The sequence below is a fragment of the Varanus komodoensis genome, unplaced genomic scaffold (genome assembly GCF_004798865.1).
Source record: "Varanus komodoensis strain SLA01 unplaced genomic scaffold, ASM479886v1 scaffold6_2, whole genome shotgun sequence".
NCBI classification, from domain to species: domain Eukaryota; kingdom Metazoa; phylum Chordata; class Lepidosauria; order Squamata; family Varanidae; genus Varanus; species Varanus komodoensis.
The window spans coordinates 20,984,789-21,045,736 of NW_025336346.1; the positions used below are offsets into that span (position 1 = coordinate 20,984,789).

General features: G+C 39.6%; 1 protein-coding gene across 1 annotated transcript; it reads left to right on the forward strand.

The window, feature by feature from the left end:
• The first annotated feature begins 9,000 nt into the window (after window positions 1-9,000).
• On the forward strand, window positions 9,001-59,279 carry LOC123034070. Its single transcript, XM_044451143.1, has 20 exons — window positions 9,001-9,147; window positions 11,400-11,500; window positions 16,171-16,273; window positions 18,581-18,786; window positions 19,910-19,986; window positions 21,020-21,094; window positions 24,060-24,192; window positions 27,430-27,581; window positions 30,913-31,072; window positions 32,805-32,872; window positions 34,958-35,041; window positions 35,888-35,995; window positions 36,708-36,768; window positions 40,374-40,405; window positions 45,629-45,651; window positions 48,144-48,218; window positions 50,372-50,499; window positions 54,995-55,130; window positions 56,592-56,732; window positions 58,753-59,279. Exons 1-20 carry the CDS (start codon window positions 9,122-9,124, stop codon window positions 58,895-58,897), a joined length of 2,034 nt encoding a protein of 677 aa, XP_044307078.1. The 5' UTR covers window positions 9,001-9,121; the 3' UTR covers window positions 58,898-59,279.
• The last annotated feature ends 1,669 nt before the right edge of the window (window positions 59,280-60,948 follow it).

The following is a 60,948-nucleotide window of genomic DNA, read 5'->3' on the forward strand; positions in this document are numbered from 1 at the left end:
TGATAAAACAAGTGGGTCCTAGATCAAATCAAACCAGTACTTGCCCTGAAGCAAAAATAGCAAAACGGAGGCTGTCATACATTGGACACTTGGGAAAACAAGACTTGCTGGAGAAAACAATAATGTTAGGGAAAGTCAGTGGTTGAGGAGGAGGAGGAGGAGGAAAACAAACTATATGACAAATCAATTTTATTTTATTTATTTATTTAAAACTTTTATATCCCGTCGCCACATGCCTCGGCATCTCCTTTTATAAAGGAAGTCACACCCCTGAGTTTCCAAGAATTGAGCAGGGTGGTCAAGGACAAACATTTTGGAGGGCACTCACTCATTCCTAGGATCACTGTAAGTCAGATGCATCTTGATGGCATGTAACAACTATCCATGCCCTTAATTCTGGGGAGCATGGTAAGAAGAGTGCTCTTGTTGAAGGCCACTGTGTAAACAGAATACTGGGCTAGATGGACCCTTGGGCTGATCCACCATGGCTTTTCCTTTATTAAGAAGCTATTTGCTAACAAAGCTTTACAGGAACAACCTTATTATAAGCTATATTTGATGCTTCTTGCCACAGCCTACATGTGTTCACGATTTGTACATTAAGATTAATTGGCAACAAGTTGATTCTAGTTAAAGGTAAAGTCAAATAATTTAAAGGTAAAACAAGATTGGGCAAAATACTGTTGTGAAGTTATTGTCTTTATGCATGTGAATTAGCTGGCATCTATTATGTGCATGCACTCTTAAGCAGCCTCAATATGTTTTCCTAGCTGTGTACAGAAAAATGACTGTTTCCAACATATGCGAGAAAGAAATTTTAGAAATTCATCAAGATGTGAATGCCTCTGCAGCTTATCTTCACCATTGTGCTACTTGATAGATGAAGGAATGGTTTATGCAGATAGTCAAGAATTCCTGGTTCTTGGTATGCAGGTAAAAAGCAGAGACATGCATGTATTTTATCAACTAGATGAATGCAAGCAATTATAAAGTATTTTGAGAAGGATGCACTCATTTGCATTGTTCACAGCTTTAATATAACTACTGAATTTTGTAAATGCATTGTTCCAGTGCTAACAAAGCTAGTGTTTTCTAGAACACGTTAGATGTTTTAGTGTGTTTTATGCAATGTTCTGCTTTTGAGGATTTCCTATTTTCTTATTTGAAGAACTGCCTGGAGGAAAAAATGTGAAAAAAGAGGATGGGCTTCTAAAAATGCAAAGTGATTAAAAGCAGCCCCCAGGAAGCTTAGGATAGCATACAAAGAAAGCAATATGTGAATCAGTCCTCCAAATAAGCAAGACTACGTATTTGATATAAAGCTTCATTATATTATTGGTTTAGCTATCCTGCTGTTTGTCTAGTCTACATGAGCAAGTTTTCTAGTGTCTTGGGCATAGGTTTTTCCAGTTCTGTTACCTGAGATCCTTTTTAGGACTTTTTAAATTAGTGGAACTCAGGAATGAACCTGAGAAGTTCTCAAGCTATTGTCCCTTCCTTGATAGCTGGAAAAACTGGGTGGCTGCTTCCAGTCTGAGCAAAAAATATGGTAGATAAAAGGATTGATTTAATATAAGGCATCACCACATATTGGAATATACATCTTAATCAAAAAGGCAAAACAAGACTACCAAGTTACAGGGCAGGTCAAGGTCAAAATTAAATTTAGTTGACAGCTGTGGTAAACAGAACATGTGTACCAGGAAGCCTTTGGTCTGATTCAGCAGGACTGCTTCTATATTCCTGTAAGGGCAGGTAGATGGATATGAAAGGCAGTGGAACTGGGGAAGCTGAGCAGACAATTGCAGAATCAGCTGAAAGACAGACAGACAGACAGACAGACAGACAGACAGACAGACAGACAGACAGACGAAGGAAGGAAAGGAAAGAAAGGAAAGGAAAGGAAAGGAAAGGAAAGAAAGGAAAGGAAAGGAAAGGAAAGGAAAGGAAAGAAAGTGAGAAACATGAACAAAATGTTTAGGTGAATTCAGAGGTATGGATTGGTACTCTGACAAGTAATTCAAAATAGCTTGAGAACATCTCAGTGTAACTGGGCATCTAGGACTGTTTTTGGACATCCTCTCGTCTTGGCTCACTTTGGAAAACATGACTGAGCACATGGGGAAGCCTGTGGATGTTTGGAAGGCTTGAACTTGGTTCCTGTACTCTAATATTGTTATTAATGACTTTGAGAAAGAGGTGGGAAGAATGCGTAGCAGATTTACAGACAAAGACTTGGCTGGAATAGATAAAACCTTAGATGTTTTGTTGATACCTGCTGCCAAGTAACCTCTGCCTGTTAATGAGTGCCCTGCGCACCAAAATGTCTTGCCATTGATAGCCTTGCTCGGCTTATATAAGTTCAAACCTATGGCTTCTTTTACAAAAGCTATCCATCTCATAGTTTGTCTTCCTCTTTTGCCTTGAACTTTTCCTAGTAATACCTTTGAAGACAAACTAAATCCAAAACGATCTTGATAGGTCAGAAAGCTGGGAGACAATAACAGTGAAGTATAAAAGTACAAAGTTCTTAATTTCAAAAAAATAAATAGACAACTATAAGGTGAGGGCAATAGTGTATCTGGAAAGGATCTTGGTTCTATAAGTCAGCCACAGGCTGAATATAAGCAAGCAGTGTGATACGGCTATAAAAAAGGCAAATTTAGCTTGTATCAATACAGTGTCACTCTACACTGGTCAGGCTTCAGCTGTGTTCAGTTCTAGACTTTTAAGAAGAATACAGATGAATGAAATAAGAGAAGTACAACATAGAACTGTAGTAAGCTGCCCTATAATTAATCAGACCACTAGTCTGTCTGACTGGCAGTGGCTCTGTGGAGTTTCAGGCAGGACTTCTACCAACTGTACCTGAAGATGCTGGAGGTTGAACCTGGGACCCTTTTCATGTAAAGGATGTTGTCTACCACTCATCCAGAGCCCCTTCCAAAGAAAGATGGTCAGAGATTATCAGGGGACTTGAAATTAAGTCCTCTGAGGAACTGTTGAGGAGATACAGTAGCATTTTTCAGGTACCTAAAAAATTCTTACACAGAGGACTGCAACCGGTTCTCTTTTCAAGACTTTTAAGACATGAAAGTACAGGCTTAGGTTGCAGGTAGGGATTTCATGTGAATATCAATAAAAACATCCTAATGGTCATAACTGTCAGACAGTAGAATCAGTTGTCTACAGAAATGGAAGGCTCTCTGTCATTGGAGATACCCAAGTAGACCCTGGACAGGCAGCTGTCAGGGATACTTTAGTGTGAACAGGGGATTAGACTTAATGGCCTAATGACTCCTTACATTAAGATTGAAATATGGATTCTACTGGAGTCAGCCAGACCCTGAAATGTTGTTAGCTTGTAGATGAGAAGGAAATTTGAGGATGGACACGGGAATACAGTCAGTAGAATTATTTTCTTGGCAACCTGTTACCAAGCTCCAAAAAAACTACTAGATATTTGATGCAGAGGATTTACAAACTGATGACCACTTGAGAAGCCAAAAGAATCTAGGAGCCTGATTCATGCAGTATCCTTACCCTGTCCCTGCGTACACAGCTGTGTCTGTGAGAAGGAATCAGCAAGGGGCTGTGGATTTATTTCCTGTTACTCTGTTTATTCATGTGCATGTATCTTTCAGTGCATCTGGCAGTGCGCGGAGTGCAAGGCCACTAATCCACCTATTTCCACCCCAGCATACACTTTACTCCAAATGTCATGACAGTTACCTAATTCTTCATCATCATCATAATTTTAATCAACAATATCCTAGGGTCTCCATGTTTTGGTATATGGCTTTATCTATTAGAAGACACATTCCCATGCACTGGGTTCTTGGATATTATACTTCCTGTACCAAATATATCAAAATGTAATTACAGTGTTCCTGATATAATGGTGGATCTGGAGAAAATAATTGTATTTGTAAATATGTAAATATAAAACACATATTAGTATGTGTGTTTTTCTGTCAGTTTTTTTAAAAAAATGAAAATAATACTTTGTTTTAAAGGATGGAAGAATTCTCTTTCTTCATACATCCATTCAGAATTTGGTATATTATGAGATGACATCCTATAAAGATCCAGTAAGTACATTTAAAGTAATTTTTAAAACTTTTCCTTAACTGATGGTATATTAAAATGCATATATTAATTTTAAGACATGAGTTATCCTTTAAAAGATCTTTATGTACAGTGGTAGAGCATCAGTTAAAAGGGTATGTTCACGATGATCAACTTTCATGTGATTTGGTAGTGCAATAGGTATTACAGATTCTATTGATTCTACTGAATCCAATAAAAAGCTGACAGAATTGTAATAAACATAGAAACATAGAAACAGAGCGAGTCAGAAGGGGCCTTCCGGGCCATCTATGTGAAAGTTACCATTTCTGCTGGTTACATAGATTTGTCAAAAAGGGTTGCTACCAGAATAAAGCCACATTTATGTTGCATTGATACTGCTCTCTAAGTAGCAGATTATTATAAAGTTTGAGATACGTCAGCATGGGCATCACATGATACCCCACTGTGATTTGGACCATAGTTTGGTTGTGCAAATCCAGCATGGTTTCTGTAAGGTGGCTTATTCTCAGGGTACCCTGAGAACCCATGGTTTGTTTTAGGGTTGCTCAGACTAACAGTGGCTTTCACATTGTTCAAAACCAGGAAGGCAATTTTATCATGGGTTGTCAGGATTACCTAGAAAACAGCAGAGCAGCATACCTTTATCCCTTCTTGCTAATTCATGTGTACCACAGCTATTCGTCCTCATCCCTTTCAGCATTGTCTGTCCCATGCCCCTAAACATTAGAAAGGAAGGACCCCAAAAAGTGTCCCAAATGTGTCTGGAACTTTTAAATTATTATTTATTTTTGGTCCAATGTGAGCTAACAAGCGAAAGACAGCTGCCTTCACATTTTTTTGCAATTTTCACCTGTGTATTGGTTTGTCTTGAGATATGTACATTTTCTCCTCTTTACTTGTTTGCTGTTTGTGTATATTTCCTATTCTTGCTCACTCTTCTGTAACCCATATCAAGATGTGGCAGGTAGCAATGGAGGGAAATGAAAAGAGGAGTGGGAAACAGCACAAAGCGACTGCCTGTTGGTGGAGAAAAGGCTCTTTTTGGTTTGATGTTCTTACTGCTGTGTAGCATGAAGTAACTGGGTGTGCTTATTTTGAATTAATGTGAAGCAGTGTTTAAAAGCATGTAAAGAGCTTATTTGATAGTTAGCAAAGGTAGTGCTGAAGTGGAAGGGAAGAATATGAGAGTGTTCGGTTAAAAGCTGAAGAGGAAGACTTGCACAGCAGAAAGTCCCAGAAACAAAGTTAGAAAATATGTTCCTACAAGCAAAGGCTTGAAAGGTCTCCCTCTCCCTCCCTGCTCTCTGGGTTTGCAATCTGATATGGGGAAAGGGAGGTAGCCAAAAGCAGCTGTCCGATGGAAGATAGAACATGTTGTGCAGGCCAATGCTCTTCCTTCTATATAACATGAAGCAGCCTTTAAACAAAAAGTTGCTTCGTGTTGTGGGAAGGTGTCCCCTGCCCTCCTGCGCCTTTCCAGAAGCTCTAAACAGAACACTTTTAAAGCATAGTCCTTTATTTGAGTTAGAAAGTTTTTGTTTTTGTGTTTTGTGTGGGGTTTTTTTGAGATGGGGATACAGGAATTTTCATAAGAAGATTGTTCTTAACTAGTATCAATCAAAGTCACATCTCCTATGGTTTGTGGGAGTAGCTCCTGACCATGTGGAGAGTTGATTCCAAAACCCATTTCTCCCTTCCTTTCTCAAAAGGCTTGATTCACCTTCAGGGAGTTTCCTGCTACTTGAGGGTCAGCTGGCAGGAATGCTGGAAGTTATTTAATTGAACCACTTGTTTGGCTTGACACCAGCTTACTGGGTTAATGCAGTTGCACCCCTCCTCTTCATTTCCTCTCTGTTTTACACTGCTGCCCCTGAACCTGAGGAGACTTGGTTCTCAGCAGCTGACAGACAAATTTCACTCATTAATTCCAACCACTCTCCTTCTCCATCTAGTTCACATTCTGAATTTGAAATTTCTAATTGGGAACGCTGTGTTTTGAGAGAAACAGGCCTCATTTCTACATTCAATAGCAAGACAAGCCCTGAAATCAAGGACAAAATTGTCCATGACATAAGAGAGAGGCATCAATATTCTGGGCTACATATCACAGAGTGGCCTTATGTTAGAGCAAATTTCTGTCTTTTTTCTTTAAAGCTGACAAACACTTTCCTGCATCTGTGAAGAAGCTCTGAAAATTAAATTTGTTTCATAATCTGAGGTTGGTTCAACTTTGTAACCTGCTTCTCCAGTGGACCAACTGCAAAAGGGGTGTTAACCAGGGATCAAGACAATGAGGAATTCTACCATAAATGTGCCTGGGATATATGCCAAAGCTTCCAGGAGGAGTGAGGGAAAAATTGGAGTGGGAACAAGTTACTGCAAATTTAGTTGCCCATTAGGAATACAATGGATTGTTCAGAGACCAACCAAGCCATGATGGTTTATTTGTAGAGTGACTTAACATTACTTGCAAAGCATCATCTGCACTTACTTGTAGTTCACAGAAGCTTTGATAAGCACTTGTTGTTCCACTGCTTAGCACAAGTTCCTTTATTCATTTCTGTGAAGGGTGGTGCCTGCTTCAACCATGAAATGGCCACATTATGTTAGTAATTACTTTGTTATTCAGTCAGCTCTTTTGGGAAAAAGGAAAATGGCGTGGGAGCCAGTTAATCCAACCCTAAAATTAGGACTAACTTCTATCAGATGTTTCCCTGTAGCAAAAGCTTTTAGAAGTCAGTTAAAAAAAGTGTGGGTGGGGAACTTCTCAAGGATGTTCTAGACGTAAAGATTGGTTAGCAAGACAGTACATTATTCCTGAGGCTTTTCTTTGAGGAGAAAACAAATAGGTAGGATCCTGAACCTTAAGCTTTGGCTCTAATTGAAGAATTCTATAAACCACGTGGTATGGAAAGAAATAGGGGCAAAAGAATGCTTTCATTTAGTGCTTCTATATCTTTCTTTGCTTCCTTGCTGTATACAATGCCTTTCAGAGGTATTCTCCCCTTTAACTTTTCCACATCTTGTTGTTTTACATGGATCTGATTACCACTTGATGTACCCTAGATACTCAACACTATGAAGGTGCAGAATATGTGGCTCAAAAAATAACAAAAACAAACTGGCACTTGCTGATTGCATAAATATACACTCTCTGTGTTACGACATGCCTGAATAACCTCTGGTGCAACCAGCTGCCTCCAGAGTGCTGTAAGTCTACCTGTGTGAAATTCCAGTGAAACGTGACCTCCGATTAAATACTCTGGAAGGCCCCAGAGTTTGTTGGAGGGTATATCTTAACTAATAGAATCATGAATTATAAGGAACTGTCAAGACAATTCCAGGATAAAATTATGCAGAATCACTAATCAGGGTTGGATTATTTAAAAACAAAACAAAACCCTGATACTATGGATCCCATGGAGCACTGTTCAATTTATTCACATAACATGGCTTAACTGTAACTTTGCCTAGAAAATACCATCCACCAAAACTTGCTGACCAAGAGAAGAAGGCATTAGAGAAGCAACCAGAGGCCAATGGAGCAGGCATATTCACTGCTGAGATGTGAGAAACTGTCCATGGGATATCACCTGGATGTTCCACAAAGCAGGGTTTTATGAAAAAGAGATAAGAAAAAAAGCCATCGATGGAGCAAATCCATATTGAAGCCCGTTTGCAGTAAGGCATCTGGGAAACAAAGCAAACATGTAGAAAATGATCCTTTAGTCTGATGAGACCAAAATTAAAGTTTTAGCCCTTGCTGCAAAATGCTCTGTGTGGTTTTGACAACAGTGCTCATTGTCCTGTGAACAACATGTCCACAGGAAAGCATGGTGGTGACAGCATCACGTTGTGGGGATGCTTTTCCTAGTCAGGGAATGGGAGATCATGATCAATCAAAACAAATTGGTGGTGGGGGGACTTGTTTCAGTGGAGGTTTAGAACAATGACCCCAAACACACAGCCAAAGTAGCACTGAAACAGCTTAAAAACAGGAGCACAAACATTTTAGAATTGCCCACTCAAATCCCAGACCCCAATTCTATTGAGAATCTGTGGCAAGGCTTGTAAGTTGCTGTTCACCTGTTCTCCCTATCCAATCTGTTCTCTACATAATCTGACACAGCTGGAGCAGTTTTTCTAGGAAAAATGAGCGAACATTTGAGGATCCTGATGCACAAAGCATATAGAGATTTACCTAAGAAGGGTTGTAGCTGCACTTGCTGCCAAAGGTGGTTCTACCAAGTATTGACTCTGGGATAAATATATATATGCAGCAAACAAGTACCAGTTCGTTTCTGTTGTATTAACTTTTCTACCACAATAAAATGCTTTGCATCTTCAAAGTCAGGCGTATCAAAGAGTGGAGTATCTTGTGTGCATCAAGTGGTAACAATGCTAATTAAACCCAGTTTAGCTTGTAGCACAACAAAATGTGAAAAAGTTAAGATGGGGAGTGAATATACCTGTAAGCCACAATAGATCTAGGCTGAATGTGCATTGCCATCTTTGGGACAGGCAACTAAGGTCACTTACAGGACTGTAAATGTCCAGAAGAAGCCAGTTTTACAACTGTGGATTCACTTTTTTAAAAATAAGGCTTCTGCATATCTAATTCATAATGTTTCTGAATAATATACAATATGTAATCTAGTCTGGCAATAATAATCATAGATAAACAAATATTGCATTGCCTGAATTTCAGATTTGCCTTATAAGAGCTTGATAGTATTAGAAGTTAATTTGAAATGGTTCTTGTTGTCACAATTAACTAAGACCTTATGTCCAAAATCTTTGTAAAAAATGTTATTTTAATGGTCCATTGAGTTGATTTTTAAAAAATCTTGGTTTATCAAGAATATGCCTGTTCATTACTAAAAATAAACTTAATTGGTTTAGGTAATCCATTTAAGACATGATACGGCCCATCAGCAACTGATAATCATGTGCCAGAGACCAAATGGCAAATTGATGCACTTCAGAAGCTTGCCTGCTTTGGAGCTGGTCTTCCAAGTTGATACGTCCAATGATACCCTTGTTTTTACAAGGCTTGTGAGTCATAAAAACAACTGAATAATATTGTGGGGTATGGCAATATGGCTCATGCTGAAATGACTTATGATCTATAATTCACTGTTATCTAGATACATTTTCTCTAAAGCAGCTCTGTGTGATTTATCTACATTCCTAAACTAAGTCCTGTAGGGCAGATAGCAGTAGTCAGTTTTTACTCTTAACTGGACTGTGCCGCGTTAAACTTTTAGATATAGTAGTGACTTGCTAAAGCATTCTCATGACTTAAAACTGAAGATAAAGAACCACTACAATGGTCCATACTACCCCTAACAGTATGGACTAAGAGTACTGTGTTAGAGATCCATATTTTATGTAACAAACAATTGTATGTATCTAATTGTTTGTGGCAGGAATGATCACTGTAGTGGTTGCAGAAGTATTAAAAGGAGAAGGATTTGATTAAAAATGGCTTGTTGCTTGATAAGATAGACATGAAATAATGTTCTCTTCTCTTTAATTTTTTATATTACCCAAAAACCTAAAGCTCTCTGAGTGGTTTACAACAGCATATAAAAATACAATATAAAATACAATGTTAAAACATAATAAAAATATCACCATATGAAAATTTTAAACCAAATTAAAAACACAGAGAAAAAAAGTTACAATAAGCTTATACAAATTAAACCATAAGACCTGTTTACATAGATAAAGCCCCAGTAAACTAATTAAATGCCCTGCTGAAACATGAGGCAGTCAATGCAAGCGAGGCAGAATGATATTAAATGTTCTGAGCCATACAAGCTCTACTGCAGAGAAGACATTCAGGAGTGATCATATCAACTACACAGGTCATCTCTGTATCTCAGAGATCGACAGGACCACCAACCATAAGAGACAGAATATCCTCCAGAGCCCTCTGGAAACCATCTGGATTCATCAGCCTCCAGGATGGACCATCTCAATGGGCAGATCATCTCTGCAGAGGGGAAAAGTCATTAATTTAAATCTCAGCCAGCAGTGAACTCATCATGACAAAGTGACTGATTCAGTGTTTCCCGCCTTCATTGCACTATACCAATGCCCAGCTGAAAACAAATCCAGAGTGTGCCCTTCTCCTTGTATTAAGCTGATAGCACATTGAGACAGTCCCATGGTGGTCATGGAGTTCATGACCAGAGCCAGCCCAGTTAAGGTACCCTCAGCATGGATGTTAGCATTCCCTGGGACCAAACAGCCTGGAGGACCTTAACATTGTGGTGAAGATAGCTCAGATAGGGAGACTGTTGGATTGCTGGGTGGATGGTACATGAATAGAATCCTCAGTCTGTACCACTGGTTCAACACAAGATGTAAACACTAAATTATACCACCACCACCACCCCCAGCCTCCAGCCTTCCTTGTTGTTGTACCAATTGCCCTGGTGGGCAGATCTGGGAGAGGATAACCCGCCCCCCCCCCCCCCCCCCCCCCCCCCCCCCCCCCCGCCTGCCGCCTCCCGCTCGATCGGAACACTACCCCCGGGGGGGACGTCGGGGGGGGGAACCCCCCCCCCCCCCCCCCCCGTTCACCACTCAGGTCTCAGTTATACCGGCCAGACTGGCCACCTCATCCACTATTAATCATGGATGATAGAGGTCTTACTGTGCACTGATCTGGCATTTAAGAGCCTCATCCAAAACCTGAGAGCAAGCTGACAGGGCAACCACCAAACCTGTGGTTGGGAAGAGGACCAGAACACAGCTCAGTCATTAACTTCCTGGGCTGTGTTCCCCTTATGTGGCTGCCTCTTCATTCAACACCATATTTCTCTGTATCTGTCACTACACTAATTGACCTTCCATCAAGACCCCACACTTGGTTTCATCCCTTATCTCTTCTGCACATGGACAAGCCTGTAAAGAGGAGGAAGACACTCTTTCCCACAAGACACAGAGTGTCAACGAGGTTATAGGGGAGGCCCTTGCCCTTGCCTCCCCCATATGTGGGTCTCCCAAAGGGACAGTCTCCTTAAGCCTCATCCCCTTCAAGGTCATTGCTTTTGGGATGTCACCGCCCCATTTCAGGCCAGCAGATACAGTCCTGCTGGGCATTCACTCTGGCTGGGAAAGGTTTGTAATTGGTGGGCAGGCTGGCCAGCCATCCTCAAGGCAGTTTCTCTTCTCTTTGCAGGATTAGAGCCTCCAGATTGAGGTGGTAATCTAAACTGTGTTCTTTCCTTGATTCTAGACTAAAGACCTAAGTTTGATGAATACCAAACTAAAATTATATTTATGTTTTAGAACAGTTCATTATTTGTTGGCCTAACTTCTGGAACTGTGGATATTTTAAATATTCTAAAAGAAGATGATAAAGTAACACTTTCTGAAAAAGATGTGAATAATAATGGTAAGATCACTGTTGATTATAATTCAGTATATGTACACATTGGAGAATATAAACATAGCCCTGTAGCAATAGAATGGCTAGTGTGCATTATGTAGATTCTAGCACAATATATCAGTCAATAAAATAAAAATTAAAACACAGGAATGTTTGCACGTCATTTTAAGCTATCCTACAAATAATCAACAATGAGGTGGTTATTCTCTTAACAAGCCATGGAAAACCCAAAAGATGATCTAACATGTCATGGCTCAGTCCTTCTGCTGGCTTTATCATGTATCCCAGGTGCTTTTGTGGGGAGAACTACTTACTGCTTTGATCCCTGCATCAGTACTGTTTTGTAATTGGTCTGCAGGGATTGCAGATTACAAAAGGAAATTCCCCCCTCCCACACTTATCAGCTTGCAAAATAAAATTAATTTTATGATAACTTATGATTTTCTTTTCTTTTGCACAAGTACACCTTGAATATTTAGCCAAGAATCACTGAAGTCTGTTCCACTTTGGTGCTTACATTGCTAGCTAACAAGCAACTTTGTTTTTTTGAAGACTGTTTCACAATGCTGTAAAGGAAATATACTGATTCCCACAATAAGAACACTTGCCAGCAAAGCACTTCCAGACTTTTGTCTCCCCCACCACTTCCTGTTTGTCACTTGCCCCTGTTGCTAGCTGTCGCATCTTGATATAAGTTACAGAGGGTTGAGCACATCTGGGAAACACACATATGTCATAAAAGTAACCATTCAAGAATCTTGCATTAAATTAAGAAGCAAGCAATAATTAGATAATCAAGAAGAGGGATCTCACAACTGCATCAACATCTGACCACTCAAAGAGGCATTTATAACCTCTGTGATCCAAATACTTAGTCCTATTTTGTCAAATCTGAGCAGCCATGGATCTGACTATCATCTGGTAAGCCTTATTTATTTCAAGTATCTTGTCCATTCAGTATCTTTCAGGCTGAACAAATGGAACTCAGTGGTTATGTCTAGAGCGGGGGTCCTCAAACTTTTCCACCAGGGAGCCAGTTGAAAGCTGCTGGTACTGGGTGCAGGCCAGAAAGGTGGTGCCGACAGGGCACATGGGCTGGTGCGGGGGCAGGCATTCGTGGCAAGAGGAGGCGAGGTGCGGGCACACGGGGCGGGTGCATGAAGCAGCAGCTTGCTCACATGGAGACCGTTTTCTCCGAGCGAGCATATCGCTGTCTCCCCGCGCACGAGGCAAGGTGGGTGGCAGCGGGCGCAGCGAGTGCAAATGGGCGTGGCAGACCGCATCTGGCCCCCGGGCTGTAGTTTGAGGATCTATGGTCTAGAGCCACAAAATGCATAAGCATTATCTCTTGATGAGAACAGGCAATCCTATGTTTTGTGCTTTGCAGTATGTTGCTATATTATGAATCTGTTTGAGAGTTTCTAAGAGGTAGGATAAAAAGCCAAAGTAAATAAAAAATGGATATATGAAACACAAGCAGTCCCTGTTTTGCTTTTTTTGGAATAAGTTCAATTTTTCTGTTTTCATTTAATTTTGAATAATATCTTAAGTGACACTAAATACTGATAGTATTTTTCAATTTCTGGTTTGGTGATATATATTGAAAAGGTGAGATGCAAGTAGCTTCAATATCCCAACAACCCTTAGCAACCAGTCATGCTTGACCCATATTTTGGAGGTGTAGCTTTTCTGCTGAGTTAAGAACCTCCTCCTCAACTCCTTGCAGCAACTAATTCATTCTTTTTAACACATCGTACTGGCACAATTTTCTGTGTAGGTGGCATTTGTTCTACACAGTATGTAGTTTAAGTAGGTGTGCAGGTGGTGGGAAGGTGCTTATTCAGTTCCCACAATCAAGTAGAATAATACAATTTACTTCCGATATTTTCACTGTTACGAACATTTAAAAAGCTCTTTACTTCAGGATATAGCCAAATTAGTTGCCACTAGTAAATTCATAGTGCAAGAAATACATGTTTTTCTAGTGCCATTCATTTTCCAGTGGCATTTTAGTTCCATTTTGAGAGAAAGCATAAAGTAGTTGAAACAGTAGGATAATTTATGTGATTCCTACTTATAATTAGAAGTAAGATTGTTCATATGACATGACAGTCCTCCCAGCTTGTAAGCCATGGAGGTCGCCATGTCTTGTGAACCCCCCATGGGTTATTTGGTGTGGTTTATAAATCACTTTGGCAGCATTAATCTTTCTGTAGATTTTCTTAGCTGTCCCAGAGGTAGTCATCTAAATGAAGCTGGACAATATGACAACCCCTGGGATAAGCCAAATGGCTAAAGAGCCACTTGCCAAGAGTGGCATGCCCTTGCTAAGTAGCTGCCAGGCAAACACGGCTGATAACTGCCCTCTGAAGCTTTCTCCCCTTTGCTACTGCTCAGGACAGAGGCAGTCGAGGTCAGGATGAGCTGCAATTACTGAGGGTGACTGAAACTGAGATATATTTGCATCTTGCTTTCCTTCATTGTATTGCCTGATTTTTCTTTTCCCACGTTTACACTCTGAAACTAGAAATTAATCCATCTGAAACAAAAGTGATGCTGAGGAGGCAGACTTTGGCAACTGAAGAAGGCAGGGATTAGATTAGCACCCTTCAGCTGCTAATAAAACTGCCCCCTCCCCCAGGAACTTTTGGTATTCCTATATCTGATTTTGGTTCTTTGTATTTTGGCTGGATTTGTTTAATGTAAAATTGAACAGTATAAAATGTTCATGTAGTAGAGAACTTTATTGCCTGTTTACTGTAAGTAGGTTATGTGGAAATGGACTTAAAATGGAAATGATGTGAAATAAACAGTTGTCAGCACTATTCTGATTACTGTTCTGTTCTAATCTTCATGATTATATGTTGGCCAGTTTGGATGGTCATGACAGCTTAAACAAACCACAGTGGCTTGTTTAAGCTGAAGCGTGTGGTGAAAGGTTTTTGTCTAATTATTCATCTTGCCATGGCATGTTGTGTCATCCAAATCTAGTCAGCATTGCTTGTTTGAAGGGGAAATAGACCTCAGCTAACCCAACGAGAAGCCATGGGTTATTTGACAAGCCATGCCACCTAAGTTTGGATTCTGCCAAAAGCCTCATTTAGGCAAGCAATTGTTTAAATAATGCTTGGCATTCACACAGGCAGGTGCTGTGGCATAAACCTCTATGGTTTGTTTATGTCATGGTTATTTTACAAATCAAGCAGGCTTTCTAAGAAGGTATCAGTAATTTTATTTTATTGCTTTAGTTGAACATGTATTTGGTTGGTATTGCACAAGTATAATTTTAAAGAAGGCATTGGTTCAATATCGCTGAATCCTGTTTAACATGTGATTAAAATGTGTTCAGCATTGTTTGTGCAATGTTAGACAGTCTGTAATTCATATCAAAATGCATGCTGGAATGCTTTCCTGAAAGAAGGAATCCTAGCCTATAGCTGTCACAGGGCATTTAAAGCTTCCCACGGAGTGTATCACCCTGCTTGCTCATAGTATTTGCATGATTGTGTACAAGCCTGATGAATTTGGTGGGAAGGTCTGCACTCAGGAGGTGCATTAAATTGGACCTTGCACACCTAAACCGGCCTCCTTTGTTCTCCAGAACATTAAGCGCCTAGCGACTAAACAGCTTTAATGCTGAATGTCATAGGATCGGCGTATGTTTTTGGAGTCTGCCTAATGTGTTAAATTCTTTTCCCAAAATCTCCATTGTTTTATTCGATGCTTTATCCAACCCTTCCCCCAAGGAACTAAAGGAGATACATAAAGAGCCAATGTGGTATGGTATACAAACAATTTCCAAAATCTTTAAAGCATTGCTGTGGAATGGCATTTACAGAACCTGAGGGCCACTGGTGGCTTCCAGTCGCTTCAGGTGGAGGCTTGCTAGCTCTCTATATCATACACAGGCACACACTTTGCTGTAGTTGCTCACTCTCAATAGAAGCTCTAGCATTGCCTCAATGGCTTTAGCAGTGGGGTATCAGGAGTGAAGGGTCAGAAAAGTTGCTGCTTGTCGGTTATAAGATGGCTGAGGTTGTGGGAAGGAGAATGCAGGAGCAATCAGCCAGTTAGCAGTTGGTGGAGCAGAGACCAAGAGGCAAAGAGGCTCTTGACTAGCTGCAGTGATACCCTGTGCAGGCCAGTGGAGAGGAAATTAGATGCATGGATATGCAGTAGTGAAAAGCAGACCTATGCTGATTTTGTAGCACTGAGTAGAGCAAAGCCTCTCCCAGTAGTAACAAAAAGATCCATCCTACTTGCCCAGGGTTGTTGGAGGGTTGGGGAAAGCAGACACACCCCATAAAAAGATGGCTTGGCAGCTGTTCCTGGGATTAACATGACTCCTTCTTGGAAAACAGTGATCATTGCCCACTGCACTAGAGAGAATAAAAAGTAAATATTTCTGCATATAAAACCCAAAGGTTTAAAGTCAAAAATATTTTGATTCTGGAAGCTAATATTGTATTAATGGAGCGTATATCATACGAATTAAACCTTTTAAAATGAACAACTCTATTTTCTAGTATATTGCCAAGATACTAGGCATATAGAAGGAATGAAAATGGTATGTTATCTAAGGAAAATGGCAAACAGTGTCTCTATTATCTCCAGAACATCAAGGGTGTATTCAGAACCTGAGTTCAAATAAATTGTATTCATTTTCTGTCTTTAAGGAGCAAGTGAAGAAAATGATACTTCTTGCTTGGAAAACTACCACAATGGCCCTGTAGTAGCAGTTGACTCTTGCAAGACTCTTTCTATCTTTTTAAGTTGTGGGTAGGTGCAGATATTATTGTAATTTGTTTTTATTGTAATGACAGACAGGGAGGAGATACCATACCATGAAACCCATCACCTTATAGCCACAGGCCCAGCATCATGGTGGGATAAACATCAGAGTCACTCACTACTGATATCACTGTCTTTGTTTCTTTGAACTTAAAACTTTTTTAAAGAAGAGAAGCTGGGCAAGGGAGCTGCAGCTGCCTTCTTATCTTCTCAAGAATACCTCTGAACCTGCAACTGCTTAACTTCATGCTGTTCTTTTCAGTGTTGGACTGAACACTTATGCCCATTCCATGCTGCTGCTAGCTGTGCTGATGCTGATGTGGTTATTACTCACCATGGGAGTCCCTAGAAGGCATCTCCCCCAGGGCCCTCTGAAACCTAGTGCTGCTACTAAATGGCTGATGCATAATTTCCAAAAGATCCTGTCTAGTGAAATGCAAAATATATGCAATATAATTCAACTTCATAAAAGTGTGCAAAAGACCTTAAGAAATCCTGTTTGTCTTGTTAAAAATCTTGACTTGCTAAAAAAAACCCTCTGAGAACAACTTGCTTAAGATAAGGATTAAGCAATTGTAGTGATTAATATGAAGTTTATATTATTATGCCACCACAATACAATAAAATGCAGCTTTTGTTTTTTGGTTGATACACTATGGAGCTTCTCAAATTGCTGTTTCATTCAATATTTGTAGTAGTGACTTTATAGAAGGAAGGAGATGGTGGCTGATGAAATGTGAGCTTGGTTGAGAGGCACAGTTAAACAGGCATGTTGTGAAGTTCCTCAACATGCACTAGATGATCACCATAAATTACAATAACAGAAAAGGAAGCATTTTACATAGCACCATCAAATGTAAAGTTATGCATTTGTAAATACCAAATTTCAAACTAACAGGAAAGAGATCTTCAGAATTTAGTCTGTGACTAGAAGCTGATAATATAATGTAGGTATAAAGGAAGAAATGTACTTATTGGCTATATTAGACACACATTTCTAGTTGGGGTCAATAGTAGTCACCTTGTATAATGCACCTCTGTAAAATATAGTCTGTAAAGTTTCAGTCATACATATATAAAAAAGATGAAAAAGCTTCAAAGAGCCACTAAAAGCATTTTCTGCCCCTGTAATTAGTCTTAAAAGCAGAGATGGAAAACTTAGAAAAAGGAAGTTAAGATACAATGGAGCTGCAAAAATACAATGTAAAGGTAAAAGAATAACAAGTAGGCCTGCTTAGGTTTAAAAAAACTGTCTGGCCATAAGCCCACATAGGATGCTTCTCTCATGGGAATAACAAATGAAAGATGACAATGTCTTGTCTCCCATTAAATTTCAGGGTGATTGCACAGTAAAATCCATGTCTGAAAGCAACCATCTATGCTACATACCACAACTTATGTCAGATTCCTTCATGTGCCTCTGAACTAATCAGGATGCAGCACCCCCTCACTGATATTCCCTCAGGAAGTGGTTGGTTTCAATTTATAATGCATAATACAGGGTTACAGCTCTGGCTTGTGCATACAAAAAATAACACTGCCTCCACTGGTCTTTCTTGGTAGCACAACTTTTACTTCCATCTTAGTACAGGGTTAACATCTGTGGTGCACACCACCACTTATGTGTCATATCCAGTCTGCGGATATTCAATGCAGTATGCATGTATGAAGACAGAACAGTAATTACACAAAATGTAATTTTTGAGGTGAAAAATTGTTGCATAGTATCCGAAAAGAGCTGTGAAAACTACTGTTTCTGGCTCCAATTAATGAAGGATATCTTAGATGTAGCCAATTCTGAATCCTAAGATATTAATGAGCTTTGTCCAGGAAGGATAGAGGCAGGATACTGAATAATGTAGTTTCATTGTGAGTGTGCATATCACTTGGACATTCACAACTTACTTCTTAGACATTCACAGAAGTGCTACTGCTGTAGGCAGTCAGAGCAGTGGAAAAAACACAGTATTGTCTTTTTTCTTCTCGGAACTCTATTTACAGAAATGAACTGTGTTTAACTCCCTCAACTGCTTGCACAGTATTTGACTTGCTGTTGATCCTTTAATCTTTTGTTCCATTTCACAAATGCATGATTTCACTTATTAAAACAAAGCCAACAATTTTGTTTAGATTTTTTTATTGGGTTCCTGATGAAAGGATGAAAGTCTTCACCAAGCTATGGTTCACAGAAAATTTGTATATTTTTACCGCTATGATAATGTGATTATTGGCAGTAAGCTTCAGCATAAGAGTGAATTTATGACCATTTCCCATAATGTTCCCTTTACTTGCTAGTTCAGATTCTGTGATAAAGCTTTGGGATATTAAGAAGAATTTGGTGGCTGAGATCACCCTTGATAACACTTTGAGCACAGCCTGTTTCCTGAATAGTTTTGGTGATATTCTACTGGCTTTCAAAGGTGATCTTTATATCATGTCTCACAGCAAGGCACTGGGCTTATTGAAGACCTACACTGATGCAGCTACAGTCCCAGAAACAGGTAACATATGTAAGGATATTAACAGAATCTCTATTTTTTTGCAGTCTTTGGTCTCCATGTGGTCTGATAGTGTCCTTTTTCACTCAGCCACGTATATTAATTGGGACTCACAGTTAAGTATGCACAGGAAGTGAAGCCTTTTTTGCCTGCTGGTATGGCAAATCATCCTATATATCACATCTGCAAAACTTCCCCAAACAGCTGAAGTCTTGAAGGAAAAGTGGAAAATGTGCAGTGCTCCAAAGACAGGGCAAAAAAGAAAATAGGATCTCACCATGAAGCAGGCATTAATTTGACCACCATCTTTGTTCAAGCAAAGATCCCTTCTTTGCTTTCCCTGTACAGCTTACCTTTTGACAGCTTTTAAGAGAAAACAAAGTGAAGAAAAATCCTATTTAGACCTTCTTTGGGTTAATGGACAGGTCCCCCACCTCTGAACAGATCTCAGTGCTTCCTGAAATGTCTTATAGTTCACAAAAACAAATACCCCCATACATGGAACTGGCATTAAGGTAATGTTCTTAGCAAGCTATTGTTTGCAGAGTGGGAGCCAACCTCAGAATCCCATGGTCAATTTCTCACCTTTCATACAAAATCTTCTGTCTATTTTCTGGTAAGTTTTAATCCTAAATTTAGTGTTACACACACAGCAGTACTAATTACTGTTAATACAAACCCATGATGTCCAAGGTTGAAAATGGGTTTGCAAATCTTGGTTTGTTCTTGTCATGATGGATGTACTTGATCATGTAAACCATGATCAAACAAAAAGATGTTGAATTTCTGGAGCAGGAAATGCAGTTCCCAATTTGCAAATCTTCATTTCAGGGAACCTGTGTTATGTCTACATTGGTTCATTGTAGTATCATGTGTGGAAAGAAAATTGATCCCAGAAATGAATGTGCTGGGAAAGAGTTGTCATTCTTTTGCTATTATATTAAGCCAAGAACAGAAAAATATAAGTAACTAATAATGTGCATGAAAACCAAGTAAGATTTGTGTGATATTTTCAGGGATACAACGCTAAGTGGAAATAATAAATTAAAACAAGTGACTTCTTAATATGTTTCATTGTAGCATAGTGTTTTAATGTAAGTATTTCCTATCATGATCTGTCCTCTAGAATCCTTTATTTTTGAAAGTCAGCCTCTAGATCAAGAAAAAAATGTTTCCAAAACAACTGAGATGGCATCATATCTGGTAGGTTCTGTCTTGACAATATATTTTAACTGTATGAGGAAACTAAAGTTGAAATAAGGAAGGTGAATTTAGATACATGAATAATTAAACAGAATTGCCTCTAATATCAAGTGCAAAGTCTGCCACCCACTGTTAAAATACTGTAATGCAATAAGTCCAAAATGAATATCTAGTTTGAGGATTAATACAGTAGTAACAGAATAGTATCTTTTTCTAGCAATTAGTGAATTTACCTGTACTAGATTGGATGAGAGTTGTATATGCTATATCAAAGCGCATCTCTGGGGCTGTATTTTGGAGATGCACAATGTGGTATGACGTCAGGGGTCACCAGATTGTATCCTGGTTGGTTGTTTTCACATGACCTGTTGGTGTGGTATGAAATTGACTTGCTAATCAATGGTATATGGAGGAGAGATGAAAATGGACCTGCGGAGACCTTCTTCTCTTTGTGGAACCAGAGAAATAGTGGCAAGGTGGGAAGCAATGACGGACATTCAAGAAGTAAACCTAACAACTCAGTGCATATGCAGAAATGGCATTGTTTAGAAGTAGGCTGCATGTGATCTGAAGTTTGCAATCAATTCTGACATTAACAGTACAGTCATAATACATCAATCAAGATTTAATACAAAGATCAGTATTACAAAATGCTCATTGTTCAAAACAGGCTGACTAATTCTGTTGAACATTTGGTGGCATTGCTGTTTTTCTATATGATGTGTAGAAGATTTGATTGTTACATGCTATATTCAAAGCACAGTTAAAACTGAATCATCAATAAGTATTATTTACATATCACTGGCAATTTATTAAGCAATATACCTCTATACTTCTAAAATACTAACCCCCTTGATTCCTTGAGGCTGAAATTCTAGACCCACTATTATGGGTAAACATAGAACCCTGGGACTTTATTTTTAGTAAATTTGTGTAAGATTGCACTGTAACTCAGACATACTAGCTAGAAATTCATGTATAACAGTATTAACAAAAAAGCAACCCTGCATGAATATCTATATTGATTCTCTAGGTACCTTACAAGGGATTTGTTTTCACTGAAGACTTCACATCAGAATTGCTGGTTTTGCCACAGAAGAAAAAACAGGTTAGGTTATATAGGACCTACAATGTCCCATGCAATGGTTATGGCTGGTGTTGCCTATTCAGTAAGCTGTTGTATTTGACTAATAAGATTTTAATGAATGCATGAATGTATGAATTTATTATGATCACAAATCATGAAATTTTCTATGAGCATAGTAAGTTACACAGAAAGGGAGCAGGTGAATTTACAAAGGAGCTAGAATAATGTTCTTTCTTTATCTTTTATTTCTTAATTTTGCACTGTAGAGGCCCTGACAAGTCAATCAATCAATTTCAGTCTAATGCATCTCCATAATATAGTTGAGAGAATACAGGTTAATAATTCCTGACTTGCTTGAAGGAGGAATGGGGTACAAAAATGATATATAAATAAGCTGCTTAGCACATAGCATGTGAATACATCCTATCCCAGCACTTAGAATGGTGATTTGAAGAAATTTAGCTAAGCACAAAGTAAGTCAAGGCCTAGAGAACTCAGAGGACTGGCTGAATGGCAAAGCAACTAGCAAACAATTTTGCCATGAGGATGTTAAGACTTAGTCACATAGCCAAATCCATGTTGGGCAACACCAGCTAATCAAGCAGCACTGAATTAAGTGCCCAATTATTAGTAGCTCAGTTATTAATTACCAGGCACACAATGACTTCCTTCTAGGCATGGAATAATTACTGTAAGTTCAGTAAATGGATGGGATTTTTTCAACCTTAAACTTCACAATTTCAACATGACACTATTATTTGATTTCACCAATGCCAAGCTAGTCCCTTTGAAACCCCTGATGAATTTAGCTGCAAGTCATCTTGACCCTTTATATGGTTGTCCAAAATAAATTTTGACTTTGACCAGGAGTTTCTTTTCTTCTCTGTTTTATTCAAAGGATCAGAACCTTTAGTCCCTTTGTACTGTGTTTAAATGCTCTAAAATCCTGGACTATGCTATTGAAACCAGTCCTGTAAAAAAACACTCTGCTGCTGAAACCACTTTGATTGCATGATAAGCCCAGTTAGAGCTGGTTATATTTGTTGGCTGTTGCTGTGCTTAATTCATCTAGGCTATAGAACCTCTGTCTGAACTGCCTTTCCCAGAGTATCTGCTCTGGCTGCCTAGGTTACCAGTTTACCTGCAGGAACTTGCTTTCAGATACTTTCAAGGTTTCCATTCACCTAAGCCTCAAGAGTTTCCCTGTATCCTAGCACCATGTCAGCCCCATTCTATTATCTAGAGGTCTTTTCTTTACAAATTGTAGCATTCATCTACAAGTGATAGTGATTTAATGTATTTTTGGAATGAAAGCTTGGATACTTCCATTGGTTCATCTTTTCTCTGGTCATCTAGTGGGAAGGTTTGTGGCCAGGCTTTCTTTTTTGTGGAATTTCCTCCTTGGTTCCTTTTCCTCTCCATTGTGATTAAAATTAATTCTCCAGAGAATATGGAGATGTACAATGTGTTGTGGAGTCCAATTCTGCACAATAAACATCTGGAAGAGGAAAGAAGAAACAAAGAGTGCATAAACATTGGAAATGGGATTGTTTATGTGCACTGAATATTAATAACCCAAGTGTTGCCCTTTCCTTTTGCCAAGTGACTGCAGAAGATAAACCTTTCTAAGCACTTTTCTCCTCTTCATTCTTACAATCTCACCCTGCACCATTTTCTCTTTCACTCGCACCAAAGTTAGAGTCCCAGTTTGCTACGCCCCAATCTCTGTAGCTCCTTCGGCAGCAGAATCCAATCCTGATGTTCCATGGACTACCCTTCTCTGTACCACAGCATTCAGTTCAGCCTTTGAAGTGGCCTTTGAGCTTATTCCCTCTCTCCCCACCCAACTTGAATTGAATGCATGAATATCTATGCTATTTACTTTGCCTTTGCCTGGATACCTATGCTGTTTACATTTCTTTATTGTGTCATAACATGTTGGTTTGTTATATAAGAACTAATTGAATCTGTTGTGTATTGCTAACTAATACCCTAGAGCAATTACTGTGTATATATTTGATTCTTCTGAGTTCAGTAAAATTACCATGTTTTCCAAGGGGTGTGTGTGTGTGTGTGTGTTCATCCTTGGGTCACCTTTGCCAAGTTGCTGCATGACCAAAGGTCAGTCAAACATTCCTTAGAAAGGTGTATCTCTAATCATGTATATATGTGTCTGCAGAGGACATTAGGTAACAAGATGTTAACATTTCTTTACTTAATAGTCATCGCATAAGTCAGTGCAGGCCAACTTAAAATGAAAGGGCTGAGCATACTTGTAGGTATCTGTTAAGATTGAGCCAGAAACCATCCGCTAGGGAGATAAGGGGGATGCTGGCTAGAAGAAGGGCCTTCTTGGCAGCTGTGCCCCACCTCTGGAATAGACACCCGAGAGAGGGGCACCTGGCACCGATGCTGCTAGCATTTCAGCACCAGGGAAAGAGTCACCTTTTCTCTGGTTATTTTAACAATGGATTTTAATCTGGTTTTAAAATTGACCCCATCTTTGGTTTTAGTCAGTTTTAGTTTAAATTGTTTTATTTAATGTTTATAGTCTATTTTCATTTTGATATACATCATATTTTGGACTATCTTGTTAATATGTAACATATATTAATATGTTTTGAATATGTTGATTTAATGTTTTAATTTTAGAATGTTGTGCTGTTTTTATATTGTGAGCTATGCAGAGAGCCCAGATATGGTCTATTGTAGTGGCATATAAATCCATTAAATAAATAAATAATATCTTGAGTCCATTGTGTTACAATATTAGGGAAGTAAAAATATCAAACATGGTCTTTTTTCATAAACAAACTCTATTGCACAGTTCCTTCTGGATCTCAAAAAGGTGCATCAAAATTCAAGTTATAACTTCATTTTTAATGTAACTTGAATTCTCTAATTCATTAAAAAGCAGATACTCAAACAGCAGACATTTGGCAGTATACAATACTAAATATATATTTATCTTTTTCTTATCCACTAGCAACCCAGGAGATTATCATTAGCTCCCTCAAAGGTCTACTGCTCTCCCTGTCCTTCAGAAACATTTCTGGAAATTTTTGGTTTTCCACTCCAACCTCAAATCCCCAGTGTGGAAGAACAAGATAAAGCTAAATGTAAGGGTTTAAAGGAGTATTGAATGTAATTAAACAAAGCTTGTTTGTTGTTATGTGCTATCAAGTCATCTCCAACTTACAATGATCCTATGAATGAAAGCCCTCCAAAATGTCCTATCTATGATAGCTGTGCTCACCTCTTGTAAATAGCAGAACTTTATATTATAAAAATGTGAACAAATTTTCTGTTGGTATGATGGACTAGATTATCTTTGGACACCTCCATCCGTTGTAGAGCTATCCCAAACCAGCAAGGTTGTGCTTCTTCTTACATTGCCTGGATTGTCTCATGGAAAGAGATCCTATGGCCTCCTAGACTTAGTCCAGGATTAAGGAATGAGGAATGAGGGAAGGAATAAATCTGTATATGGATCTGGGGAAGACACAAGAGCAACCAGAGGCAAAAGGAATGGCTTGAGCTGCTTAGAGGGGGAATAGCAATTTAGCAAATCTGAGGGGAATTATGGTGCTTACAGGAGCAGAAGAGGGTGCTGTTTGCCCAGTTGTCTGGATTTTTCTAGGAAGTGCTAACACTGTTTCTCAGGAAGATGTTTCCATGTTTGTTTCATGATTGAAAGGAGAGGGATATCAAATGTTAAGAAGGCTGGCCTTAGTAGGGGAAGTTACCTCAATTAATTTGGGATGAGGCAGAAATATCAATACATGTACTATTTTGTTGAATGTCCCACTTGTATTTGACTAGTCAAAGTGTCATTTAGGAGGCTTGTTTTGTTTGAAGAATATTACTCCCTTAGTTTCGCTATACTTAACTACTAGTTGTCTTTGCTACTGAATTATAAAGTATTAAGAAAGCCTTCTTTTACCCACTTTTGAAAGAAAAAATGTAAAGATTGATAATTGTAATCTGTTTGCTGTTAGAGATTAAATACCTAATCGAAATTTTAATGAGGCTAGGAAAAGATTCCCTACAAAAACTGATTTAAGCATTCTTCAGTGCCATTGTCTGACCACAAAATGGAATCTAGAATGGACTTGTGCAAGTAAGGCACAGTCTTCCTTTTTGGTGACTTCCACTGGGACAAAATATGTAGACTATAATCTTAGACAGAGTTGAAGGAACCACCCTTCTTCCAGACACAACAGTCACTAAGGGGCACAGACAAGTTTAGCCCCCATCACAGATTGAGGTTGCCATATATACCACATTATTTTCTCACATCTGTGAAAATGGTAGCCTTTTATACCTATGCAACGAAGTAAAGCACAATGATCTGCTTAGATAAAATTATACTCCTGAATTCTGACACAAAGTAGTCCAGCTCCTGTTGATAGGAATGCCACTGAAGGGTACAGTGCAATCCATTCAGCTATTAGTGGCCTTTCAGCATGTATAGGCCCACCGTCCGTAGCTGTTGTTGTTGTTAGTCACGAAGTCATGTCCGACCCATTGCAACCCCATGAACAACATTCCTCCAGGCCTTCCTGTCCTCCTCCATCTCCCAGAGTCCACTTAAGCTCACAGCCATTTTGCTTTCTTGCATTTCTTTTTCTTTGGGATGGTTTTAGTTGCTACCTCTTGTACAATGTTGCGAACTTCCATCCATAGTTCTTCAGGCACTCTGTCTATCAGATCTAAGTCCTTAAATCTATTTGTCACCTCTACTATATATTCATCAGGAATATGATTTAGGACATACCTGAGTGGCCTAGTGCTTTTCCCTAATTTCTTCAATTTAAGCCTAAATTTTGCAATAAGAAGCTCATGATCTGAGTCACAGTCAGCTCCTGGTCTTGTTTTTACTGACTGTATAGAGCTTCTCCATCTTTGGCTGCAGAGCACATAGTCAATCTGATTTCTATGTTGACCGTCTGGTGAGGTCCATGCGAAGAATCGTCTCATGGGTTGTTGGAAAAGAGTGTTTGCTATGACCATCATATTCTCTTGACAAAATTCTACCAGCCTGTGCCCTGCTTCATTTTGTACTTCAAGGCCAGACTTGCCTGTTATTCCGGTTATCTTTTGGCTTCCTACTTTAGCATTCCAATCCCCCATGATGATAAAGGCATCATTTTTGCTGTTAATTCTAAAAGGTGTTGTAGGCCTTCATAGAACTGGTCAACTTCAGCCTCTTCAGCACCAGCGGTTGGGGCAAGGACTACCGTGATGTTGAATGGTTTTGCCTTCAACATCACAATAGTCCAATGGTTTTGGATTCGAACTGAGATCATTCTGTCATTTTGGAGATTGTATCCCAGTACTGGTTTTCCTACTCTTCTTCCATAATTATGAAAGGCATTACACTGGGTGCAGTAATGAATAACAAATAAAGTAGCTTTAATTTTTTTGCAAGTTGGTGTAAAAATATTTTTAGATGGGTGTTGGCAAGAACTTTCCAGCTTTTCTAGCAGCACTGTAAAGACAACTCTAGCATGAAAGATAAAGACACATATGCTGCACTCCATATTCACTTAGAAGTTACTGTCTTGGAATCAACAAACCCAGGGTGCTTGTAATACAGTTACATGAAAAATGCATAATCACATACAAGCCAATTCTATTGTTAGCTTTTCTGAACACTGACAGGGTTCAGATGATGCACTGTGGCCCCTTATGGATTATTTAATCCATGCTAGTGGCAGCATCTGTGAGCATTAAATTACATGTGCTGTCCTTGTTTGGAAGTTGTTGCATCTCATGGAACTGATGATCTTGGGTAAATTGAGGATTTGCGATGGCGCAGCCTCAATACACATTAAAGATCCCACAGTGGACTATTGTATCGTACTTGAGAAGTTGATGTTTTATATTACACCTTATCTTTTGCTTTTGTTCTGAGAAAAACTATTTGGGCAGCAGGTTTATAGCAGCTAGGAGCAGGACTATCCAAACATCAATACATTGGAAAGCACTGTTTCTGGAATAAAATGCATTGATTCATGTGTCTTACACTGTATCAAACTTGGCAACTCTGGACACATGCAAATAACTGTTAGAAAAAATGCATCAGCCTGCATACTACTTCTGCAAGTCGAAGAAACAGATCTTGGCTAAGAAGTAGGTTAGTTATTAAAAAAAAACTGGGAAAGCACAGAAGAAACCAAATGAATGTAAAACTCAGGGTACATTTTCTTTGCTTAAGAAGCATACTATCTCATTTCCATGTAGGAAAACCTACCTTTCCCTAGCAACAGATTTCCATGTTCATCATGTGTTAAGATCATAGGAAGCACTAAGTGAAAAATCTGATTGAAATTATGACTGTATTTTTTCTTCAGTGTCTGAAAGAATGATTGTGACAGAGGATATGAAATACATGCTTGGGCCAAAATCTGCAGCACCTCCAGACCAGGAAATACCTTTCTTGGGCATTTCTCCATCTTCATCTCAACATGAACAACCCATGACAAAAATTCAAGCCGAAGAGCTGGTTTGTATGCCATCTTTTATAATTAAAATATCATTGGATCACTCCCTTCTTGCTGAGTGGAAAAATAGCAGCTAGAAATTTGTGCATTGATTTATTGGCTCTAGCCAGTGGACCAGTGTTCAAAAGACTATAGACCTAATATTTTGCTTTTTAAAAAGTCATGTTGATTTGAACCAGAATTTATAGGAATCCTCCATATAATTTATGTTCTTTGTCATGGTCTCTGTGCATCATGCGTATGGGTGCTGCATCTGCGCAGTACCTGTATTCAGGAAGATTTCTCAGCTTATTCGCGTTTTTGGCAGGAACCCCTCTTCTCCTTCCCCCTGTATTAGTAGGTGGGATCCCTGCCCTTTCATCAGTCTGCTTTTGACCGCCGTTTGCTGTGCCTCAGGTTTTTCTCACTACTTTTGCTCCTTCACAAGTACTCCTCAATTTAAACTTTTACATAACCTTTCTTTCCTCATTCCTAAACACTTTGTTATCTTCTCTTACCGTTTTTCCTTCAACTTAATTCTTAATCCCCTTTCCCCTCTCCTTTAATCAGCCTTACAAAAAAACCATCTATCACAACATCCCCTTTCCTCTTTTCTCAGTGGTGCAGCATTCTGCCTTCAGAAAGTGTGCTCAGCATGCAGCAAAAATGCAGTCTATGGGCAGCCCCTCACTTTGCTTATTATGTGTTGGCAAGGGGTATAGGGTGGATAAATGCGTTCACTGCCAAGCTTTTACAAAACAAACTCAAAAGAACTGTGAAAGCCATCTCAAAAAAGAGTTCAGACAGAGCTCTAGCAGCTGTGAAGGAAGTTACCTCTGACAAAATGGCTGGTCCTTCTGTTGCTGAGGGAAGTGCTTCCACACATGTGCCCACAGCCACTTGGCCAACCTCAGAGAGCTCTGGGACCACAGCAAAATGTCCTGATTTATCTCAATCTCCTAAAAAACATAAGGAGGAAAGAAAACATCTTGAGACAAAGGAACCCAAGAAGGAAAAATGTTCTGGAAAGGGAAAAACAGGGGGGAAAGTGGAAAAGACACTCTCATTCTGTTCAGAGGGACCCAGAATCCAGGGTGGAGATGGAACCAACTGACCCATCTGTACCAATAGAAGCCCTGCTTCAACCACCACCAGTATGGTCGATACCAGGACTGTTACCATGTTTACAGGACTGTTACCATGTTTACAGGGCAGTCCATCACCAAGACTATCTTCATGTTTATGGTCCAGTCCACCTGATCTTCACCGACCGGAACCGACTCTACCGGCATCAATTTCAGAGGGTGAAATTCAGGATTCCCCAATGCATTCACCAGTGCCATCTGGTTATACATGGGATTATTTACCACCTTACAGTTTCCCATATCCACCAGCCCATCCTTGACATCAGCTTCAACAGCACTCAGATCTTCCATCTACCTCTACTCAGGAAGCCACCGCTGATGTCCAACCAACAGAATGTGTATCACCAGCTTGTTCTTCTTCCAATACAGACTCTGAGACCAGCGATTACTGAAGAAAAAAGAAATTAGGAAAAAAAGACTGAGATTTGGAAGGACATCAAGGAAGGAACCAGAAAAGATAATCAGGTTTAAGGATGTTTCTCTGGAGACCAAGACTAAAATCATCCACACTATTATGTTCCCGATCACTGTGTACATGTGTGAAACCTGGAAGTAAAGAAAGCTGACAGAAAGAAAATGGATGTACTTGAAACATGTTACTTTAGGAGAGTTTTGCATTAACCTTGATCTGACGGATAGATGAACAAGTGGGCCCCTGCATAAAATCAAACCAGAACTTTCCCTGGAGCAAAAAATGATGAAACTGAAGCTTTGGTACTTTGGACACATCATGAGAAGACAAGACTCCCTGGGTAAAGAAAAAGTTGAAGGAAGAAGAAGACGACCAACTATGAAATGGATCAATTCTCTAAAGGAAGTCACAGGGTTCATTTATAGTTCACAGTGTTTACAAAAGTCAAGCAGGGCTGTGAAGAACAGGACATTTTGGAAGACATTCATAGGATAGCCATAAGTCAAAGATGACTGACAGCACATAACTGTAGCTGATTATACAAGGCAAAGCAAATGGGAATAAAGTATAGAAAGAAGCATGGTCTGGCTGAAAATTTTTAAAGAAAGTAATGTAATGCCATGTTTGGAGCAGCCACCATAGCAGAAAATGAATATACATCAAAGATTACTAATGTTCTTTTCGCACCAAATCAATGATCTAACCTGTTGCCTTACTCTGTATGCACTGAAAAATGTTATGGTGTAGGGAGGAGGCAGACAGAAGCAGAAATTTCCTTTGCCAGCAGGATTCTGGATGCTGCATATGTTGCACATCAGTAGAAAATGTTTGTTTTGTGATTCTTCCCTTTTTTGCAGCTTTTTGGAGGTGGGGGGAGGTAAGGCTTCTTGTTACTCATTGTTTTCTGCTTATTTACCTCTTTATTGTCATCATGTTCCTTGCTTCTGCTCTTTCACTCCTCTTTCTCCTTTTTTTTTTCCTGCTCTTCTTTCTTTCTTTTATTCCCTTTCCCTGCTCTTACTTCTGATCTTTCTCATACCACTTTCCTTTCATGGTTTTTTCCCCCCACAGCCGCTCTGATTTCAGGCATGGCCAGGTTAGTGAGGCCAAGGAGGATGCTGTATTGTTGTTGTTTTTAAGAGCAAAGCATCATCTTTCTTCCTAATCTTTTAAGCTGTCTGGGTTTACAAAACAATGAAGGAATCCCTTGAACCTTCCAGTTAGGTAGAAGCTTCAGTATTAGTTCTATATTAGAGTTCTAGGATTGCCAGATTTTTCATTTGTCAGGAAGGTTTTAGACTTTGTAACATCAAAGGCCTACATACTCCAATCAATATGTAGTGTCCAGTTGTTCCTCACAAGGAAATGTATAAGGCCCTGATGTGGACCACTGTATGTGAATAGGTGAAATTTAGATTGCCAGCAGGGAAAGGAACCTTGCCAATTTCCCCCTTTGATTTTCCACCCCTTTGATTTACACATGGGCTAAAAGAAAGAGAGTTAGATACTGTGTTGACACCAATGGGAGACTTCTTTCCTATGTCTTAGCTCCTGCAGGGAGAACAGGAATTTAGCAGGGAAGTGACTGGATGGGAAGGTATAAACTTCTGTTTCCATTTAGAAGTCCTGATCTGGATCTGCACCACAGATGAAGATCAGCATCATGCTATGCATTTAGTGCAGTCCAGTTTCAAGAAAATGATTTGGGGTGCTTTTTAAGAGGATTGGAATAGAAAGGTGATTGTTTCCTCCCCTGTTCCCCCCATCAAATCTAATATTGTTTTATTGTCCATTCAGTCAGCTGAAGAAGAAAATGAAGTAGCCCTTCTGGAACCAGCACAAGAAGTAGAGCAACATCACATCAGTGAAGAAATACCTCCAAGTGAATCAGAAATAATAACAGAAAATGCCATCTATATGGACAGAAGGCAGACTTTAGAGCCAACATTATGCATAGGTATTCCAAAATGTCTGTTTTCACTACTTGCTTTCACTGTATAGCAAAACATTATAGATATTATTCTATATTATAGTTATTATGACTTGCTTAATCATATCTGACCTTTCCTGAACTATAGCAGGAGTTAAGATATGAGATACCAATTGGATGCCAAATCTCAGCAGGTGATGAGATTATTCTGTGGCCTTAGATAAATTACTCCTTTTAGGGCCTAATCCTCTGGCCTCCCAACATTGCTGGGGGTTTGTAGGATTATTTGGAGCCTCAGTTTGCAACATTGGAGCTGGGATTCTGATGCCTGAGCCCCCACTCTGGCCCTTCATGGCCAGTACAGAAAGAACTGTATTCTTTGAGGATGAAGTTGGGTCTTGGAAAGACAGAAAAGAGAGGGAGGTGGGGCTGATTGCCATTTCCTGTTGGTACCCCAACCTCTTCCTCTCTTTTTCCCTATTGCGTAATCTGGATGGCTAAAAATGGCTGTCTAGGTGAAAGATACAGCACTAAGCACAGTGGCAACACCACTGAGCCTTGCTCTGTGCACTGGATGCATGTAAGCCTCCAGGGTCAGTAGCTAATGTGCATCTGAAGCATAGGACACTGGATTGCACCCCTAGTGTCTGTCTGCTCTGTACGCTGCTGATGATAGCATGTGGATTACCTTACATGCCCATTGTGAAGTTTACTGAGATAGTGTTAGTGAAGTACTTTCAGTACTGTAACAGGAGAAGGTAACTGTTCTAGGAGCATGCAGTTTTCACTCTGTTGTTTGTCAGCTTTGAACTGTATGGATCTATCTGGGTGATGAGAGTCCTGTCCCCACCGCAATACCGGCAGAATTACACTTCTGTTCTTATTTTAGTGGTAAATAGAACATATGATAGAGGGAAGGACAAATAAAATATTTCAACCAGTGATTGCTTCTGATGTAGTGCAGGGAATAAATGGAAGCTTGGTCTGCCTGTTCATAGTTACTTCAGATATTTAGGAAGCAGCTTGGATGGAGTTTCTCAGCTTTTCTGGGGTACAGTTGGAGTCCTCATTAAGCTCCAAAAAGAAAGGAGCACCACCGTAGAAGCAGTCCAGCAATGACAGAGCTTCTGTCCCAGCTGAGCCTTCGGGCATACATGTTTCTGACTAAGACTGTCATGTACTACAGCAGAGGCCTTTCCTCTGTGCATTGGTACCCCTGCACATCATGTTGCCTACCCTCTGTCCAGGGGTTGTTGGGAGATTCAATATGATTAGTGGCAGCTCATGTGTAATGTATTTTGGTGACCTGGAATTGTAAAGAAAAGGCTTTCTTAGTCTATAACATCCATCTAATACAGATGATATTTGTAACAGAGAAATATTACTCAAATTCATCTTATATCTATTAATATCCATTTCCTATTTTTATCATGAAAATGCATTTGGATCTAAATACACTTACTGAAAGAGAAATAGCTATTAGTGCTGTTTTAGAAATGCTGGTGGAACAGTTTGCTTAATTCTATAATAGGTAGGTTTGATTGCAGTTCTTATGCTTCTGATGGCCTGTTGCTCACAAATAAAAGTACATCTTTCAATTTCATTTTATTGTTGTCTGTTAGAGCTCTAGTGTGAAATATAAAACAGCACTTCTGTAAAGAGAAAACACTTTCTGCTTGCACATCTAACCTTTTGTTTTCATATATGTGATAATGTGCACATAAACTTTTAAGAGGATTTTTTCATCCTTTTTTGGTAGAGTCTTACATTTTTGGAAAAAGAAAAGAAAATGATACAAAAGGAGACAAAATACTCACACAAGACAAGGTATTATCCTACCTAATCTTAACATTAATGACTTTCAATTAATGTTAATTTAAATATATTTAAATATCCTTTCAATAGGATATTTAAATATATTTATTACAACTTCCATTGAAATCAATGAACTTAAAAATGTTCAATTATGTTTCAATAACCCTTCCAGATGTTGTGGACCTCAACTCCCATCAGCCCCAACTTTCATGGCCAGTGATCAGAAATCCTGGGTCCAAACATCTGGAAGGTGCCAGGTTGGCAAAGGCTGCCATAAATTAGTGGGTTTTTTACTACTTCATGAGCATATAGTTTCTAAAGACTCTTTAGCAGCTCACTGGGTAATCAAATCTATGAGGTTGATTCAGCATTAATCAAGGAACCATGGCCCAGAGTCAGGGAACAGAGATGTACTGAGGAAGGCACAGGAGCAGACTAGAGCAGTAGAGTAATTATAAGGGAAGAAGAGATTGAACCAAGGCTAGCACCGGGATGAATATCAAAGGCAAACAGAAGAAAAATCTAAAATCCACAGTCAGGCAGAACAGTTTTTAGGACTGGCCAAAATGTCACCAAAAAATGTGCAAGCTCTTCATCAGGTTTGGTGGTACAAATAGCAGGGGAAGAGTGAAAAAACAAAGTAAATTAAAATAAGTTAAAATAAGTATCATGGTCACATGATACTATGATCACGGGTTTGTATTTAAGAACCACTTTCAAGGTGGGCACTGGGGACAGAATGAAACTGTCACTGCTAGGTGCTACAAGTATCAATTACATGTCCAAGTCTTTTAGGAAGAAGTAATGGCTGATCTCAATTTGTGAAAACCTAAAGGTTGCCTTTTTTGCAGACCCCTCTCTTGACTTGAAAAAAACAGGTTCCCAGGTAGGCAGAGATCAGAAGTAAAAAAGAAATATGGCTGCCTTTGTTTTAACCAAGTTGGATAAATTTCAAGTGATACTCTAGATTAAAAAAATAAATTGAAATCAAGTTGATAGTATTAGCTGATGGTTGAAGGAAATGAAATCCTCAGTATGCTAAGATTAAAAGACTATATGAGACTTCATGCTGTGATACCAAACATCAGTTTCTGCATACCTGAAGACTGAGGGATGGCCCCTTTTTAAAAAAGCACAGGAGTACTTAGTTTGACTTTCATTTTTTCTTCTCCATCCTTGATGGTAAAGATTTTACTTTTCCTTGAATTGTGACTGTTTCATGGTCCAGGCAGTAGAGGAAATGCTAATGGAAACAATCATACTAAAAAGCTGATTTGAAGAAATTATATACCAATTGAACAGAACTGATGAACTCTCAAATATACCATCACCCCTTGATTTAAAAAAATGCTTCAGAGAATACCATTATTTGAACTTGCATTTCATGGATGAAGAGTTTACAAAATTCAGGCTCCAGCCACTGAGGTCTGCAGTGTGGAGTCCACTGCACATATAGATGAACCCCAGATGAATGTGTGGTGGGACTGGCATCAAGAGTTTGCCTCCAGGATCCAGTGTGCACATAGAATTCTCCCTGTTGCACCATGTTCATACCTCTGTAGATGATTTCATCATAAGAATGGCAGACCCTTTGTTCCAGGATTCAGATTCCAGTAAGCTCTTATGGCAGGGCTGGGGAATGTATGATCCTCCAGATGCTTGTAAATTTCAAATCCCATCTTTCTAGCCAGTGGTCAATGATAATGATGAGAGTTGCACTCCAAAAGCATTGTAGGTGTTCCCTATACCTACAAGCCAGACTTAGGGGTGAAGGAGGATACCCTCCAGTACATACCTTTAGTTAATTACTTCCCCAATTTACTGGGTCCTGGGTGATATAATGGCTAATTTTTGCTTTCTCTGCTGTATCACTTAAGTGAACAAATAGAACCATGACATAAAGAAATACTGAAATAAATTTTCTGGAATGAAGTGGTGTGTTTGTGTTTTGGTGCATTTGGTGTTTATTGTACAGCATGGTGAGAAATATCTCCACTCAGTTCACTGAGTATTGATCAGAGATCCAATTAGTACATTACCATATATTCCTGCAACATGCATTTGATTAACATTTTCATTTGTGTGTATTGTTCTTAGGTTGGTTCACCCAAGTCTTCTTTTGAACGAAGATCCACAGTATTGGATGAGACTGAAGTTAAGGAAATAACAAAAGTCTCTAAGGTTTATATATTTATTGAAAGATATACAATATTCTTCATGTTTCAGGAGCTGGTGCACATATTTGTCCAGCTCATTCCTGGATAGAAAGAAAATCACATTCACTTGCAACACTGGCAACTTTTTAATATCTCTGTTTTAAAAGATTGGTCTTGAGCCATAAATGCTGCCAACTGTTGACCTCTGTGGCCATAGCAATGATTCTGTTGCTCAGCTTTATATTTGTCCAGAAGCTATAATGCTGCTGTCCCCATCTTATTAGACCGCTGCTTGCAGTATTTCTGACTGTTGGCTATGCTGATTGATGGGAGTTGAAGGCCAAAACCTCCAGACAGCACCAGGTTGGAGAAGATTGCTGTAATGGGCATCTTGATATCAACCTCAATGCTTGGCTTGTACTGTATTCTGCTGAAACTGATTGCAGGTTGTTCTTTCTACTATCAGGAAGCAACTTTCAAGGATGGGTTAGTATGGGACACTTAAAAGATATAAGACCTTTCTTTGAAGTGCCTGCTAGATTTGGGAGTGTTTAAATAATAATTTCTGGGTGGTTAGTGACAAGTTTGAATATACTTCTATAAGCAGTGGTGCTTCAGGGGAGTACACTGGGGCGGAATCCCAGGACTTCAGTCAAGAAAATGAGCAGGAGGGCACTAAGCACAGCAAGAACAGGTTTACCACCTTTTGATTTAAGTAAGGTAATGCACATTACCATCTGGTGAAAATCCCCATCCCTGTTGTCCCAGTATCTAAAATGAGCTAACTGCACAACTGTCTATAAGAATAATTTTGAATCATGTGTGATTTTGAAATGTGTTATGTAATGTTTTATATCAATGATATGTTTAGAAATACATGCCCAAAAAGCAAGTGCCCAAGAAGCTCCTCAGAACGGAAAGACTGGGTCTCAAAAAGATGCGGACACCAAAGCATGCCAAAAAAAATGTGGTGGCAAAGGTACTAGTACTTCTAATAAAGAATAATATTCTCTGGATTTTTGCTGTTTAAATCTAAAGGGCAATATATAATGGGGCACTTAGGCCTTGCTGATTCTCTTTTGTGCTACCAGTTGCACTGCCCCACTGCTTTTACAGTGGTGCGTTAGCACTTTTGGGACAACCCAAAACAAGTGAAAACACTCATTTGTGGAAGGGGACAGATTGGTGGAGCTTGCATAAGGGACATCAAATGGTGACAAATGTGAATTGAATCCATTTCACTTCTAGGCTGTAACACAACAAAAAGTGGGAATACTTCCCCAAGGCACTGTAATACTCCACCTTAATTAAAGCAAAACATGGTAGAAAGGAGAGAATTGGTACAGAAGGAAGGGCTGAGAGGGAGCCTTGAAGGGGACATTTCCAATGAGCTACATCCACTGTCATGTGAGTAGACATGCCCTTCCTCTTCTCCTGCAGCAATCTCCCCATGCCCCTCCAGGTCTCCTCCAGAGGGTCTCACATACCTTCAGAGCAGACTGGAAGGTATATGAGGGCTACAGGGGAAAGGGAATAGTTCACCTAGCAATGTCTGTTCAGTCTGGGGACAGGTACCACTGCATAGAACCCACTTTCCTCAATGTAGTACATCAGTGGCTCTGCATGTATGTGGCTTGTCTTCCAGAATGTTTGCTGCAGAAAAATAACCTCCCTTTTCTTTTGCCTACCAGACCACCCTAAGATCAAGAGAACTCACATATGCCTCATATTCCCAGAAAGCTATTTCTGTTGGTAAGATTGGATATGCTGAGAGAGCAAGAAAGACATTAAGGATTATTTTTGTTAATGTTTAAGATCCTTGTGCCCCGTGAAATCATAGAAACATAGAAACAGAGCGAGTCAGAAGGGGTCTCCTGGGCCATCTAGTCTGCCCCTTGGCTCCAGCTGGCTCTGTTCACAACATGCCCACCATGTGCACGTCCAGCCTGTCTTTGAACACCTGCACCGATGGGGCCTCAGCGACCTCAGCGACCTCAGCGACCTCAGCGACCTCCCGTGGAAGCCCATTCCACACCCTTGGGGTCCTAACTCTCAGGAAGTGCTTCCTGGCATCTAAATGGAACCTTGGCTCCCTGAGCTTTGCTCCGTTGGAGCGAGTCCTGCCTGCAGTGCTTGTAGTTTATGCAAAATGTGTAAAACACTATTAGACATTCAGGGTAGGTTCTCATATCATGATAATCCACCCTGTAAATACACTACCATGGATTGGTTATTCAATTGTAAAGCCATGATGGTACCAACAAATTATTGGCCTCTCTGAGGTTTGTTGTTGCTTGTTTCCAACTAACCCTTCTGCCAGCCCCCTGTACTTATGTCAAGGGCCTTTGTCACATGATTGGTCTATGAGATTTCCTGCTATGATGAGATTCTCTCGCCAGTCCTTGTGATGCACCTGCATATGCCATGTTTTCAGAGCAGAGAAAGGGGGAATTACCTTTTTAGGATTATATGGCTAAGCAAGGCTTTTATTTTCTTTATTTTTTTAAGTTCATTGGCTGCTGCATGCAGCCTGTTCCTCTTCCTAGCACAGCTCTGCATGTTTCTGTGAGTGGCATTCCTTCATGTAAGTGCATGTCCTCCCAGTTCAGGATCATGGTGATTAAGAAGAGGGGAAACAAAACCCTTTCTCCACTTTGCCTTTCCTGGTAAAATTCCTCCTATCTTTTTTGTTTTTTAATCATAGCTGGCAGGGTGGTGGGGAAATGGATTTTGGACTGCGGTAGGGTTTTGGGGAAGCTTGTTAGCCATGGCAACAAGCCATCCTGTCCAGGTTCAGATGCCACAGTGAGCCATGGTTTCTGCCCAGCCTTGCTTGAATATTAATTATGGTGGCTGGGATTCTGTGCAGCCCATTATAACTTATTTACACAGCAGTGAGTGCTGGTGATCATGTGAACCAGCCCATTCTATGTGCAGTGGTCACAAATAGTACCAGTCACTTTTCGGCATTACAGTAATAAACATATGTTAAAGTTTAACTGTGAAATGTTAATCAGCATATGCTTTTACAGTACGCTGGTTGCCCCAGTGCCTCACAATACAGAGGCCTTTCAAAAAGTGAAGCATGTGAGGTATGAGATGAATCTGAGGAGCCTACAAAAGTGCTTATACTGTCACCTCTGAGACAGCAACCAATACTGTTTGAAAGACTGGCAGAACCAGGAGCAAGTGCAAGTCTGTGCATCATGGAATGGGTGGAGAAAGCAGAGGCAGTAAATGTGGCAGTAGCTGGTCAACCTTGGGTAGCAGAACATCTTGGGCCAGGTCTGCTATAATTACTATCAAACAAGTATTTTCCTCTAAGGGGGAAAAATAGGCTATATGGCAGCCTTTCCCTACACCAGCCTTTCTGTCTGTCCTAGCCAGTAGGAATGCTGGGAGTTGCCCAAAATATGTGGACAACACCAGGATGAGGAAGGCTGCTGTACAGTTGCCTTAATGAACCAGAAGGTGGAGCACTGTTCCTGAATTGTTAGCTGCTGCTACTTATACTGCAAGTTTTCAGATTGTGTGCACCAAAGTGCTCATTTATTCCCAGTTCAGGATTTAACAATACCCTGGGTGGGAGACTATGGTGGGAGGGGGAGGGAATCAATTAAAGATTAAAAAATTGCAACAGTAGTATTCAACTATGTAAATATTCCAAGACAGAGTAAAACAACATCAAAGGCTTTTCTCAAAAGGATTATTAACTTCCAGAGCCTTGGTGCAGACACCGAAAAGGTCTTTTCCTGATCCCAGCTAAGTGCATCTCTGGGGTAATTGGGGCATATGAGATTTCCTCTGAAGTGCCCTTATCTGGTGGACACCTAATGAAGATCATCCATTGCTGCATCATGCACTGACCAAATGCAGTGACATAGTTCCTGTAATTGTGATGTAAGATTAAATGCCTCCTCTTTAATGTCAGTTTAAAATGATGTAAGCAAAGATTCTCTCCACCACTCTGACAACACCATCCTCAGGTAAAGCAAACAATGGCATATCAATTTGGGCTAAGCTTTTTAATCCATTCCTATTTTTATTATAATTGCTATCTGGCACCATCATTTTGTGAAGGTTACAAATTTAGCATTCAGACAGACCAATCTCACAATACTAAATGTTCAAAGCACCGTAATTGATGGCAGATCATGGCAGCTCCACAGAGATGGTTTATTCTTTGTGCTTAGGGAGCATGAAAAAGAGAATGCATCTTTTTTTATAAAAGAGTACCATGAAGCTCATTTATCTGGTCAATGAATCAATCTAGGATTTTGCTCTTGCACAGATGCTTTCTATTGCCTTCTAAGAAGGAAAACACTGGGCATGTTCCCTGGGATTTAAAATTCCCTTAGTTCTGTGGTCCTCTTATGCCTATGATCTGATCCAGTAATCTTCTGGCAAGAAAGGGAATTATGGAAAATCAGTCATGTGCAGGTAGAAAGTTTCTTTGAGATTTATACATATAAAATACTTAAGTAACAAACCATAATCCCTGAAAGAAAATAGATATTCCTTCTATACAAAAATATTTCAGTGCTCAGTACAACACGCAAACAAACAATAAATAATCCTTGTAATAAAAAATTAGTAACAATTTTTCTGGCTGAAAACATTTTAAATTAGTTTTTTTTTCTTGCACCATTGAAAGCATCAAACACAGAAATACGATTTTAAATCTCTTTAAAGTATAAAATGGATTTTACTTTGTTTTTTTAATCCACATCAAAGGCAATTCCAAAATCTAGAAGAGTGCAAAAGAAAACTACAACATAAAGCATCTATATATATCAACATCGTGACAATATGTGTACAATAATAACAAAGTGTAAATGGTATTTTGATCTTTTCCACTTTCATATTACCATATTTCTGTTAATTTTGTCATTTTAGTGATTTTTTAGGATTTTGTTAGCTACTCTTGAATTGTAAGGCTTCAACTTAATGTCATCTGAATCAGTCAGCATTTTAGCTGCTATTAGAGAAGCCATGGTTTTATTGTTATAACATGAATTTCTTGTTATAATTCATGCACCTATTTTTCTGACATTTGTTAGGTGCATTCCTCTTCTAAGGGGATACATTTCTGCAACTATTATCTACTTTTGATGAAGAAAAAGAAGATTATAGTTGGGTTTTTGTCCTATGATAATCAGAAGGAAGCACAAAGCCTTCAGATCTCTGACCCTCAACTTGCATTTAGTACTGAGTGGAAGCAGACAGATTCCAAACCAGTCTCACTGGAACGGGGATTTTCCCCCCAAAGTGTTGAATTGAAGCTAGGGACCAGCATGCACTTCCAATGTTTAAGCAGCATTAATAACCTTGGTTTTTGTTTTCTTTGTATTCTGTAGGAGAAAAAGTATTGCCTGCTCTTGGGAGTGAGGTATGAGGGATCTTTGGTATTATATTGGTATGGTGTTCAAAAGACTACTGATCTCTTACTGTATTACTACTACTGCTGCTACTAGTTTTCTGCCTATTTTAGTAATGGAAACCTGGTTTACAAGCGTTTATGCCATAACTCTTTAAGGTGCCACAAAACTCCTGGTTATATTTGTTTGTTTGTTTATTAGGTAGTATACTTTGAAACATAGCTGTTTTGGTCAGTAGACTGATTTTCTCAGGGATTTTGAAAACTACTTGTAGCAGGGCAGTTTGGGACAATTCTCTGCACTTTCACCCTCTGCTTATCCTTATGTTCTCTGATTGACAGTCTTGCCTCCAGTTAAGAACTAATTATCTTTGCAAGTTGAGAGCTGCTACTCATTCACTAATATAGAGGGAGGTTGGTTGTAGTTATTTGACCTTAGTTATCCATGTCTTTCATACGTCCAGGATTATTCCAGGATTATTCCATTTATAACTGGTGATACTAATCCTGATGGCCATATGCTAATTCTAATACCGGAAACAGTGTAGCTATGTATACCAGTGGCTGGGCAACTTGTGCATGAAGGTGCTATTGCACGGCTTGTGGGATCCAATGGGCAAATACTTGGCTACTGTGTGAATAGAATGCTGGACTGGATGGACTTTTGATCTAAGCCAGCATGGCACTTTTAACATTTTTAATTATCAAATAAATCTGTGTATCTTGGAATAAGTATTTTAGTGTTCTTCTTCATGGTCTCTGCATTTTCACATATGGGCTCTGTGCCTGCATGGAGTCTGTTGTCAGGTAGGTTCTATAGCTAAGTGTTTAGGTTGGGTTAGCCCTAACCCTCAACACCACCTCTACAAAGAACCTTGAGACCAAGACCACCCTCACCACCATTGGATCCCAAAGACTATGTATCAAATTTGAAATCCTCAGTATTGCTTGCCCTGTCTGCCTCCTCACTCAGTGTTGGCAGACACCCTCAGCCACACAAACCTACATGTGCATGAGTGGCAGCTGAGCACCAGAGCCCCCCACAAGATCTTTGACACATGGAACACACCCATAGTTGTCCTCTTTGCCTCGGCCAATAAAACAGTTTGTGTGAATGTTTGCTTCCATGCGGGAGAGGGGGCAAGCCATTCTTTCTCAAATGGTCAAGGACACTCTTCTCTCCCTTCCCACCTCTTCCCAAAATTGTGAGCATGCTCAAAAAGATAAGAAGGGACAAGAAGGACTGCATCTTTATCACCCCCAGTAGCCATGGCAACCATGTTTTGTCTGCCTCCTACAACTCTGCCACAGGATGTTCCTTTAACTTCTGCATAAACTAGACCTGACTTTATAGGACCAGGGCAGGATCCTTCACCCCAACGTCAACACTCCATGCCTCATGGCATGGCACATAACTCCATAAACCCCACAATCAACACACTGCCACAGGGCATCAGAACCATCCTCAACATTCCCTCAAGCCATCTACAAGGAAGCCCAACTTAACCAAATGGAACATTATCTCCACCTTCATGCAACAAGAAAACCTTGATCCATGAGATGCCACCATTGAGCAAATTCTCTGTGTCCTACACATGCTTTTCCAAAAAAAGGACTAAAACGTTTCTCCATCTGAATATAGCTGGTGGCAATCTCCTCCTTCCACACACCAATACAATGGTTCCCAATCTTCTTATATCCGCTGTTCTACTGGGTCCTTCATGGTCTCCAAAACCTAGCACCACCCACCCACCTCTGCACACCAGCATGCAGCCTCTTAATCATACTGCAGGCACTCGCCAAGAAACTTTTTCAGCTACTAGCTACAGCTCCTGACCTTCACCTCCTCTCTGTTCCTTCCTTGTGGTCATTACATCAGCCAGATATACCAGCAAACTATATTCCCTCTGCATAGACCCACTTTTCCTCACCTTGCACATACCAAGGCAGTACTCCAATCAGACCCAGCCTTCCTTTCCTAGATCATATCAGTGTTCTACCTCAATCAGGACATCACTCTCCCAGCCTTCTTTGCTGATCCCTCCAATCCCATGGAGTCTACTCTTCACTCCTGTTTTACTGAATCCTTCCACTAGGCACCAAAAATCTTCATATGCTATGATAGAAGAAACAAAGGAGACACTTTTCACTCAGAGAGTAGCAGCCTGGGTCATCTCCCTGGACTATGAGCTGGCTAGCCTACAAATCACGGCCCTTCCAAGAGCCCACTCCACCTGAATGATGACAACATACACACCCCTCCTCGCAGGAATACCCTTGGAGGACCTCTACAATGCAACCACATGGTCCACACCCTCAACATTTGCCAAGCACTACAGACTAGGCATCCATACAAGGCAGCTGCTCCTTCAGCAGAGCAGCCCTCTCCACAATCCTCCAGTGATGACGCCATCCCTCCATCCATTCGAAGGTAAGCTTGCTAGTTTCCCATGTGTGTGATGCACAGAGACCACAAAGAAAGTCAGATTGTTTACCCATACCTAAACTTCTTCCAGTGGTCTTCTGTGCATTCACACAATGCACCCAGCAGCCCCACTTGGTGTTGAACCTCAGAACTGTTCCCCTCTGCCAGGGGCACACAGGAGCCTGGCCAGGGTGGCAAAACACTTCTCCCTCAGACCTGAGACCTATAGACAATCTCAACAGAACTCAGGGAATGGGTGGGAGCCTGTCCTATTTATTCCTGGAACAGGAAAAGGAGAGGTTCTCCCCCAAATAAACACTTAGCTATAGAATCTTCCCATGCAGGTGCAGAGCCCATATGAGTGAATGCACAGATGACCAGAATGACAATTACACATGAGCAACCTGACTTTTTCTTTATGATACACTTGGAGTGACAACTTACTGCATTAGTCTGCACTTGTTTAAGTAGTTCTGTTGCAATAACACAAATATAAGGTGATTTTCCTTGCAGCGTAAGTATTATGAAATCACCTCACACTCCCTGTGAGTAAGATGATTGTTTACAGCACGCTGGAGCACTTTTTAGGATGAATCCAGTATAAAAAATCTCATGGGAACAGGTTTAAATCATGCACAGAGGTTGCTATAAGGTCATAAGAATTATTTTCCCATGTTAGAAATTCCTGTGCCATTCAGGAATTTGATCTTATACAAGGTCTGTGCTAAATACTTTTGTTCTATACTATGTACACACTTTGCAAAAATTCTGATATAGCACTGCTTTCATTTTCTGTACTGAAAGTTTAGAAGCTTTCTTACATTCTCCACATAAATAGGGGCAACAAGAGACAAAAATGGAACAAAAACATAGACATAGAGCCTAGTGATGAATTTCTGTCTGGCAGATTGCAGGCGTACCTGTGATTTTCTCCCATTGAGAGTTCTTGCAGCAGGGGCTGGAAGTGTAGCCCACATGAAGTACTTTTTCCTTTTTCCAGACAATAGTGGAACAGTCGTCTACTGAGATTCCAAGTTTGATCTCCTGAAACCCTAAACCTGTCTTTTGCTGACTGAATACAGAATTGACTGCAGTCAATTTTGCAAAGAAGCATTCCAAATGGTGCTAGTAATTAGTACACGGGACAATTACTAGTATGTACAGGAAGAAAACTCATATCCTTATGGACACACAACTATACATGAAGATAATGCACATACTTATATTGCTTCACATACATGCATTGAGATTTCACTCCCCAGTTATGATATTCTCTTTGTACACCGATATTTGATTATCTATACATCATGGGTCCTCAAACTATGGCCTGTGGGACAGATCCGGCCTGCCATGCCCATTTATCTGGCCCACGCTGCCACCTGCTGCCCATGTGCAGTGACTTGCTAACTCCGAGATGGTTTTGGACTCTCTGGAAGATCTCCGAGCAAGTGAGCCGCCACCGCGCGCACCCGATGCTGCCTCATCAGCCCGTGCGTCCAGGCACCCCTGCCTCACTGGCCTGCGCCGGTCGCCACCACCTTTCAACTGGTCCCCTGTTGAAAAACTTTTGAAAAAGTTTGAGGACCCCTGCTATACATGATCTTCATATGCAAAGGGTTGCACATTTTCTACATATGTATAAGTCAAATTACCAGAGTGCAGGACACAAAATAATCCAAGGACACAAAATAGATTCAGGGTAGATATCAGGAAAAGTTTCCACACTGTCGGAGCAATACAACAGTGGAGCCAGTTGCCTAAAGAGGTCATGGGCCCTCCCACACTAGAGACATTCAAAAAGAGACCAGACACCCATCTGAGTGGAATGGTGTAAACTGGTGTCCTGCAACAGCAGGGGTTGAACCCCATGACCCTCCTGACCCCTTGCAACTCTACTGCTCTACGAGTCTATGAAATATCATCTGTGAAGCAATTCTTAGTGCTGAATTATTCAGCACTAATTTAGAATGTCTTGGAATTAAAATCAGGCAAAAAAAATCATAGGCCTTTCATGAAGAACCAGTTAGACTTACAGCCACACATTGCTGTGTGGGATGTTCACATTCAGAGTGTTAGCCAATCAGCCACATTCTACTCCAGGGGTGAAGAGCTAGGGAAGGAAGGTATCTAGGGACGGGTTCCTAGCCAAAGCACTAGCTGGAGTTTCCCCAGCTACTCCCTCAGCCAGTGAGCCTGCTTTGCTGTGTCTGGGCTTGCCCCACCTAGGGAAAGTCAGGCAGCACAAAGGAGTCAGCTTCACTGCACTCTCCTTTTCGGTGTAGGGAAAGTGAAAGAGCAGCAGAGGCGACACAGCTTCAAACAGCCTCCTTTCCCCTCCCGTCAGAGATGGTGGGGCTTGAGGACAGGCCTGTGCAGTCTGGATGGACCAGTCTACTGGGCCAGTTTTCATCAGGGAACAGAGGTTCTGCATCCTTGTTTAATTCTCCTCAGTTTTCTCTCCCCTGCCCATTGAATATAATCAGCTAGCATTACATGAACACAGTTTATTGGGCTGTTTTTCTCCTCTTACTGCTCCCCACCCCCACAAAATCTCTCCTACTTAGAAAATGAATTTAGTATTTACATATGAGAAACTGATGGGTCTTGCAAATGATATTTAAAAATTCTCCTACAGCCCGGTTAGATGCTTATTATCCTGCCTAAGGAATGTGCTCACTTCATCCTCAATCCTGAGAGACTTCAACAGAAGTAACGAACAAGGATTTTATCACTTAAAGAGATTGCTGACATGACTATCATTTTTAAATTCCATGCCAGTGTTTCATTTTTTGTTTCTCTCTGTGTTTTAGGGTTTGGTACCTGCTGATAAAAGGTTTGTACCACAAATACAAACATGGGGCTTCACCCAGTGTCACATGTGCTGTCATCAACTTGCACAGTGGGATTTCCCCTTCTTCCGCTTGCTGCCAGTCTGCTCTGGAGTGTCTCCCAATCTTTGGAGCTTATCTGAGGGGAGAAAGGGGAGGAGAAGTCCATTTCACTAGTGCTGCTTCTTTTACTGAGCAGATGGACACCACTGGATGTGGTTCTTCTGTTTTCCACATGGATCAGGAGAATAGTGTGTCTGGTTCTCATCTGTCCTGTGAAATGTTTAGCCAGAATTAAGATGTCTTTAGGCTTTTAATTTTTAATGGAGGAAAAAAAATTAATTCAAGCAACTTTTTTGATGTTGACCATAACTTGAACTCAGTGTCATAATATTAGTATTGCTCTAATTAGAAATGAAAAACATCACCTATATCATAAGAGGTACATATAATGCTTTACTTACACATGTTCGGGTTATGAAATGATTTCAGAAAGCAAAATAAAATCTGTAACCAGTGTTATATAAACTGTGCTTAATGAATCAGCAACTATTGTGGCAAAAAGGTGGATGTGTTTTTCATTAGTCCAATGTTATTCTCTTTGATCCTTCAATGAATTCAAAGCTAGTTTGTTTCCACAATGTAAGTTGTGGGACTAAAATTTTAATTTTACATGTGTTGCTGCTTCCAGTGGTCATTCCTGAACTGCAGTCCTTCTTTTCATCCTTTCAGCAGGGTGAGGTGGAATTTCAAGAATGACTTTATTTTTTGTACATTCGCTTTAACTGTGTAGCTGCCTCACTGTCCTCAGATATTGTGGTTCAATTCAGGTCAACTGATGGTATTCCAGGTGAAACTTTATTGTGTGATTGCACTGCTATATTCATTAACTTTTATGGGAGATCTGGACATTGACATCTTCAGGTTGTAGCCCTCCACTGTTTCCCCACCACTACTTCAGTATCTGTTCATACCAGAAAAAGAAATCTGTTAAGGAAAAAAAAGATGGAATGAATACACAAAGGTGTTCAAGTGTTAGCACCAGGAACCTTCCATCTAGAAGCATCTTATGTATTATGAGACCCACTCATTCAAAATGGAATTCATTTTTTAAATACACACACACTTATATGGCATAATGGAGCCAAATAATATCACTACATTATAAGTTATTAAATAGTCCTAGGCACAGACCAGCTAAAATAGATATAACTAGAAAAGAAAATAGTCACTGTTCTGGCAATTCCTGCAGGACAAGGGGCAGGAGCTTATTTCCAAGAATACTTCTTTTATGTTGTTGTTGCTATGTACTGGTCAAGTTGTCCTTGACTTATGGTGACCCAGTGAATGAGAGCCCTTCAAAATGTCCTGTCTTTGAAAGCCCTACTTAGCTCTTGTAAACTCGAGGCTGTGGCTTCTTTGATGGAATTGATCCATCTCATATTTAGTCTTCCTTTTCTACTTCTACCTTCAAATTTCCTTAGCGTTATTGGCTTTTCCAGTGAGTGTTGCCTTCTCATGATGCACCCAAAGTTATTTTTACATTGTATAAAAATCAAATATCATTTTATTACTACTGAATACAGTTAATTATTTCAAAAATCAGCATGAAAATGCAACATTATTTAGCCTGCTGATATTATGCAATGATTCTTTCCTCAACTTATATTGCAATAAGCCCCCTCAACCCATTTTTTTGACTGTCAGCCTATTATGTATGCAATGTCAAAAATGATTTTGTCACAGGCTTTGCTGTTGACACGTATACCTATGCTGTAGTAAATGATATAGTGATGCTTCACTGGTTAATGTTGGAAATGGGCCTGAAGTGCAGTCATTATTTAAAGTCATTTGGTTGACACTGAGATATTTTGGTTAATAATTATGATGATGATGCATTTATATAGTGCTTTCCCCCCTCTTGTGAGGAACCCAAGGAAGCTTATGTAGATCAATTTATCCTCACCACAACAGCCCCGTGATGTAGGTTGGGCTGAGAATGAGAGATTGACCCAAAGTTACCCAGTGAGCTTCATGGCCAAATGGGAACTAGAACCCTGATCTTCTGTGTGCCCAGTTGGGTAATCTAACCACCACATGACATTGACATAGGTTCTCACATTGTTTGAAACTTTGGCAAGTTCTGAAAGGTTCTATAATATGAGTAAGTTCATGCATGAAACAATTTAATTATGATCATCAACAATCATCACTCAAGAAAAAGCTGCTTTTGAAAATAAAGACAAGTTAAATTAAAAGGCAAGTAGAAGACGCATAATACTTCAGAATAATTACTGAACTGTATAATGCATATATAACTGGGAAAGATATTGAAATATGTTTCTTATATATTATATTCAATCCATTTTGCAAATAAGAGTTGCTTATGAATTAATATAAATAAACCAAATTCCCAAGAGGGAATTTTTGCTGTTATTTAAAGCACTGATATTTTAAGACTTGATTTAAATGTGTTTATGATTAATTTTCTTCATAGGCCTCCTTCAGGAAAGAAGAATGATCAAGATGGAAATGAAGGATATGAGTCTCCACATGAAAAGGATATCATAAGGTACAGATAACTAATTTATTTTTAAATGTCAAAACTTGCTTTTTCTCCTACAATATGCTTGATGAGGTTCACACTAAAACATAAAACACAAGCATATTAAACCACTAATTAAAAGGCACAAAGTATACTAATTAAAAGCACAGAAATAAAAACTAATAAAGTAGCACACAAATATCAGGAGCAAAATGCATGGTAAAAGTTTTTTTAAAGCTTCATGCCTCTTAAAGTTTAGCAATGATGGATTATGGCACCGTTTTTTGGGAAGAAAGTTCCAAGACTATGGTCCTATTTTAATCTATAGCTTCTTTTTCAAGATTCTAAGTCCAACTTTTTGTGAAATAAGTGACAGTGAAAATAAAAACTGTGCAAGATCTAATTTCTTCTCATAACTGACAGTGTTTATATATGGGTTGCAAAGTTCACAGCACAATTATCATTAATTTTGATTTCTATACTTTTCAAGTATAAGAATATAAAAATAGATGTGCTGGATCAGACCAAAGATGTACCTAATCCTATATACTTTTTCTGTAGTGACTACCTGTGGGAAGCCCACAAATAAGATGTGGCATACATACTAGGTGTGTCTCTTTTATTGTGATTTTGAATAACCCCCCAACATTTTAGAGAGAGATGATCCAGTGGACTTCGCTTTCAAATTCACTTTTAACAACTGTCTCATGTTTTAGAAGTTTCCTCTGCTCCATGACTTAGGGTGCATTTGTTTATAATATCTAAAAGTATGTATCTCTTTCTCTTGACCAGAACATGCATTTACCCAATTATATAAAACTAATTGAAGTTACAAGTTACTGCAATGTTTTCTCCTTTGGATGACTCCCTGATTTCACTTTTTACCTCAGGACTAACTTAAACATTTTGGACACAGTGGTGATTGGAAGTACTAAATTACTTTCTTGACCCTGGTCTTGTTACTCAAAAGGAATCAGTGGATATGTTTGCCTCTTTTTGAGGTATCTATTTTGTTCAGCACTACAGTCACTTTCGCATTCAAAGACACACCACACACAATAAACTCATTCCTTATCCATGTTATAGGAGTTGCATCCAGACATGACTAAACCTCCCTGGTTCTGTTCATTTCATCAAGTTTCTACTATATTTATGTTCTCCTCAAAATTCAACTTTCAGATTCCTCCAGTTTGGCTCAGAGTCTTCTAGCATTAGCTTAAAAATAGCTATTCATGATGTTGCTTTCCAAATGTCTCTGGCATATGCATTTTCCCTTTTGTTATATTTGACTGCCTGTCATATTATACTATATGCTTGTGGTCTATTTCTACCTCATTTCCATTTGGGCAATCAAAAGCATTTTCACCCTCATCTTTTAGATGTAATTCATTCTGAACTAAATGTTCCTTAATGTTATTCAGCCTTCCTTTTTTCCATTGCCTTCATTTGAGAAGTTTCCTCTATTGTAGTCAAATATGACTGTGTTGGAATTATTTGATAATTTTCCACTCATAAATTAATTTTGATAGCACTGTGATCACTATTTCCAACTGGTTCAACATTTACATCTCATACTAGATCCTGAATGACACCAGTTAGGATTAAATCCAGGATCACCTTCCCTCTGGTTTATTCCATGACCTGTTCTAAGTCACATTCATTCAGTACATCAGAAAATTTAACCTCTTTGTTGATCCTGGAACATGGATTCATTTAGTCAGTGTGGGAGTATTTGAACTCACCAATTATTACAACACTTCCTTGTTTGGAAGCCTCCCTGATTTTGCTACCTCAAGATCACCCTGAGCTTTCTGGTCTTGAACATATTACTATGTTCCTTGTAATAAATTGGTTTTTGGAGTCTGATATTGTCACCAGCAGGCCTTATGTGGAAGATTCTGCTCCATTTAGGTTTTCTATTCTGTTTGACAGTATGCCTTTTTTGATGTACAGAGAGCACTATGACACTTTTCAAAGGGATAATTCCTCTCTTCTTCAGAAATGATGCCCTCCTTCCCCTAGTTCTGGATACATTCTTGATTTCCTTTTTTCCATCTCAAGATCACCCTGGACATTGCCTATAAATCATCTGTCACAAATGAAAAACAGTTTGAAATTAATGATACTGTAAAACATCCAAATTAAATTTTCAACAGTATGTCACATTGCCCTTTGTTTAGGGTTGTGGCCTGGAGGAGGAAACAGAAAGAACACATTCAGCAAGTTGAGGAACGGCATGTGATGCAACAACTTAAGCAAAAGCTGTGCTCTCGGAACCACTGTTTCACACCTAACAACTCTCAGCAATGTAAGTTTGTTTTTGCAGCACACTAGTCTTTAAATGTAGGACTTGGAAACATAAGGCATGACCTGTGGATAAGGCTTTCCATTTCCTTACACAATTGATAAAACTGTTTTCTTTGAAATCCTATTTAGAATGGACAAATAGTTGGGATTTAATCCATGAGTTGACTTCTTAAGAACAAAATAATAAAAAGTCTTACAACTTCCAGGATCCCCAGGCAGCCATTATGGGATTTGTAGGACCCTTTTTATTTAAACGTGGATAGGATTATACCTTAATATTCTAGCACTGTTGCTGAGATCCTTTGAATTACATTGTTGGCTTTTAGAGTTTCTACTTTTAAGAATTCTTCTCTCTGTATTATTTTAGGAATTAATGTAACTTGCTGTTTAAGAAATTCCTCAGTTGGTTTTCCACATCTTGGTCTGCCTAAAAACTATGGTTCAGTTGGCCCACTTGCACCAAGAGGTGTACTTGAATTAATAATCTCCATGAGCTTTCCTTTAAGCTGCAATAATGTGGCATTTAGAGAAGACACCTTCATTACAGTTCTATTAACCTCACAGATAAATTCAAAAGGTTTAAGAGATACCCATCTATATAGCATTCCTTAGTGCTGAGGTAGTAGAGGAGTATGGAAGATTTGGAGCAGTTTAGAATGAATGGCTTCTTACTGATCTGACATCCACTTAAGTGCCCTGCTGGTTGTGCAGTGATTGTGGGAATCTGTACAGAGAGCTTAGAGAATCTGCTTTACAAGCAAGAAGTCCTAGGTTCAGTTCCTGACATCTCCAGATAAAGCTTGAATGTATCCTTATCTTAAAGCCTGGAGAGAGTATGCCAGTTTGTAGCGTCTTTGTGGGGAGGGAGCTACTTCCAGAAGCAAGCCCTTCTAAAATGCCTCCCATGGCAATTAGGCCTTGTGTAGACTCCACTGGCACCAACAGAGGCTTTTTTAAAACCCTAATTGCTGTGTCGGCAGAGCAGGAAGTGCTAAGAGAGTAAGCCCTGCAGTCTGCATCAGGCCCAGAAGCTTGTTGTACTCCACTCCTGCTATAGGCAAACCTGAGCTAGATGGACCGGTGGTTTGTCCCAGTATAAGGCAGCTTCCTATGTCCTTAAATACTCACACTGGTAATGCGACCTGGCTTTTAGTTTATGAATTTTTGCACAGAAAATGAGCCAGTTTGCCCCATCAAGAGCATCTGGATCAAAACAAATGTCAAGGAATAAAAGGTTGTGTTTGGTTAGGGTTAGGGTTCCATTTTTTCCACTTTCATGGAGTCCTGCACCCCTAACCCCCTGCAAACATTGATGGCCTACTGTATGTGATCCAACTTATATGATAATTTGACTTAAAGATTAAATTCTGTTTTCTCAGGAACTTGTTTGTAACCTGCGGACTGCATGTATAAGTCCCCAGGTTACAAACAAGAATGTGCCATGATTGCAAAAAAAAGCTAATGCTATATTGAACTGCATTAATAGAAGTGTAGCTTCCAAATCACATGAAGTTCTGTTCCCTTCTATTCAGCATTAGTTAGGTTCCATCTTGAGTACTGTGTCCAGTTCTGGGCACCTCATTTCCCTATGGGAAAGAAGGGCAGGCAAAGCGAACATCAGGCCTTCAAGCTTACTCCAGTTGGACCTTTCCCCTGCCCCCTACTCTAGGAAATGAGGGGGTAAGCAGGGCCTTTCCAGCAGTTCTGCTGAAAGTTTTCTTAACTTTTTCTTCCTTTGCTCCCCATCCTATTTCCCTTTTGTGTCATATATTTTTTATATTGCAAGCCTGAGAATAGGGGACTGCCTTGTTTTATTAACTGATTCTAAGCTGCTCCAAGGAGTGGGGTAGAAGTACTTCAGATAAATAAAATAATTGTAAATATAAATCAGTATTTCTCTTGACACATCTTTCTTCTCTCTGGTTCAGACTCCTTGGCTTATCCTGTTTTCCACATTTCCCCTTCCTCTTCCAACTACTGTTGATGTTTCCTCCCTACTCCTCATTTCACCTTTGCAGTTTCCCTCCCACTTCTCTGTTGGCTCATCCCTTTGTTTCACTTCCACCTTTCCTCATGCCACCAGCCATTTAAATAGCCTAGTCTCATTCTCTGGCTCCAACTTCTCTTTCCTGATTGACCACATTTGTGGAATCTGCCAGATGAGTTAATAAATGTATGGTGCTCTGCTGTGATATCAGTGGGCCAGCTCTCCACCACGATTGAGAAAAAGGGAGAATGGTCCTGTGAGCTCTGGCAGCCTGCTGTGTTTACATAGATACTCCAGGTATGGCTGCTGTGGTGGCCTGGGGGAAGAGTTGGTAGTTCTAGTGACTCATATAGAGCAGGTCCACATGCAGCTCTGTGCATGCGAGCCTTGCAGGATTGCACCCCTGGCACTACATTTTTGGATGAATAAATAAACTAAGAGGTATGTTACATGAGTTAAGAACAAAGAAATGTCTAATGAGGGGTCAAAAAAAGCTTATTTCTGCAAGATTCTGCTCTCTGCTTTTCTTTGTTGCTTAAATCTAGACTACATAAAAGACAAATTGCATTTTGAAATTATGATTCATTCATTGCCAGCATACTCTTAGCCCTGGTTTATTTGATGATGCCTTCTAAATGACAAGAAAGGCTGAACATGTGGTTTACATATGAGGTATGCATTTGGGATGGAGTGAATCCTGCCATTCAGAGGCCTTTCTTCAATTCTATATAATTACTGTACAGGCTATTTTAAGTCTGGTACAATCCCTTTCCAAATCACCATAAATAGGTGATATCAACAAAATAGATTTTCTAATTAAAATAAACATTCCCTCAGTTGGCAGTGCTTTTATGCTTACATAACATTGTACCACAAAGCAGAAATGCAAACTATTTGACTGATAAAGTATAGTTGTGTTACCTGTAGGTACAGTTTGTACATGTGAAACTAATAATGTGAGCAGGATGACTTGGGTTAGTTGAGTAATTATTGGTAAGGTTAGGCTACAAGATGCATTTTAAAATAAACAAAGCAGTAGATTACTCATCTTCACTAATGCCTGCAAAAACTATCTTAATAATTTACATTACAAGCGTTAAAAAAAGCTTTAATTCCCTGAGGCTGTAAATAGTCATAATATTTGTCAGGTATAGCATTTTACTTGAAAACATGTGAGTTCTTATCCAGGATATCATATGCTGCACCATCATGTTAGATTTAAATGCGATGTCTAGCAGGCATTGAAAACCTGCCCACACAGCACTGCATGCACTTGGCACCTTGCTTAAACTTCTGTGTAACCTTGCATGTGGTATATTAAGTGTAAGCATGGTACAGATGTGTGCTTATAATGAGCATGCTAGCTCAGCAAGCAATGTGCTGAGCTGCAGAGGTAATTTCTTTTGTTCATCCAGTATCATGTCTAAATGAGATCCAGATGTTCCACACTGACAATATAGCTCTGGTTGTAATAACTCTTGAGGTCAATTCACACAGCTCCTATTTGTCATGTTAGGACAAATACAATTTAAGTCCAAAGGTGTATAAAACAAAGCCTTCAGCCACTCCTGATGTGGGTCCACAAAACCAGAAGTACCTCACCTACTTTTATGTTAGCCCAGTTGTTTTACACAAACCTTTCCAGGTCTTCCAGCAAGGAAAGTCTGATATCGCCAATGCTTTGACTTTCACAGGGAATACCTCTTATTTCTGCTTACCTACTTATTGGAAAAGAGGATTTTCACTGTGGGGAGAAGCAGCAGCATCTGAGTGATTTAGTCATGCTTACTTCTTAGGCTTGTCCTGTTTACTTCTGAGGAAACATGCAGAAGTTCACACAGCTTGTGAATAGACATGCTGCTCTTGGGACTGCTTATTTATGAGTAGAAAAGCATTCTCCACATTGTGCTGGTAAAGAAATTACATACCCCACTAGTACCTCTGTGCATGTACACATGGCTCTCCAGCAAACTGAAAAGTGGTCATCCTTGATCTAAGCAGATAGCTTCTGTTTGATGGTCTCTGGGATCTTCTAACTTATTTCAAATACTTTTTTAAAATCTCAAATGGTCAAGCTCAATTTGAATAAATTTATCAATGAAATCTTACTTAATACAGATAGACTGACATCTTTATAAAGTGGGTTCTGAGTATGAGTTTTTGTTCATTTTGACTTTGTGTGCCAAATACAGATTGCCTGCTATGGTTGAATGGCAATACTTGTTATTATCTAGATTTGGCCCTGCCACTTACACAGCTTCTGAGTCTTCATCTCTATTGGAATCATTTGTTGAAAATGGTCATTTATATTGACCAAGGTCAGTTATATTCACCCAAGTTATATCACTATAACTTAGTGTCCTTGAATATACCTGGTTTGTTAAAGTTTGTTAAAGTTTGTTAAGTTTAAGGTCCATCTAAGATTATTTGAGTTTGAGTAAGTTTAACACATCTTGAAAGCATTCTTGAGTACCTTAAGAGGTTCTTTTCCTTTTCCCTGGTTACCCAGATCTGAATCTAGAATCTTCTGAAAACTTTCCTGAAACTTTGCTTACCTGGATGAAGCCTTACAAACAACCTCCCCGCCGTCCTTACACTGTGATGGAAGAAACTACCATCAATCTTCCTAGAGATTTCCCTTACAGGTAAATGAAACATATTTTTTTAGACAATGCTGCATTGTTTAAGCTTAATTATTCTTAGGATACAAGCCTATGGCTACCAGGCAGTCTAGACAGTCATGGATACATCAGAACCTCATTTCCTACCTTGGAAACATGCTCTGAGGTCAGCTGGGACTCTCACCTTGGAGCAGCTCCCCCCCCCCTTCCCGCTTGTGACCAGCGCAGCAGGAGTGATGGGCTTTATGCTTGTCCAAATTTTCTGAAAGTCACAGAATCAGCCTTTTCTTGTGGTATGTACATTAGGATACATTTAAAGAAGCAGAGGACAGCACAACTACTTTCAGATGGAAAATTCCTAGGTCTATAGCCCCTTTCTCACCTTTACCGATTTATTTTGGTCAGAAAAAAGATGGAAGAACAAGGTAAACACAGGAAGATTACAAATGAAAGATAAATATTTGATTCAGACAGCACATTTATTTTACTTTATTTTATTATTTTATTTAGCAAACTTCTATGTCGCCCCATTTGCCGAAGCCTCAGGGCGGCTCACAACAATAAATCAATAAATACACAATTAACCATAGAAAACAATATAATTGGAGACGTCCTGGCCAAAGATACAAAATCAATAAATAATATTAACAATTAAAATGACATTTAAATATAAAGGTCTTGGCCTGGTGCCAAAAAGAAAATAACGATGGCGCCAGGTGGACCTCTCTGGGGAGCGCATTCCATAGGTTGGGCACATTTATGCACATTAAAAGACTGAGTGATGATTATTTTTGAACCAAGGATTGCTGTTGATTCATGGGTTATTGTTGTCTGGTCCCCTCTATATTAATAAACCATGGCTTACTAAGTATGATCCACTAAAAAAGAAAAGCCAGGGGTGGTTGTTGGGTTCTTAACTGTGAGCTGTTTACCATGCTTTATTATCTTGGCTGAGTTCAGACAGCATCCTTGTTGCAACAACAACCTATGATTCAGCAACAACCCACGGTCAACCCACACACATCCCTTGACTGTTCGGGCTACCATGATGTCTATACTAGATCAGTGACAGTTGGGTGCCCAGTAAAAATCCATGAGTTTGGCAAGGCAATGGCATAAAAAAATCCTTGTTTTGACCCACTAGTGGCTGACTATCCCGTCCAGCCTATCTGTAATATACAGAGAGGATACTATATTATTATTGCTGCATTGGAACCTATGAGAGTATTATGCAAACAATAAAATGAATTTCTTGCATACTTTGCCTTATCATGCAGAAATATTCTGAATCTAATCCTGTAAATGTTTACTTGGAAGTATCTCTCACTGTAGTGATTGGGCTTGGTCTCAGATACGTATGGGATTGCACCTGAGACCTAGAACGTGTAGGTTTTTAGTAAATTCATCTATATCTTAATAAACAAAGCTGCTGAAATTTTCCTATCTGCATTATTTTAGAAATCAGTGTAATTTTTATATTCATAGGCTGGCTTGGGGAACACCAACAACTAAGGATCTGGACATAAAGCTGTATCACCCCAAGATGGAGTTCAGCAAGCAACACAAAATAAGCAACTTGCCTGTAGAGAGGAGTCTGCAACGATCAAAATCAATCCCAGAGAAAGGGTATGCTAGGAAGACACGTCATTTTTATGCCAACAAGCATCTACTATTTTGTTTTTCCTTTCACTTCATGGTGAACATTATTATCACTCTTACTACAGTCTGAAGTTAGCATTGCATTTTCATTTCATGGATTCCTGTAAAAGTAGAAAGAACTTTTATTTTCAGCTTGATCATTCTTTTACAATTTTTCAAAGGTTTAGTAGATTTTTAAGCAAGTAGAGGATTAATTGTGGATGATTTGTGTTTAGGAATGCATTAGGTAATAGGACTGAGGTGCTAGCTTGCTGAATTCTTTTAAGTAATGGTATTACATTATTATTTTTAACGTTGCTGCTTAAAAGTGCAGCTATGGAAAAAGGAACTAGCCTGCAAGATAGAATCCACCACAAATCTCTGTGGATGTTCATCAAAAGCATCAGGTTGCACCAAGTACTAGGAGGCCTTTTATAATGCCAGACCTTACAGACCCTTGATAAAACCACCACAAAGACAGTAGGATCAAATGCTCCACTAGACCTTTGTAGGATCTAGAGGTTCTTTCATGCAGGTAGGATTATTCCTGCACCAACTTTCCAGTAGAGTCATCTTAGCTAGACACTGAGAAAAGCATGATCTCATCCTCATATTTGTGGTTTGTTTAAAATTTCTTGGCATTTTCAATAGTCCCCACTCTCAGTGTGGCCTTGAATGTTTCCATACATGTGCAGAAGCATTCAGAGCTTCTGGGGTTTATTTAATAGGTGATACGAGTAATTTGACCACTGTTGTAGTATAATTAACAATTTAAAAACAACTTATTAATGGGCACATTGAGTTTCTGTAGTGGTGAGAAAAAGGAGCACAGTGCCAGAAAAAATGAAAAACATAAGAGTTATTTTTCCTAGCAGTACTAGTTTGAGGTTTGTTCCTCATCTACTGTTTGTTACTTCTCTACTGCTATATTACTCTTAAATGGGAGTCATTCTTGTTCTGTTGTAATGATGAAATATAATTTCTCATAATGTCTACTCTAGAGGCAGGGAACCTCCGACACATGAGCCTAATTTGTTAGGATTAGTCACCTTCCATGGGCCCCCACAAGCCCTGGCTGCTGGCCTGGAGCTACTGGGACTTAAGGAGGAGGAGATGAGAAGAAGGATTCCCTTGTAATCTTGAATTTGTGATTGGAGATTACATGCAGCTTCCCCTGCATACCACTCCCCCTTACCACTGACATGGTCTGGTAGAGGCAAAAATCTGTCTGTGGGACCAGCATAGGTTCTCCACCCATAGCTTTAGTTCATTTTACTAAAATAATATTAGCACTTGTGCTAGTAATTTATGATGAGCAAATTTCCAGTTCAGTTTGGAATGAACTCAGTTACATTATTTAAAAAATGGAAAGGGTTTTTTCCCCCTAAGCCTAATTTTATAATGTCTGTCCTATTTTATTCCCAACACTGAGAGAACAGAAGGCCCAAACTTTGCTCCAGCCCTGCTTCCTTTCTATTGGTTGTGACGACAACAAGATTGTCTTGCAGGAGGTTTTGCAGTGCTGTCACAAGTCAGCTTCTCAGTTGCAAGGAACCTTGGGACACATAACTGACAATCTGACATCCATATGAAACACTCCAGAGCCCTAGAAGAATACATCTCCTATGTCTTTGCTGACCACAATCATGCAGCTTCAGGGTTGCCAATGTCAGGTCAGGTTGGAAGCTTTGCAAAGGACCCTTGCGTTACAGCAGCCAGCACCAGGCAAGTATTGGTGGAAGGGAAGAAAGCAGCTGCAGCAATAGGAGTTGATGGCATCAGCAAATGCTAAATGGTTGGTGCTGCCACTGAACTTCAGTGGTATCTGGCCTCAGCAGTACTGAGTTGTCCAATTCACCACCACAAGTCCCCCATTATATTTTCCCTGGGTTTGCTTTTGATACTATGTTTCTCCTACATTACCATCCAATATTCCAAGCTTTTCATTGAAACCAATTCCCTTTTCAAAGAATACCAAGTGATCATCTGTCTTTTCCTTTCCCTGCAGGAGATTCATCTTAGTGAGAGAACCAATACCAGCACCTTCTGCTCCTCTTTTGAGCCCTCTGGAGAAAAGGTTACTAAGTGCCCGTTTCCCTAAGCAGAAGGAAAAGGTTCATTCTCTCCTCTCAGATGGGAAGGGATCTTGCTAGGCTTTCCTTTTGTTTACAGGAACTTAATCTTACTGAATGAGATGCCTTCAACATCTTCCACCATTTTCATGGGTCCACTGGACAGCAGGTTTCTGAGGATGCATCTCTGAGAACAAAAGAACATGCATTCGTCCTACTTCCCCCCCCCCAAAAAAAAACCCTTGTGTGGACTGTGCTGTCTCCTTTCGTATTGTTTGAACAAATCTTCAAGGTTGGGTAGCTAAGTAATTATACCAGTAACTGAACCTTCAAATTCTTTTTGCAGTATTCTTTCTTTGATATACTGTTAGCTGCTCTTAATTGATTCTCTCCTGAATAATTTTTAAGTGATTGTTCTGAGCTCCAAAGTATATAGTAAATAAATATTAATGGCCAAGCAGAAGACTATATACAAATGAATTATTTACTAAGTTAAAACATGATGTCTGATTTGTGCAGATGATTTAAAGCTTAGACTTGTGAGGAAGCCTGGTTTCCTAAGAGAGTAAAACATGTTTTTTCTGGATAGCAATAACATTTGAACTCTGGGTGAGACTTATAGCACTTCTTTATACATGCACTCTTGTTCTATTTCCTCTGCTTGTCTTTGTGCAAGAAACAAGATGGATACCTTGCCGTTAGCCTTAACATAACTATTGGCAGGTCTGCACATACCACTTCTCATTTTCTTGTTCCCTGTTTGGCAAACTGATGATCCGTTCCTTTGCTTTGTCTCCCTCCTTGAGGACTAATTGGAAGCTACATAAATGACTTCCATTTTATTGACAGCTCTGATTGTAATCTAACCAATTTTTTTATGTCTGATTTATCTTTTTGATCAGTCCATCTGTGAAGAATCTTTCACTTAAAGAATGGTTGTGTGAGTAAGCTGCTCAAACCTACCTAACTGGGTTTTCTTGCCTCTCAAATCTGTGGTCCTTCCTCTTTCAGTTCCCCTTAGTATAAAGAATAGTCCAAAAGTAGATATACAGTATCGATAGAGTCAGTGGAGGACCTCATACATTAGACAAATTGAAGGAGTTCATCTCACAAACGTTTGTTGACATGGGTTATGTTATGTTAGTTGCGAAGTCATATCCAACCCATCATGACCCCATAGACAAGATTCCTCCAGGCTCTCCTGTCCTCTACCATCGCCCAGAGTCCACTTAAGCTCACACCGACTGCTTCAGTGGCTCCATCTAGCCACCTCATTCTCTGCTGTCCTCTTTTTTTGCCATCAATTGTTCCCAGCATCAGGGTCTTTTCTGAGTCCTTCCTTCTCATTAGGTGATCAAAGTATTTGAGTTTCATCTTCAGGATCTGGCCTTCTAAAGAGCAGTCAGGGTTGATCTCCTCTAGGACTGACTGGTTTGATCGCCTTGCAGTCCAAGGGAATCTCAGGAGTCCTCTCCAGCAGCACAGTTCAAAGGCCTCAGTTCTTCAGCACTCAGCCATCCTTATGGTCCAGCTTTCACAGCCATACATTGCAACTGGAAAACTCATAGCCTCGACTATACAGGCATTTCAAGCACCTAAGATTTTATATATCACCCAATCAGTACTGTATCCCTACTTTTGGCCCACCCCATATGTTCATTGAAAAAGCTGATGGGCAGTTAAGTCAGTGTTTACTATTGAAACTGGTCTAGACAATTTTACTGAATCAATGCATACAATGTACTTTGAAACATGAAGTAGTTTAGTTGGATGGTGAATATGTGATCAATCCTTCAGGTGTCTTCTGGGTACAATTCAGTGTTTCTGGTCCCTACCTAACTTAGTGCTTGCCTTCTTTTCTTGCAGAGCAAGAGTATTCTCCAATAGCATACCCTCTGTGTGACACTAAAAGAAAGGCATGGGGAAGGGCATCCATGCTGGCTGTATCATAAATCTATATGAAGTATATGTAGAGCTCCCCAAGGTGGTGTGCCCATTGCCTCCTTTGTATTGTTGTTGGCCCCAGATAAAGACCTTTTTATTCTCCAAGCATTTTAACAGTTAATTAACTTCAATTTTTTAAATATTTTATTCTGCACTGTTCCCATGCTTCTGTGCTGATTGAATTTCAA

Coding starts and splice junctions, on each gene's coding strand:
- LOC123034070 (XM_044451143.1), top strand. CDS start 9,122: ATGATACCCTTGTTTTTACAAGGCTT. Junction 21,095..24,059: donor TGCCACAGAAGAAAAAACAG/GTTAGGTTATAT, acceptor CTTATCCACTAG/CAACCCAGGAGATTATCATT. Junction 55,131..56,591: donor CCTAGAGATTTCCCTTACAG/GTAAATGAAACA, acceptor TTATATTCATAG/GCTGGCTTGGGGAACACCAA.